General features: G+C 43.8%; 5 protein-coding genes across 9 annotated transcripts; 2 read left to right on the forward strand and 3 right to left on the reverse strand.

The window, feature by feature from the left end:
* Positions 1–20,194: 20,194 nt before the first annotated feature.
* LOC117836620 (acyl transferase 1) lies at positions 20,195–22,310 on the reverse strand. The gene is made up of 3 exons (XM_034716086.2): positions 22,078–22,310; positions 21,539–22,005; positions 20,195–21,386 (listed from the first exon to the last, which is right to left on the reverse strand). The coding sequence occupies exons 2-3, from the start codon at positions 21,965–21,967 to the stop codon at positions 20,469–20,471; spliced, it is 1,347 nt and encodes a 448-aa protein (XP_034571977.1). The 5' UTR covers positions 21,968–22,005; positions 22,078–22,310; the 3' UTR covers positions 20,195–20,468.
* A 1,696-nt stretch (positions 22,311–24,006) lies between these two features.
* On the forward strand, positions 24,007–25,748 carry LOC117836618 (acyl transferase 1). The gene is made up of 2 exons (XM_034716084.2): positions 24,007–24,552; positions 24,641–25,748. The coding sequence occupies exons 1-2, from the start codon at positions 24,049–24,051 to the stop codon at positions 25,556–25,558; spliced, it is 1,422 nt and encodes a 473-aa protein (XP_034571975.1). The 5' UTR covers positions 24,007–24,048; the 3' UTR covers positions 25,559–25,748.
* A 1,560-nt stretch (positions 25,749–27,308) lies between these two features.
* Positions 27,309–29,000, reverse strand: LOC117836619 (acyl transferase 1). The gene is made up of 2 exons (XM_034716085.2): positions 28,557–29,000; positions 27,309–28,437 (listed from the first exon to the last, which is right to left on the reverse strand). The coding sequence occupies exons 1-2, from the start codon at positions 28,980–28,982 to the stop codon at positions 27,499–27,501; spliced, it is 1,365 nt and encodes a 454-aa protein (XP_034571976.1). The 5' UTR covers positions 28,983–29,000; the 3' UTR covers positions 27,309–27,498.
* A 16,504-nt stretch (positions 29,001–45,504) lies between these two features.
* LOC117838841 (disease resistance protein RGA5) lies at positions 45,505–49,687 on the reverse strand. Of its 3 annotated transcripts, XM_034719022.2 has the most exons (4): positions 49,444–49,687; positions 48,374–49,361; positions 46,725–47,814; positions 45,505–46,583 (listed from the first exon to the last, which is right to left on the reverse strand). In XM_034719022.2, the coding sequence occupies exons 2-4, from the start codon at positions 49,183–49,185 to the stop codon at positions 45,825–45,827; spliced, it is 2,661 nt and encodes an 886-aa protein (XP_034574913.1). In that variant the 5' UTR covers positions 49,186–49,361; positions 49,444–49,687; the 3' UTR covers positions 45,505–45,824. The 3 variants fall into 3 exon arrangements, with proteins under 3 accessions (XP_034574913.1, XP_034574911.1, XP_034574910.1); XM_034719020.2 differs by having other exon boundaries at positions 45,505–47,814; positions 48,374–49,262; XM_034719019.2 differs by having other exon boundaries at positions 45,505–47,814; positions 49,444–49,686.
* Positions 49,688–54,415: 4,728 nt separating this feature from the next.
* LOC117840578 (cystinosin homolog) lies at positions 54,416–59,863 on the forward strand. Of its 3 annotated transcripts, none has more exons than XM_034721097.2 (9): positions 54,416–54,853; positions 56,407–56,539; positions 57,339–57,428; positions 57,516–57,640; positions 57,788–57,830; positions 58,434–58,551; positions 58,636–58,685; positions 58,806–58,878; positions 59,446–59,863. In XM_034721097.2, the coding sequence occupies exons 1-9, from the start codon at positions 54,732–54,734 to the stop codon at positions 59,496–59,498; spliced, it is 807 nt and encodes a 268-aa protein (XP_034576988.1). In that variant the 5' UTR covers positions 54,416–54,731; the 3' UTR covers positions 59,499–59,863. The 3 variants fall into 3 exon arrangements, with proteins under 3 accessions (XP_034576988.1, XP_034576989.1, XP_034576987.1); XM_034721098.2 differs by having other exon boundaries at positions 54,417–54,853; positions 59,449–59,863; XM_034721096.2 differs by lacking the exon at positions 59,446–59,863 and having other exon boundaries at positions 54,421–54,853; positions 58,806–59,129.
* The last annotated feature ends 11,171 nt before the right edge of the window (positions 59,864–71,034 follow it).

Genomic DNA, 71,034 nt, shown 5'->3' on the forward strand with positions numbered 1-71,034 from the left:
GACACTACATTTTTGAGGACCAACGTTGGCTTGCCCTCCAGGAATTTGCTTCCCTAATTGCGCCATTGACTTGCCAAAAGGCGATCAAAGCAGAGGAACAATTCCCAACATAGTAATATTCTTTCCTTCTTGTAATTGGTTTGTTTACTACACATGAATAATTCCTAAATTTACTTACATATAACGTAGCAGCTTATCGATAATATTAGAAGGCTCAAGGATGTTGTCAAAGCTCTAGGTGGTACTTCTCCTTTAGTGCAATCCGAGATAGTTGGTCCACAGAATTTTAAAAGAGTAAAAATCTCTTTTCATGTACCTGTTCGACAAACACAGGCCAACCGGATGAGAGTACTAGGTCAGCCCATCCCGATGGTTTCAATTGCCACATGGGGTCAATTAGCACCAAGTAGGGTAACTTTTGAAAGGACCGTCGTGGAGGCCTGCCTACAACAGCTTAAGGATCATGGGTACTTCTCATAGTTTCGAATAAAGGTGCTCAAGGAGGGAGAAAGCAATGTGAGGACTACTGAGAGGCTCTATCAGCTGAATTAACATGACATGGTATGAAACACATATCTAATCGTCCTTTTATCTTTAATTATGTTACATATTTTAAATTTTGTCATGTTATTCTCTTCTTTTAGGATGTTTTTTTGTCAAACCTTAGTGGCAATGAGCTTTCATGCAATTCTGGCTCAAGTCTTGGCTATGTTGAATTATAGTTACATCGATGGAAACCCGATACACACTAGGGATTTCAAGCTCCAGGCTCATCTCACTTTCTACAGGCCATTTTAGTTGACATTGTCTCCATTATTCGAGATTTATGGTAGTGCATGTGACTGTCCTTGTGAAGCACTAGAGAGTGCACTAATTCATGCTCTAGATTATATTGATGAAGTTCTAGGCTTTACAATTGGAGACTTAAGTTATGTGGTACATCTACATAAGCGAAGCGAATTATTAAATATGTAGCATGCATGGATGTACTCCTACCGTACCCTTTTCTTATGGATTTGAACTTGTTCTCTCTAAGACCTTAAGTATTGATGTACGAACTATTGAGTGTTAATGATTTGAATGGGTTGATACTTGTGATACTTGGATTTGAATGCGTTGATATATTAATGTAATATTATTAGTAAAACCTCCATCAGATACGAATACGAATTGAAATAAAAGGGTAAACCAAAGAAAAGAAAAGGAATAAACTTTAGTACCGGTTAGTAAAACTAACCGCTACAATTGTCGTCCGCAACAACAATGTGGCTCGCAGTATAGTAACGGTTGGTGTTACCAACCAGTACTAAATTGCGCATTTAATACCGGTTGGGCTGACTTGTACTAAATGGCATGGCATTTAGTACCGACCAAGCGATACCGATTGGGCACCCGGTACTAAATAGGGGTTACCAATCGGTACTAGAAGTCGATCCTCCAGTAGTGTATATCAGTTTTACAGCCTACAGGGGTTGTACACTTTCGCCATAAGTCGCATAAAAGTTAAGAACTTTAGACCCAACCATGCTATGCAAAAGTAGCATTGGGACGCTACGAGACCTTTACAAAGATTCCCTAATAAGTGATAATCCGCTAAGGTTTCTGTTGGCGCTAGAAATCACTGATCGAATTCCCAGCGTCGAACACACGACCCGGGAGAATCTGCTTAGCTCCTGTTCAGGTGATCGCCCTGGTGCGGTTCGTGCGGCGTGCCAGCCAATCTGACCTGTTGATTGGCAAGGAAATAAACGTGTCAGTTCCCAGAGGTTGCGATCGGCTAAGGTTCCGATCTTGAGAAAGCTTATCAGCGAATCGGTCGATTTGCATTAATAAGGAAATCGGCTATGATGCAACAGATTACCAGGCAACATTTATAAAGAAAACTACTAGAGTAATCTAAACAACGCTACGGTAGCAACACTAGGAACAGATCTAATCGGCTATGCATGAAATAGGTAGATTAAACAGCAAAATACAAGAAAAGCCGAAAATACTGATTCCTAGCTGGATAACTGGTGATAAAACTAGAACAACAGGTAAAACCTAGAATTCTAGTAAATATCGATAACTGATGAATAAATCTAAACAAAACGACAGCGATGCGCCCAAAGTTAAAGCTTAGAATTTACTCGATAAATGGAACTTACAAGATCAGCCGGAGGTCAAGTTGATGCAGCCCCGCCAACTCGTACGAACTCGTGAAAAAGGAGAAAAAGTGTTGGCGAAGTCGCCTGCTTGAAAGTAAGTACGAGGAAATAGTAGTTTGTTGTATTTAGTTGATGATGATTACAGATCTACAAGGGTGGCTATTTATAGCCCCGTACAAACGACTTCTTATCCGACTAGAACTCTATCCCTAAATTTAAACAGAAAACGAATATTTACAAGTACGATTCGTACTATTTTCACGCGCTTCATGGGCTGATCCTTCTTCATCTTCATAATCCTCTTTAAGCCCACACCGGCCCAACTATTCCAACCTCCCAATCGGCCGATCACCTCTTTGGCAAGGGGTAACTGATCAGGACCCACATGTCGAGGGCTCAGACTCACTCTGACCTTGAAAACTAAGGTCGGACGAGGCGGAGATCCTCCTTTGGAGGGTCGGGCGCGTCCGATCCCAAACCTCAGGGGTCGGGCGAGGCGGAGATCCTCCCTTGGAGGGTCGGGCACGTCTGACCCCAAACCTCAGGGGTCGGGCGAGGCGAAGATCATCCCTTGGAGGGTTGGGCGCATCCGATCCCGAACCTCAGGGGTCAGGCGAGGCGGAACTCCAAGGATCAATCGGCCGATCCTCGACTGTAGCATCAATTGGCCGATCCTTGACCGTAGCACCAATCAACCGATCCTTGACTGTAGCACCAGTCGGCTGATTTCCAATCGTCGCCCTTGTATCTCGCCGCATCTTCTAATCTCGCCAATTTTACTCGTGTCAAAATTAGGCGTCAACACATGCCCCCCAGTTTCGGAGTAAAATATAATCTTTACTTCGAAATTCTTTTCAACTTCCCATCCGAAACAGACGCAATGAAAATATCCTTCCGTTTCGCGGTCTCCAACCTGATGATTGCAATCTTTTCGAAACGGGCGCCCACGACAACCACTACTCCCGAAAAACTCAAAACGCCGGCGCGGTAAAAATTCCACTTTTACCCCTTCTCACACCTTGTTTAAATATCAGCACATCCCATACTCCTTACGAGCTTACATCCTTCTTCTCCAGCGCACAGGCTTTCTTCTTCCTCCAACACTTTCCTTAGTCCTCCAATTCTCCAGCGCCTCCTTCCTTTCGCATTCCCTCCTACTTTTCCAATGGCGGCACCTTCAGGAACCTCACAAACGCGCGAAGCTCCAGAAATGGCGCCTTCGGTGGAGATTCCAGTAGCGACAGCGGCGGCTCCATCGATGGAAGAAGGAGCTCCATCGGCGAAAGCTGAAGCTTCATCCGAGATCCCATTGGCAGCTTCATCATCTGCAGTTGCACCGGCGACTCCGCCGATTACGAGGAGCTTCATCCCGGAGGTCATTACCGAAACTTTCCCTTATTAGTAATGCATTTACCTTAGATCTATTTCTTACCCTCGCACCCCCTTTTCCTTTTTAGGCGGTTAGGCATCACATCACCATTCGTCTTACAGAAAACCTCGACCTTATCTACCTTGGGCCCATGGGAAACCCAGATCCAACCGACTTAATCAATTTGGAATCCCATAGGATCCCCTTCAAACAATCAACTATGGACCTAGATCACTGGTCGGGTACCTTTAGGTCTTGGCCGAACGAAACTCCTGGTTGGAGGGAATGGTACCAGCGGATAGCTGCCTCCAAGAAGGTCCAATGGGACGAGCTCAAAATTGGCCAATGCATCAATCTATCTTTGTCCCAAATGGAACGGAATGAGCCATTAGTGGTGGCAGCTTCTTACATATGGTCCGATGCTCTCAACGCATTCCTGTTTGGACACGGACCCATGACCCCCACATTGGCCGATGTAGTCTTGCTGACCGGCCTGGACATTTCTTCCCCGGACACCCCTTTCCGCCTTATAGCCGCAACATCACATCGACTGGACACAAGGGGAATCGGCGGGTGGAAAGGTTTCATCAGATGCAACAAAAGGGCCGGATCTATCGAGAACAGAGAGTACACGGCCTTCCTGATGATGTGGCTAGAGAAGCACTTCTTCTGTGGGAGAGCAGCTGGTCCATCTACCAATACCCAAGCTCTGGCCGAAGCATTATCGATAGGGACTTTTGTTCCTCATGGAAAGCACTTACTGGGAGCAACCTACCACATGCTTCACCAAATCGGCATCAAGCTATCCCAAGGGGAGCCGATTGGAAACCCAGGTGGACCCTGGTGGTTCATTAACTTATGGCTGAACTTGTATATGAGTGAGATCTCTCAGCAGCGAGTGGAAAATATGACATTCCCCAGCGTCGAATCGGAAGAGAATCTCACTGTCCGACGCCGGTGTACGTCTTTCGGCGAAGCGGCATCGGCCTTCTCTGGTTGCTCGTACTCTGCGACCAAGGTGGCCGAATACTTCTGGTGTTTTTATAACGGCTTCAATGAAGATGCAACCGTCTGGTTCCCTTATCGGAGAGATGACCCAATCTTTGAACTCCCTTCTTGCTTCGACTCAACCACCGGCCGATTCGACGAAGATCTCACAGATGAACTAATTAAACCGGGGATCTTACCGGCCAACTTCTTCTCAGGAAAGGATGCCCCTACATATGAATTCTACAACCCCTCTGTTGCAGCACGGCAATTCGGCATGGGTCAACTGCCGATTCAGGCATACTTCGTCGGCCGAGCAAAGTTCAGAGATGAGCTCACCAAGGGTCTTGACTATAGTCGGCTGCGAGATCGGATACTAGACTCCAGTACCATAGACTTGAATGACTGGATAGTAGCCCCCTTTGCTATCCAACAATTCAAGCTATGGTGGGCCGAATGGAAATAGTACCTGTTCTGCACCTCCGCATCGACATACTGCAATCTCTTGGATCCAGCCAACATCGATCCAAACGCCGAGGTATTTTTCCCCTAGCCGATCTTCATTCCTTTATTAATGCGGTTAAATATGTACACTAACATCTTGCTGTTACTTCAGTGTGAAAACCGCGTTCCCCCAACACATAGTCGGAGTGGCCGGCCGATAGAGGATCATCACCCATACACCATCTTCCCCCTTATCGGCTATGATGCCCCTTCCGTGGATGTGATTGCCGGCCGATCGAAGCAGGCGCGGAAGAAGGTTACCAAGAAGACCAGTCGCCGAGTACGAACTCGTATAGAACCGGCCGACCCTCCTATGATCACATCGGTAGAAACTTTGGCCGCATTGCCCCTTCCAGCTGCTGGAGAAGTGGATACTCAAGTCATCACGCAAGCTGGGGCGGCCGCTGCATCATTACTGGTGGAGGCTATGCAGGTAAACTTGTTGTCTCATCCTGCCGATTGCCATCCTCATACTGACTCATCTTATTTTAGACTGCACAAATCACTTCTGTGGACTCACAACAATCGGCAGCAACCCAATCGGTCATCATCACGCCCACACTTCCATCTGCTGAGGTATACTACCCTTCAACCGATTTTCCTAGTATTTGGATAATATTCTTATTTCAATCTTTTAACATAGATCATCGGTACGCTTAGCGCCCCATCTAACCAACCAATGGTCGTCTTTCAGGGAGCTGGCCCGAGAAAAGCACCAATCATGGTGGAGTCTTCTACTCATGACGAACCAATGGAGCTAGCCCCTGAATCGAGGATAACAGCCTCCCGAACGCAGCTTGAAGAAATTCGTTTTAAGGAGGTAAGAGACTTCTCCCCCTTACTCGGCCGATTTGCTATCATCATCGGCTGACTTGTTCTTCTTCTTGACTTACTATTTTACAGGAACAAGACACCCCCAACAACAGCCTTTTCTCATTTGCTGTTGCGCTCTCTAATGACGAGGAAGTCGCCTCTCGCCAGGTTACTTTGAGCTTCGTCCCTGATGACGTCCGTACCAAACTCGCAAGCATCCGATCCCTTCTTCAAGAGGACATCGGCCGATTGGTAGAAGATGCCTCGCCGATTCGGCAACTTTTTGGTGATGTCAGCGGACGAGTACCAGAAGAAGCGGAAGAGGCCTTAGCGCCGGCCGCATATATTGAGTCAATGAGGATTCCGGCCTTTAGGGCCCTGTGCCATATGGCTGACCACGCCAAGTTGACCAGGACTCGTGAGGAAGAAGACACGTACAAGCGTCAAGCTCAAGAGGTGCATCAACGGATTCACTTTCTGGAAGATTCTCGCCCGGGGATCGTCGGCACAATAGATCGCCTCAAACGCCGAAGGGCAGAGCTTGCCAAGGAGATGGAGCAGGTGACCAAAGCAATAGATGCCAAAGAGAAGAGGCTTCAGGAACTCCCTTCTGTCGTCGCCGATCTGAAACGGGAGAGACAGCACCTGGCCCACGAAGCCCTCAAACTCCACCGCCATATCCCAGAAGTCCCCGGATCAGCAGAGGATGACCAACGGGTCCTGGACTCTGCCGATCAGATCCGGCACCGAGCGATCGCAGCTATCAATGCCCTTCTGGGTGACCTGTAAAAGTACTGGCAGTTTTTGTACGAACATTTAATGACCCCTTTGACCGTCCTTCGCGGTGCCCCCTTATTTATTACCTTTTTCATTTCCGATGGGACGCGTCTTACCAAACATTCACGCCTTCCTTTCTTATAAACACCGGCCTAGGTGACCGTTCCGAGAGTACCTGTCTAGCTCGGCTTCATCTTTCCCAACCTGTTTTCTTCGGTGCGCCTTTCAGTCATGTCTTCTTCATCCTCTACCTCTTGCTCTGTTAATCAGGTAAAAGATTTGCTTTCATCCTCTTTCTTAGTTTAACTCCTCTGAAGGGAATCACCTTTTCGACGGCTATACATATGTTTTTGTTTTCCGCAGCCGTGGCGCCTTAGCCCTGAACTCGAACGAGCCATCAGACTCATGCATTCCGATGAACCGCTGTCGCAAGAAGACAAGGACTTAATCAGGGCTCATCGCGACGAACTCCAAGAACACGTCCCTGCTGACGTCCGACGGATCTGGGACTTTCTGGACGGCAACGACCACCGGCGACCTCAAGCCGACAGAAGTCACCCGCTTCCTCATCAAATCGTCCTTGAAGACGCAGGAGCAGGAACATCACGCCCAGCAATGGACCAGAGTCACCCTCTTCCCCGTCAAGTCGAAGCGGAGGCTGCGATGAAAGAGATAGAAGAACAGTACATCCGTCTTCTGATAGAACTAGGTCGGGCTGAGAGAGAGCTTAAGAAGAAGTGTGATTAATTATTTTTTGTTCTAAGGGCGACTTGTACCGTGTCGGCCGTGTAACCCACCGTCCATACCGAATAAAATATATCGGCCGATTTGGACGATTACGTTTTTCCTCTAGACGATTCCTTTTGTATCGGCTGTGTGTTGTTCATAGTGGCTGATCCTTATGCTCCGACCCATATACTAGGGTAGTACCTTTTCAAGTATCTTCCGTTCAGAGCCCTAGTAAACTCTTCTCCTTTGATTGTTTCCAAAATATAAGCGTTTCCTGGAGCACATCTGCTGATTTTATACGGCCCTTCCCACGTAGGGGACCACTTACCGAATTTAGGATCTTTCGACCCAATCGGCAACACTAACTTCCATACCAGGTCCCCCGGAGAGAATTGTTTGACTTTGACCTTCTTATCATACCACCTGGCCACTTTCTTCTTGTTTTCTTCGATGCTTATCAAAGCTCTCAATCGTTGGCCAGCCAAGTCATCAAGTTCCCTTTTCATGAGTGAGGAGTAATCGTCGGCCGCCAACTGGTCCTGGAGCGAAGTGCGTCTCGACCCTGCCCTCAACTCCCATGGTAGTACTGCTTCGTGACCGTACACCAACTGATAAGGGGACATCTTGGTGGCCTCATGGCAAGCCATCCTGTACGCCCATAGGGCCTCAGTCAGACGTAGATGCCACTTTTTCAGCTGCTCCTCTATCTTCCTCTTGATTAACTTAATTATTCCCTTGTTGGACGATTCGGCCTGGCCATTAGCTTGGGCATAATACAGAGAGGAGTTTAACAATTTGATTCCCATATCGGCTGTGAACTCCTCAAATTCTCCCGATGTAAACATCGTCCCTTGATCGGTTGTGATAGTCTGGGGAATGCCGAAACGGTAGACGATATGGTCTCTCACGAAGTCAACCATAGCAGCCGATGTTACGGCCCTTAACGGAATTGCCTCCACCCATTTGGTGAAATAATCAGTGGCCACCAGAATGAACTTGTGCCCTTTGCTTGACGGAGGATAAATTTGGCCGATGAGGTCTATTCCCCAACCTCTAAACGGCCATGGTTTGATAATGGGATTCATGGCCGATGCGGGCGCACGTTGGACATTCCTGAATTTCTGACAATCCTGGCATCTTTTATAATATTTGAAACAATCTTCGAGGATCGTCGGCCAGTAATACCCATTATTCCTGATCATCCATTTCATCTTATGTGCTGACTGGTGGGCTCCACACACTCCTTCATGGATTTCTCCCATCAGAGTCTTAGCCTCCTCCGTTCCCAGACACTTGAGTAGGACGCCATCAATTGTTCGGTAGAACAAGTCGTCTTCCAGTAACACGTATTTGGTAGCAGGAAACCGTACCCGCCGATCCACTTTCTTAGACGGATCTTTCAGGTAATCGGCATTCTCCTTTCGCCAGTCATTGGCCGCGAGCTCTAGAGCCAAGGTGCCTTGAATCGGCCGATACCCAGATGCGTGTTGGGCGAGCTTGTTGGCATCCTCGTTGTGATTCCTTGGGATGTGCTCGATAACTGCCGACTTGAATTCTTTCAGAAGCGGCAGGCAATCTTCGTAATAAATCCTCAACACATCGTCCTTGCACTCGGACTTCCCTATTAACTGATCCACGATAAGCATGGAATCCCCAAAAATTTCGACGGAATCAGCTTTGACTTCCCTTAGCAATTGTAATCCCTTCAGTACAGCTCGGTACTCCGCTTGATTGTTAGTGGCGGATGCTTCTATCGGCAGAGAGAAATCATAGCTTGCCCCCCGAGGCGATATGAGGACGATGCCGATTCCTGATCTGGCTCCACATGATGATCCATCAAAGTATAAAGTCCAAGGTACTGGTTCTACGAAGGTAGCCTCTGGCCCGCAGTGTTGGGCAACGAAATCGGCCATGACCTGACCCTTAACGGCTTTTGCCGATTCATATCGAAGGTCAAACTCCGACAAACCCAAGATCCATTTGCCGTCCGTCCTTTCAAAATCGGCAGTGACAGCATGTATTTTACCACGTCGTCCTTGCATACGACCACACATTCCGCCGATAGCAAATAGTGCCTGAGTTTGGTACATGAGAAGTAAAGGCATAGGCACAACCGCTCCACTGGAGGATACCTTGTTTCGGCATCCAGAAGTCTTCTACTGACATAATAAATTACTCGTTCCTTTCCCTCGAACTCTTGGACCAGAGCCGACCCAATAGCTCTTTCATCGGCTGATAAATATAGTTTAAACGGCTTACCAGTTTGAGGAGGGACCACTACCGGTGGTGAGACCAAGTACTACTTGATGTCTTCCAATGCCTTGCGTTGCTGTTCCCCACATATGAACTCCTGGTCGGGCTTCAACTTTAATAATGGTGTGAAGGCTTGGATTTGCCCAGACAGATTAGATATGAATCTTCTGATGAAATTAACCTTGCCGATTAGAGATTGCAACTCAGTTTTATTCTGCGGGGCCACGACTTTGTTGATGGCCGCTATAGTCTTCTGATTGATTTCTATTCCCCGCTCGTGCACCATGAATCCTAAGAATTGTCCGGCGGATACGCCGAAGGCACACTTATTCGGGTTCATCTTCAGCCCATGTTTCTTAGTGCATTCCAATGCTTGTCGTAAATCGGCCAGATGCTCCTGGTGTCCTTTTGACTTGACTACAACGTCGTCGATGTAGATTTATACTAGTATGCTGATAAGTTTGTGAAATATGTAGTTCATGGCTCTCTGATACGTGGCGCCGGCGTTTTTCAAGCCGAAAGTCATTACCACCCACTCGAACAAACCAAGGTGACCTGGGCATCTAAAGGCCGTTTTGGGTATGTCTTCTTCGGCCATAAGTATCTGATTGTACCCAGCGTTTCCATCCATGAAACTAATAACCTTGTGTCCCGCGGCGACATCTATCAGTACATCGGCCATCGACATGGGGTATCCGTCCATTGGTGTGGCCTGATTGAGGTTCCTGAAATCAACGCATACGCGTAACTTTCCGTTCTTCTTGTATACTGGTACAATGTTGGAGATCCATTCGGCATAACGGCATTGCCGAATAAATTTTTCTTCGATTAGCCATGTTATTTCGGCCTTTATGTCCGGTACGATTTTAGGATTGCACCGCCGTGCAGGCTGTTGATACGGCCGATACCCTGGCTTTATGGGTAACCGATGTTCAACGATAGATCGGTCTAATCCGGGCATCTCATGATATTCCCAAGCAAAGCAATCCTTAAATTCTCTTAACAAACTTGTCAGTTTACATTTGTATTCCGGATCTAAATTTGCACTAATATATGTCGGCCTTGGTATGGTGCCATCGCCTAAGTCTATCATTTCTAATGAATCGGCCGACATGAACCCGTGTCCCAGCTTCCCATCTTCTCGGGCGAACTGATCCATTTAATCTGAGTCCTAGGAGCCGACTGCTCGGATCGGCTGTAGGCCAAAATCGGACACCTTCAAGAAGTCAGTATCCCATACTCTCCCGGATATGCACTTGACGGTTTCGCAGCTCCACTGCTGCGTGTCGGTTGCCGTGATGCTGTACGCGGAATCGGCGGTGACCACCTCGATGTTGTCACCGACCCACTGTACGAGGCATTGATGCATTGTAGATGGGATACAGCAATTTGCATGTATCCAGTCTCGGCCGAGTAGCATGTTGTAGGACCCCTTGCCATTAATAATAAAGAAAGTAGTAGGAAGGATCTTACTGCCGATGGTGAGGTCGACGCAGAGAGCGCCGCGAGCGGGGGATACATTGCCCTCGAAGTCCTTGAGCATCATGTCTGTCTTGGTCAGGTCATCATCGCTCTTCCTTAGCTTCCGGAACATGGCGTACGGCATGATGTTGACTGCAGCCCCTCCGTCTACCAGTAATCTAGTGATGGGTCGGCCGTTGACATGCCCTTTAAGAAACAACGCTTTCAGGTGTTGCCGTTTGTCTTCTTCGGGCTTCTCGAATGTGGCTGTCATTGGCTCCAAAACCAATTGCGCCATCTGCTCTTCCATTGCCAACATGTCCTGTCGGTCGGCAGGAGTCATGAATTCCATCGGCAGTATGAAGACCATGTCGATGTCGGCTGCCGATTCGTCGCCTCTTCTGTCGTTTCTTTTGGGGTGCCATACCTGAGACCTGCCTTTCTTCTCGTCCGTCGTGTACTGTTGCTCTTCTTCCTGCTGTTCCCACTGGCGGAGACATTGGATTCTTCATTTTTGAGACTTGGTCAATCCATCGGGGCACCACCTGGGGTTCACCGGTTTGGTTCGTGGCCTGGCGCGTTCCCATTCTGGTTCGCGTCCTAAAGGGTTCTCATCTGACACCCGAGCATCGGCCATCTCCTCAAGTCGTCTGTGGACGCTGACTCTATTTTCTGGCCGGTCATGTCGATCAAATCTGCCCCCCCGCCCATCATTGTGCCTGCCTTCCGACCGGTCATACCGGTCACTTCTGCCCCCCAGCCGATCACGTACTGGAGGGCGCCGGTCGTCTTGGTCGCGCCAGTTCCTGCTGATCGGCTCTGGTCTCCCATCTCTAGAGGGAGACCTGCTGAACGGCCGATTGTTACGATACGGGCCGTTGCACTCCGGGCAATTATCGGCCGAAGGCAACCTGAGGTTGCTTTCCCAACAGTGGATGATGAACGGGCATCGCCAGTGATCTTCATGTCGCCGCATTGCTTCTTCCCGGGATCTTGAGCGTTCATGTTGCCGCTGATATTTGTTGAGCAGGAATTGGGAAGTGATGCGTGGTTCTCCTGATACATCGTCATCGTCCTCCATCCGCCGTTTCCCCTTGACGTCTTCAAGCGCCGCTTGATTTCTGGGGTCTACGGCGCCGCTCTTTTTAGCCGATTCGGATGTCAGCACCTTGGTTTGGAGCGAATTCTTTCCCGTGTCAACCATGTTAGTGGGGAAGGGGTGCTGGTCGATCTTCATCGGCTTGGCTGGTTTTATTGGCACTTCAAATTTGAGTCTGCCCTGCTTAATGGCCGACTGTATCTGCTGCCGGAAGATTTTGCATTCATTCGTGTCATGGGAGGTAGCGTTGTGCCACTTGCAATACTTCATCTTCTTCAGCTGTTCGGCAGAAGGAATCGTATGGTACGGCGAGAGCTTGATCTGTCCTTCCTAGAGGAGGAGGTCGAAGATTTTATCGGCCTTTGATGTGTCAAATCCGAACGTTTCCGGTTCCTTCTTGCCGAACGGATATGATATCGGCTTCTTCCCTTTTATCCATTCCGCAAGGCCGATTTCTGTGTCTTCTTCGGTTTCTACCTCTTCTAAGTATGCCACCTTCTTTTGAAAATTCCTCCGTGGATCGAAAGAACGTACTTCTTGACCTGACAATCGGTGGACGATTTGGCTCAAGCTCTCAAACTCCTGTGAGGCGTATTTTTCTTTGATGTGAGGTAGGAGACCTTGGAAGGCTATATCGGCCAACTGTGCATCAGTCAGGGCCAGGGAGTAGCACTTATTTCTGATTTCCCTGAATCTCTGTACATATGAGGATATTGACTCGTCGCTTCTCTGCCTGAGGCTGGTCAAATCGGACAGCTTCATCTCATGTACCCCGACGTAGAAGTATTTATGAAATTGCCTCTCCAGATCGGCTCATGTAATTATCGAGTTGGGCGGTAAGGTGGTAAACCACTGGAAGGCTGACGCAGACAGGGAAGACGAGAAAAGTCGCACCCGTAGGGCATCCTGCGCCGCTGCTTCTCCGCATTGGATGATGAATCTCTTCACGTGTTCCACGGTTGAGGTGTCGTCCAGTCCCGAAAACTTGGTGAACTCAGGAACTTTATACCGATGAGGAAACGGCAGCAAGTCGTACGTAGGCGGGTACGGTGTCCTGTATGTGTAGGTCTGCACCTTCGGTTTCAAGCCGAATTGTTCCTGAATCACCTCTGGTATATTGGCGGCGGGATGACTTGGTGTTGAGTGAAAGCATGTGGCATTTGATGTGTCATAGCCGGCTGCGTATTCAGGGTCGGCTGTTTGAATGAGCCGCTTGTTTCGTCATATAGTATGAGCGGCGCGACACCCCGGAGTACTTCCGTTGATTCTGCTGCTCTGCTCATCTCTGGTGCGATGGGCTGGTACTGCGGCATGGTTGGTCGAGTGGCCGCCTGGAAAGACGCGTGGAATTGGGGGCTTCCCTGGTTGGCCGGTTGATCCTAGATGGCCGTCACTGATGGTGCCCCCCAAGGCGCTGGATTAACCGGAGGAAGCTGCGCAGAGGACAACTGAATGGGACATGGCTGGAGGTGTTGCGTGCCATTAAACCCCATAGAGATCGATGATGAGGAAGCGCCAGAACCCCCAACTGGAAATTGGATCGGCTGAGAAGCCGAATAAGGTATATTCCTGCTCGAAGCCGTAATCGGCGGAGCATATGCCGGCCCCTGGTACCCTTGAGATACACCGCTAGCCAAGGAGCTGATGACGGCATTGTATACCGTATTAGAAAGCACCGGGAATTGATCGATGAAAGCTTGATAGACGGATTGCTGGACCATCTCGGACATCTTGTCCGAGTCCTCGGTGATTGTGATCTGGCGGGGAGTTGGAAACGGAGCCTTTTTGATAGTCTCCCCGCTCCTGGTGCGACTGAAGGACTGCAGACATGTCTTCCGGTAGTATGCCGTCTCCCTCTCTAGTTCTTCCTTCTGGTCATCCCTGAGATCTGCCTCTGTCACTTCGATGACGTTATCTTCGGAGACTTCAGCAGCTTTCGACATGGTGGCGGTTGTATTGTCCCACTGGGCGTGCCAAAAGTGTGTTTTCGCTAGAAATCACTGATCGAATTCCCAGCGTCGGACACACGACCCGGGAGAATCTGCTTAGCTCCTGTTCGGGTGATCGCCCTGGTGCGGTTCGCACGGCGTGCCAGCCAATCTGACCTGTTGATTGGCAAGGAAATAAATGTGTCAGTTCCCAGAGGTTGCGATCGGCTAAGGTTCCGATCTTGAGAAAGCTTATCAGCGAATCGGCTGATTTGTAGTAATAAGGAAATCGGCTATGATGCAACCGATTACCAGGCAACGTTTATAAAGAAAACTACTAGAGTAATCTAAACAACGCTACGGTAGCAACACTAGGAACAGATCTAATCGGCTATGCATGAAATAGGTAGATTAAACAACAAAATACAAGAAAAGCCGAAAATACTGATTCCTAGCTGGATAACTGGTGATAAAACTAGAACAACACGTAAAATGTAGAATTCTAGTAAATATCGATATCTGATGAATAAATCTAAACGAAATGACAGCGATGCGCCCGAAGTTAAAGCTTAGAATTTACTCGATAAACGGAACTTACAAGATCGGCCGGAGGTCAAGTTGATGCAGCCCCGCCAACCCGTACGAACTCATGAAAAAGGAGAAAAAGTGTTGGCGAAGTCGCCTGCTTGAAAGTAAGTACGAGGAAATAGTAGTTTGTTGTATTGAGTTGATGATGATTACAGATCTACAAGGGTGGCTATTTATAGCCCCGTACAAACGACTTCTTATCCGACTAGAACTCTATCCCTAAATTTAAACAGAAAACGAATATTTACAAGTACGATTCGTACTATTTTCACGTGCTTCATGGGCTGATCCTTCTTCATCTTCATAATCCTCTTTAAGCCCACACCGGCCCAACTACTCCAACCTCCCAATCGGCCGATCACCTCTTTGGCAAGGGGTAACTGATCAGGACCCACATGTCGAGGGCTCAGACTCACTCTGACCTTGAAAACTAAGGTCGGACGAGGCGGAGATCCTCCTTTGGAGGGTCGGGCGTGTCCGATCCCAAACCTCAGGGGTCGGGCGAGGCGGAGATCCTCCCTTGGAGGGTCGGGCGCGTCTGACCCCAAACCTCAGGGGTCGGGCGAGGCGGAGATCATCCCTTGGAGGGTCGGGCGCATCCGATCCCGAACCTCAGGGGTCGGGCGAGGCGGAACTCCAAGGATCAATCGACCGATCCTCGACTGTAGCATCAATTGGTCGATCCTTGACCGTAGCACCAATCAACCGATCCTTGACTGTAGCACCAGTCAGCTGATTTCCAATCATCGCCCTTGTATCTCGCCGCATCTTCGAATCTCGCCGATTTTACTCGTGTCAAAATCAGGCGTCAACAGTTTCCTCATAAGAGGATGAACGGCCCCAAGTGTTGCGTACACCCCTTGACTGGACAAGCCATCGCACAACCTATGAGCCCCTCTTGCCCTTTTGGTAAGACTATCATAAACTAGAGTTTCTAATCAATTAGCCAAGACCAGAGCCTATTGGTCTTATGGTTGTACTATTTTCCTGGGTTGTCACTTCGTGTTCCAATTAAGGCATGTGAGTGGTTGCAATTAACAAAGGTACATGACATAAAATAAATTAGGTTCATCACTGTTCGTTACTTCCCACCATAAACCAAGTATAGCAACTAGCATAACTACCCAACAATAAAGTAAAACCTAGGTCAACAAGGAATAAAAAGGAAACTAGATCATTAATTAGGACCCATAAAATTAACTAGGACTCAAGCGTGCATAGCATATGTTTGATCATATGTAAATGTTGTATAGGACAGAATGTGATCAAGGGCACAACTTGCCTTCCTTAAAGTCCTGTTGCTATTCAGAGTCTTCAAAGTCTTCTTCTTGAGATTTCTCAAGATGCGCTCCTTCTAGCGTCACACAATCATCCAAAGCAACTAAACAAGCAAACAATACACCAAACAATAAAAACATTCTAAAACAACACTTTAAAACTATCATACATGTTGTAAGGATCGCATAAGTGCGGGATTCACTAGAATCGGAGCTAAAAATAGAAATGATATGAGATAAACATGGTTTAAAGGACCTATATGTAAATAAAGGTCAACTATAGGGCAAGCAAAGGATGTTTCTGAGACACACTGAATAGTGCCGTGAATAAGATATATGGCAAGGTTAGATCTATAAAAAGTTAAGGCTTGGATTATATTGATAGAAAACTAATCTATTCAGGGGTCTGGATGAAAAAGAAACAAGACACAAGGAACTGCTAAGGATTATAAGGTTTGTTAGGGACCTAAATGAAAAAGGCTTGTAGCTTCTTCATCCCTTGGTCGATGATGGGTCTGGTCAGACGAATCGTTGACACTCCGGTGGGCGATGGATGACAACGAGGTCAAGGAGCAAAGAAGGAGGACAAGGGGATCCCGTGGAGCTCCTCACCTACGATAGAGGTGGACGGGGTGGCCAGAATTTTGGCTGGCGGCGGAGAATGAGAGCAACGGTGCATGGGTCTTTGTGGGCGGTGGTGCTCTGGTGACGAGATGGCGATGAGGAACGGTGAAACGAGCTTGGCTCGACAAGGGGAAACTGCAGGTGGCGTTGGCTTTGCTCCGAGGGGCTTCTGGCTGGCGAACCGGCGACGAAGGCTGGAGGTGGCGCTTGGCTTCGACTGCTCCGTAGGCGGTGGCGTTGCGCGAGCAAGGGCGAGGTGCGGCGTAAGAGCGAGCGGGGGTAGCAGGGTGAGCAGTGGAGGACGCGTCGACCTTTATACGGCAACGGGGCGCGCCCTGGCGTGGCGCGCACGCTGAGGGAAAGGCCAGCCATGGGCCTGGCGGCACCTAATGGGCCCCAGTGGGCCGGATTGGGTTGAGCCCACGGTTTGGCCTAGTAGGATAGGATTAGATTTATTTTATTTTCAGAAATGATTTCTCGTGAAAGAAAATCCAAAAAAATTCTAGATGATTCATTTAAACCACAAAAATACTCTGAAAATCCCAAACGTTCTAGGAAAATTCTTAGAAATAGATTGGGACATGGGGAATCCAAATAAAATACTTAGAACCCGTAAAAAAGAATCTAGAGCCTTCTAATAAATAGATTTAGCTCTAGGAAAAGGAGAATGAATTCCAGAAAATTTCAGAAAATTTCTTAGAGAACCTAGCAGTCCTAAGAATGCATTTTTAAACTTTTTCACACTCAAGGAATAAGAAATGCAACCAGCATGATTGCAACACACTTAAACTATGGTTGATTAAGTTAATTTTAGAAATAGATTTTAATGCCTAATAAATTCACAAAGAAACCTTAAGGCCTTAAACGAACTCAAACAAATTCTAGAGAAATTCTAATTGATTTTTATTAACTTGCAAATGATGAAAATTAGGGTGTTACAGGGTTCGTCTTCCGTTCTTGTAGCGGATGCTCTTGTAGAGGACTCCAGTCTAAGACAGATAGTGTGCAATGCTAGAGTAGACGTGGTGCCTAAGCTAGAGGTTACCTTTGTTTGCTACCTTTCCCCACGGTCTGCGAGGTAGGCGCCAGGTGGTGACAAGCCTATCATCCCTTGTATCCCTGCACGTTCGGGTTCGGTGTTGAGCTAATAGCCGGAGGCACTTGGCATACCAGGTGTAAACCGGTGCCCGAAGCAAGCATGTAATAGCTAAGCTTATCCTTCCATGATCTCTATCCTTAGACAAACTCGCTACCCAGGTCATTCTACCTCTTGTTGTTTTTGAGTTGAACTAGCTAGAAGACCTTTGCACTCCCGTTCCCTGAGAAAATATGATACCCTGAATACTCTCCGGGTGAAGTGCTACAACGGTATATTTGTGCATTTGTGGATTTATTCATGAACGTTAAGAAATACCAACAATAATTATTGATGGAATGAATATAGTTAAAAAGAAATAAACATATCTTATGTTGTAGTCTTATTAGAGTTTGAAAATATTTTGGGTCATTAAGTTATTCAACTGAAGGAAAGAAAAAGTCAAAGTTAATTTATTTAACACTTAGCTGTCCTAATAGGGATAGAGGGATAATACATAGGTTACTTTGAAATTATGTTTTTTAAAATATGTAGCACTTGGCCTTCTACATGCAAGTAAAATGGAACCTTTACACCTTATACAGTTTGCATGCCATGTGTCACGACATTCAAAGTTTTAATGCTATTTTATTGAGATGCTTACAAGAGCCCTAAGTGGGATATAGGGATAATACATAGCCTACTTTGAAATTAAAATTTTCAAAATATGTAGCACTTGGACATGTACATGTTGCTAAAATGGAATGTTCGCACCATATATATCGTGTTTGTCAATTTTTGTAAATGTAAAGTTCAATTACTATTTTATTTAGCTGGTCCAAAGTGGGTAAATTAAATTGAACTTGTCAAGCCATGCAAAATGGCGCAACATGCATTGGCGTGACAAGAGAAGTCTAGTATCATCTTGCCGTGCCAGCATGGAAGGCTTGTCACACCGGTGCATGTGGCATGACAATGTTATTTTATCGCACAACTTGGGCCAGCGTGACTGAAAGGATCACGAGATGGAAATATTAGTCTATAGGGTTATTTTTAAAATATTATTTAAAAAAGGTTAAAATTAAAAAAAATCACCTATATATGAGACAACACCACCAAGGAAAACAAGAGTCTATCACCTTCTAGTCATAGTTCTAGCAAAAAAGCAAGAACATCATGCATCTCATCCAAAGTAATCATTAAACTACTACCTCCTATCAACCTCCCAAAAATCCCCATCTTACATGAAAGCAAACCCTATCATGATCCCTCCGTAGTAGGTAGTTTAATGGTATGACCATAGGTGAACATGTCTAAGCATCATTAAAGGTCGACATACTAGATCTAATCTCCATGATTACATAAGGCATGTTATGCAGTCTAAACTAGCATTAGACTAAGCAACAAGCATATTCATAATAGATAGAAAAGCACACGAGTCACTAATAGATCGGATGATGTGAAGAATATTGCTCACACAATATGTATTAGATCATCACCTCTGAGTACATACCATCGACGATCTACTATGGCTCCTAAACTGCCATGGCACAACCACGCAAGGTGCCCATGGTGACTAGGGTTTTGCCTAAGGCATCTCCTAGACAAATTTGAAGACTTGCAGCGGCCTTCAGCTCTATATGGTCTATGTCTCGCTGTTTCGCCAACTTATGATGGATGGATACGCATGCCGATGGAGAATGGAGGTATTTGTAGTCTAGAGGTGCCTTGGGACAAAACGCACCTTGAATGGAACTAGAAAAGGGTGAGGCCGATCAGCTTGGGCCTCTTGGGTCGATCGGACCCCCTTATGGACCTCACATGTCTGATACTTTCATCCAAAAGTTGTAGATTTTTTTGAGACATGCAGTTTTGACACCAAATTCGCTGCAATCGGAATTCGAATGAGGGAGATATGGCCTGTACAAGATTTTCTGCTTCTGCCGGACTTTTGACCTTCCAATCCTTAGCTTCCTTCAGCTTTGACCATGAGATGTACTTGCCAAATCACAACATACTTTGCTCCTAAGTCATCTGGAATGATGGTTCAGTGTACGTGGATGCATTAGAAGCGTGAAGCGGGCCAGGCCGATCGACCTATTGGCCTTGGGTCGATCAGCCCAACCTTTCTTGGGCTTTGCTGGTGCTAATCTTCCTCGAGTAGGCTCTTGTGTTATCCAAAGTACAAGCCCAAATCAAGCCCATACAAAAGTCGCCTGTTTATGTAGTATTTCATGCCATTTTGCAATATAGTTCAAAATACAACATATATGCAAATATGGGGTTATTTCAGGTACCAAGTGACTGGTTAGTATAAGATTTAGGGCAAAAACACCACTTAAATAGCACTAAAAGGGTGGCAATAACGAGCTCCAACACAATACAATTATTTGCACACCTTAGAAAAAGACTATCTATAGATTTTTACTGTCATTTGGATGCCATAGAATTTTTCTAAGTCTTTCTATTTCTTCTCATTTTTATGGCATTATAATTCATCCTTGGGATCTATAAAATACCTACAAAGGTATATCTTGCAAAACCATTAGTTCCAATAACTATGTTGTCATTAATCACCAAAATTATTATCACCTAGCTAGGCCATTTTCCTTACAGTGGGAGATGAAAAAAAAGAGAGCAAAACTCCTAGTTACGCCTCAAATTTGGGGGCAATTCTATATATATGCAATTGTCTCATAAGAACTATGCACCCCAACTCATTGTAGTAAAATAAGACGATGGCTCAGACTGCATGTAAGGGACTAGGACTCTGCACTCACATTAACAAATCCGACTTATTCCTGGCAATTAATTAAAATCTACACTGTGAACACTGCTCAAGACTGAGCATGGGGATCGGAACCTTCTCCCTCATCTCTCTTCAACCACACGGCGAGCTCCTCTTCAAACCTCTCCATCATCGCACCTGGCAAAACCATCGACACCGCAACACCTTCCTCACCATCAGCATTCTTGCACCTCATGTGGAAACTAGCTACCGTCGGCGCCACCACGCCGCCAGCGACCCACTCACCCCACCCGAAGTCCAACCCATCGCCGCCGAGGTGGGTCACATCGGACACGACGTACACCCCATTGAAGACCAGCCGGCGCCCGCGCATCGACGCCACCAAATCCACCATTGACCTTGCATACTCCGGCGTTAGAAGACTCCTCTTGCCCCCACACACGAGCTCGATTGTTCGCCCAAGCTGGCCGCCGCATAGCCTGCCGACGGACACCTCAAGAACGCAGTAGAGGTCAGCGTTGCCATAGTAGCCTTCCGGGACGTGCAGGAGGTCGCGAGCATTGCAAGGGAAGCAGATGTACACGTTCCGACGCGGCTCGTAGCCCAGCGCCGCGGTGCGGCACCGCCAGGTGACGGCGGTGAGCACCTCGAAGTCCGTGCAGCTCCGACGGAGGTGGGCGGTGACGTGGCTTCGCAGCCTGGCGATCTCTCCCGGCCCGAAGTGGAAGAGGCGGTGGACCAAGGAGTCGAACGGCGTGGAGTACAGCACGTCGTCGATGCCTGACCCCTCGACCAGCGGCTTGAAGACCGGGCTGGCACAGGCGATGCTTGCCGGGACACGTGCCGTGAGGAGCTCACGTTCCCACACGGGGAGGATGAGAGGGACTGTCTCACCGCGTGCGAGATCAGCGATGGCTCTGATGAATTGGTTCCAGCCGAAGCCGTCAGCAATGCAACGGATCATGTGGAGACCGACAGCAAAACCTCCACATCTGAACCGTGTCACCTCCACATAAATTCACGTCCTGAGCATACAGCAACTCGTATAAAATTTACGAATGTATCCAGATCTGAACACAGTGTTTGCTGTCACTGTCATCCATAACATTTACCTTCAAACGGCAAAAACCCCCAAAAGGGAAAGAAAAGAGTTGTTACCTGCATAAAGAACAATGGCTTGCCTAGAACAACTCTAGGATCTCCCACGTCGCTGCAGAGGAGCTCACCGACACATGGGAACGGTGGCACGAGTGGCTCGCCGAGCTCTGCGAGACGCACCTCCGCCTCCGCCTCGACGAACACCACCCCTTCCTCCGTGCAGTCCACCACCAGCTTGCCGCTGGGAAGCTCCCGCAGCCGGCCGGCCAACGGGTAGTAGTGCACTAGGGCCTCGGCGAGGGCCACCCGCATGGCCTTCGCGGTATCCTCCGGCATGGCACCGGCGCTAAGGAAGAAGCTAACGACGGGGGTGTACTCGTGGTGGTTGCGGAGGTCGTCCAGGTCGGAGAGGTGCTTGATCTCGTGGGGCGTGGGACGTGATGACGTAACAAGCTCGGGCTTGCTCCGGCGTGTCACGAAGGTCGCCATGATCGTGGCGTGGAGAATGAGGTCGTCGAGTATTAGGGCTGCAGCGGTGTGTATATAAAGAGAATTGCAACATCTATACAAATTAAGGACACTAGTGTAACTTTGCTTACTCTAGTCGCTGCATCCCGCCGGTTCTCCATTGCTAGTCATACTCTTGAGGTTTCTGTTGTAATTCCCTGAGGCCCCGTTTGGATCCTTTCATTTTGAAGGAATTGGAATCTATTTAATGGAATAGGCTAATTTATCTTGGAAGGTGGCATTCCACAACTTTCCAAAGTTTAGATATAAGCCTATCTTAAATTCATGGGGTGGGAGATGGAAATTGATTCTATAGATTATGATTATTAGAATGGAATTCAATTCTTATAGCACGCTCTTGGATTCGCTTCCCTATAGCAGAAGTGCAGCGCATAAGTATTTCTCCCGTATCACCAACAATAATATACAAATATATTCCACGTACAATTATATTAGCTTAATTAATTTGTATCTAAATAATGATTATTAGAATGGAATTCAATTCCAAGGATCCAAACGGGACCTGATGGTTCCGATTAACGTGGGAATTTCTAGAGAGTCTGTGATTAGTATCGGTATAGATAGATAGATGGATTTCTGCCTATTTACTGCTAGTATGTAGAGATGTAATTGACAATCTAATTGTAGTTTTGAATGAGTCCTTTGGTTCAGTTTAATCTAACTTTCACATTGAAATATGGATTAGTTCAATAAATGTATTATAAGTCGACCTAGTTATCCAGAGAAATCAAAACTTTTATCATAACAGTATGTACGGGTATGTAGTGCATCTTATCAGGTCATATCGCTCCATGGAATATTTACTGTAAGAAAACTATATGGTGGTGGGATTGTAGGCGCCTAGTCTTGTTTATTTGCAGCAAAGTTTTCTCAAAGCACGTAAACAAAAACATGCAAATGCCAAATCAAGAAAAAAATGATAATTGGATTTTTAAGCTGCTATAGGGCTATATTAAGGATTTTGAAAAACATTTTTTATGTTTTGGAGAAAACATGGAGGAAATCTGCCTAGAGTTACTGCAATTCATTTGAACTTGTCTATCAACTCATGCTCCTGCATGGGCCAGTAATTTTAAGACAGAAGTTTTAGAAATTCATGTATAAATATGAGGCACATAGCTAATCAAAATTGTTCATATTTGTTCTCTCCGTTTTATTTATATTCTGCATGGGCCATTATAAGAAGGATGATATGAACTAATTTTTACGTCTCTGCCAATATTTCAGATTCAATACACATTGTAATCACGACATATTTGAATAGATGCAAATTTGTTATTTAATCCCTCTGGCATATGGTTTACTATAACCATAACATTTTTGCATCAACCTATTGTGCGAAAGGTGTACTGCCTACGCTAACGTACTGGCCAAAATAATTCAAAGATGTGTACAAATACGTGTTATTACATATCCACTTTATTTTCAAGAAGAATTCATCAGAAGTCAGAACCTATGAGGTCTAGAGCAGAAATTTTCTCCTCGTACGGAATGTACAGAAGTGTATATTTTAAATATTATGTTGGACTTACGGAATGAGGCATTGGTATCCCTTATTCAGAAGAAGCAATCATTAATTTGCATGCCCACGTGAATATAATGACAAGTTTTTTGTGCAAAATACATGTCCTCTTTGTACAGAAATATATGTACTGGCCTTTGTTGAAAAAGACAACATTTTTTTCTTCCACCAAAATGTACTAGATCAGCTTTTCAAAGGAAAAGAAATATGTATCCAGCTAGTCGGAGATGAATTACAGAAACCAATTTATCCGGTTTCTACATACGTAGTACGAGTACTGCTCACGGGGCATTTTTTTTTTCTTGCTGTTCTATCTTTCACAACAAGGTTTTGTTGCGCTGCAAAATCTAATTTGATACAAAAATCTTGACCAAAATTCCAGTAAATTTTGTTTTTTTGGTTCTTTACCGTTACTCCTATATATGCGACAGCACCATACATGTATATAGAAATATTTTTTGGAAAAGCTGCACAATGTTTTATTGCATTTTTTTCATGCTCTGTATATATATGTGCTCCAATGCTCCAACTAAGCAGTGGGCAACACCATCGTCCAAAGCTCACATCCCATCTAACACAAACCATGGTCACCTTCACTGCACATCGGGGCAAGCCTGAGCTGGTGACGCCGGCACGGGTGACACCAAGCGAGACGAAGACCCTGTCGGACATGGACGACCACTATGGTCACCGTGTCTACATCCCCTTAGTTGAGTTCTTCCGGTGCCGCCCAACGGATGGCCGCCATGGGCAGCCGGAAGACCCAGCCGTTGCCGTCAAGGCAGCACTGGCGGAGGCCCTGGTGCACTACTACCCCGTCGCCGGCCGGATGCAGGAGACGGCCAACGGTAAGCTGGTGGTGGACTGCACCGGGGAGGGGGTGTCGTTTGTGGAGGCCGACGCTGCCGTGCGGCTGGAGGAGCTGGGCACACCGCTCCTGCCGCCGTACCCGTGCGTTGAGGAGCTGTTGCCCGACGCCGGCAACATTCAGGTCGTCGCGGGCAAGCCGATCGTTGCCGTCCAGGTACCTTACCTACAGGCTACAGTTGCTTAAAAGTTGCTAAAATTTGAAATTGTCTACAAACTCTCCGGAATTTGCACATGCCATGCAGGTGACACGGTTCTTAGGTGGAGGATTTGCCATTGGTCTCCAGATTAGCCACTGCATCGCCGATGGCTTCGGCATGATCCAGTTCCTCAAGGCCATAGCTGACATGGCACGGGGCCAGAGCGCCCCAACGGCGCTTCCCGTGTGGGAAAGGCATCTGCTGATGGCCCGTGAGCCGCCGGACACCGCCTACGTGCAACAAAAACTGATGTCCCTTCTCAAGAACGCTACAGGTGAGACGCCGCCGAGCATGGTTTACCGGCACTTCTTCTTCGGCCCGGCGGAGGTGTCCGTTCTGCGAAGCCACGTCCCAGGGGATCTCGGAGCGTCATGCACCCGATTCGAGCTGCTAACGGCGGCGATCTGGCGGTGCCGGGCGGCGGTGTGGGGCTTCAACGACGACCACCGCGCGGTCCTCGCCTTCTCCGCGAACGTGCGGCGGAGGTGGGAGCACATCCCGCGAGGGTACTACGGCAACGCCCTCGTCTACCACGTCGTGGACGCCGCCGCCGGTGAGCTGCGCCGTAGCCCGCTCAGCCACGCGGTGGCGCTCATCCGCGACGCCAAGACGGACATGAGCGACGAGCACGTGAGGTCCACCGCAGATTTCATGGCGTCGATGCGTGGGCACTACGGGCGCGGATGCGGAGGCGGGGATCAGCCGCCGATGGTGTACGACGAGGCGGCGTACATGGTGTCAGACTGGACGCGGCTCGGCGAGGACGACGTGGACTTCGGATGGGCCGAGCGGGTCGGCGGTGGGGTCGCCATGCCGTCGTCGCACGTGAGCTTCAACGGGACGTGCCGGAACTCGGATGGTGACGAGTTGGTCGTTGCGTCGATGCTATTGCCGGAGGGAGTCGTGGAGAGGTTCGAGAAGGAGGTAGCGCTTTTGCTGAAGCAAGAGGCGGACTCATATTAGTATTTTGGGAGGAAAAAACAAGGCCTCAATGGGCAGGATATTTTCATCTGTCAGTCATGTAAAACTAAACTTTTGGATAATATCTTAAGTCTTTCCAAAATCATTTTCTTCATCCTCAAGTAGCAAGGTAAGGTGGTAATTCCATTCCTATCTATCATATGGACCTTCTATATACCTAAACTTATCCCTACGTTTTACATTCTCATGAGATTGTGCTAGAACCTTGATCTTGATTATGGATCACTAAATAGCAAGGTTTTAAATCTTCAACTAAAGGTATTTAGCGGATGACCTTTAAAACAGCTATAGCAGAGCTACATGAGGCTATAGCGGGTTATAGCTACTAAGTTGTACATAAGCATAAATAGTTTGATCAGCCTCAAACAGCTATAGCCGGAGATTTAAAACCTTACTAAATAGTGACTTGTAGCATCCATGATCGACAAACATTGCAATCATAAGGGTATTATCCCCTTCCATCTTACGCATCCTTTCGTGATGCTGTAGCGAGCGAGCGGCTGCACGCGGGGCTCCAGCGTCTTGCCCCCGCCATCCCCGTCATCCCCAACTCTAGCGGTGCCCCGCTGCACAAGCCACCACCATATGCCGTGGTCCAAGACGAACCTCTCTCAGCTTTGATCCTCACTCAAAATCTTCTTCAACAATTCCAGCCAGCTTCCCACCCCCTCCCCCCTCCTTCCCCGCCGACAGCTCCCCGCCCAGCTCTGACAGTGCAAAGCCGCCTCCGCCGCCACCGCAACCACCACCGGCACTAAAATCATATAAATCCTACACCCCACCGCCTCCACCACCCACCGAGGGTCATGCCCAGCTTCGGTGGCATCCTCGCCGCCTCCACTCCAGTCGTCCCTCCAGCTTCAACAGCTAGCCGACGAGCCGCCCCGGAACTCCTTCTAGGTCCGTGGGCACAAGTAACCCCTAACCCTCAGCCCCAAACCATGAAACTCCTAATCTAAAAGCTCACTGGAGAGGTCCCCGTTGTTGGGAAGGAGAAGAAGCACATCCACTGTGACGTTCGTCGATTGGTCAAAATTCGAGTGTTAGAGCTCATCAAAATCAAAATACTCGAGTGTGGTTTAGCTTCTTCGTTTTAATAACTTTAGCCGTCACATCTAAGGCTCTTGGCATGGGGTCATGCCCGTCGAAGTAGCGTCAGTGTCCCCCATCACCTTGACCGAGTCAAAAGTAACGAGTAACATGAAAGGTTACGAGCTATAGTATTGCCTATCACTTTTAACTATGCCATAATACTAGTTATTATCTCCATCTACTCGGCTATTTCATTCAAAATCCACATATGTTCTTTTATTAATTCACACGTTTGCTCTAGCACCAGGCCTGTGCTCCTCCTCCACTGCTGTGGGGAGAGGTCACTTGTTTAGAGGAGAGGGAAAGCAAGGAGGCAGTGCATATATAGCGCGGAGAAACTAGAAGGTGGCCGCTGCAATGCCTCTTAGAGGCAGGTGCGGATCCATAGAGGATCATTAATGATTTTTAGTCCTGCTTTCTCTTATATTAGCAACATTTTTTATATGTATTGGGTTTAAAAATCCATTGTTGTCAAGTGGCAGCACCAAAATGGCCTGGATCCACCCTTGCTTAGAGGTTGAGTGGATTGCTTATCTTCCATCCAAGAATGTTGTAAAATAGCAACTTCTAGAATTTATATATGTTGATGGCATGCGCAAGGCTTCTTTGTGTATTGATCTGTACTATTAGAGTAAGTGTATAAGGTGAACAGATAACCTGACTCTTCGTTGCAGTCTTTCTTAGTATTACAACACAACAATAGTAACTGATTTTAGTTATACGGTTACAGTTTATTACGGCGCACTTATAATTGATTATAAAGAAACCACAAATCCACAATAAGACCCCAGCCATATATAACATTATTTATCCCATTGATTGAGACTACTCTACAAGGCTGAGCGTGGCAACCTTCTTCCGTTCTTCCCATCTCCATTGAGCCACACAGCCAGCTCCTCTTGAAACTTCTCCATGATCACGTCCGGCAAAACCATCGATACAACGACAGACTCCTCGCCGTCAGCGTCCTTGCACCTCGTGTGGAAACTAGCAAGCTTGGGCCCGACCACCCCACCGCCAGCCCACTCACCCCACCCGAAGTCCAGCCCGTCTCCAACGAACTCGGTGACATCCGACACGACGAACACTCCGTCAAACAACAGCCGTCTGCCACGCAGCGACGCCAGCAGATCCACCGTGGACCTCGCGTACTCCGGCGAGAGGTCGCCCTTGCCCTCGCACACGATCTCGACCGCGCGCCGGAGCCCGCCAGCGCGTAGCTCTCCGGCGGCGACCCCCACGATCCTGTAGAGGAGGGCGTTGCCGTAGTACCCTCTCGGGACACGGAGGAATCCCTTCCTCCGGCCGCCGTGCGCGTTGGAAGGGAAGTAGAGGTACACCTTCTGGCTCGGCTCGTAGCCCAGCGCCGCCGTGCGGCACAGCCACGTCACGGCAGCTAGCACGTCGAAGTCCGTGCAGCGCTGCCGGAGGTTCGCCGGGACGACGATGTGGCTCCGCAGGGCGGCGATCTCCCGGCGCCCGAAGAGGAAGGACCGGCACGCCATGGTATCAAGCGGTGTGGACTGGAGCGCGTCGTGGACGCCTGTGCCTTCCACTAGCGGCTGGAACGCCTGGTAGGCGTCGGCGATGTTCGGCGGGCTTCGCGCCGTCAGGAATTCCCGTTGCCACACGGGCAGGACGAGCGGCGCCTGCTCGCCGTGGGCAAGATCGGCGACGGCTTTCATGAACTGGCTCCAACCGAAGGCGTCGGCGATGCAGTGCATGATGTGCAGACCAAGAGCGAATCCACCGCATTTGAATTGTGTCACCTACAAATTAATATACTATCTTAGATTGATCTTGTTGTTTTATATATCAAATCTGTTTACGCAATCGGACAAGCAAGACGTAGAAGAAAGGGAAATTATAGAAACAAAAGAAACCGTGCCTGCATGAAGAACAACGGCTTGCCAAGGACGACGCCAACATCGCCCACGTTATCGCAGACGAGCTCACTGTCGCGTGGGAATGGCAGCACGAGTGGCTTGAGCTCCTGGAGCTCCAGGTCGGCCTCTGCCGAGACGAACACCACGCCTTCCTGCGTGCACTCCACTGCCAGCTTGCCGCCGGGAAGTTCCCGGAGCCGGCCAGCCACCGGGTAGTAGTACACCAGGGCCTCGGCGAGCGCCGCCCGAATGGCCTTCGCGGTGTCATTCGGCATGCGACCGGCGCTACGGAAGAAGCAGGCTACTGCAGTGTACTCATGGTGGTTGCGGAGGTTGTCCAGGTCAGACAGGTGCTTCGTCTCGTGGGGCGTCGGTCGTGATGGCACCACAAGCTCGGGCTTGCTCCGGCGTGTAGTGAAGCTCATCATATTGTGTACACTAGTGCGTGGGGCTCAGGCGCTCAGCACGTCAACAGCGTGTGTGTGTGTGTATATATATATATATATATATATATATATATATATATATATATATATATATATATATATATATATAAGCCTGTACTGTCTACATGTATATGTTGTTGCATAATGATTTATTTAACTTCTAAAAATGATAAAATATACTCCCTCCGTTTCAAATTATAAGTCGTTTTGACATTTAAGAATTTTTACTATGCACTTAGATACACACTATGTCTAATTACATGTAAAAGCTATGAATCTAAAAATAGCAAAACGATTTATAATTTGGGACGGAGGGAGTATATTTTAATTGTACATACAAGTTCTTCGAAACTAGATTATTCAACTTGTAAATGTGAGATATGGTAAGGGCAATCTTCTTGTATTGACACTTAGACACATGGATAAGGGATTGCTCATTTTAATTTTTGGACCACAAGATATTGCTGTCACTACCGGAAATAAGAGAGTTACCGAGTGTAAAATCTTTGCCGAGTGCTTTTTGTCGGGCACTCGGCAAACACCTCATTTGCCGAGTGTCTACGCCTATACACTCGGCATACATAATACACTCGGCAAACATCCTATTTGCCGAGTGCCACAGAGAACACACTTGGCAAAAATCCAGACGACACTTGGCAAAGATTTGACACTCGGTAACTCTCCAGCACGTGGCTCGCACATGCGCCGTCCGTCAGGGTAGCGTGCCGGCCGTTAGAACTTTGCCGAGTGTCCGTTACCGACACTTAGCAAACTAAGAGGTTGCCGAGTGCTTCCCTCGACACTCAGCAAAAGGTCAATTTTGCCAAGTGTTTTGCGTCGACACTCGGCAAAGACAAAACTTTTTTTCACCTTTTCCCTCCACACTTTTTCTACTTCCCACATACGATATTTGGTACTACATGTTAAAAGTTAGTCTATTTGTTGGTCTGTTTGCTATTTTTAATGAATTAATTTCATTAAGAGGAATCTGTTGATTTAAGTCAAATTTTAACTGCAGGTGATTGAAATAATGGAATAAAATCAGTGAAAAAAACATATTCATATTACTGAATCAGGATTGAGGTCTCGTCCAGGAAATGAAAAGAAATTTTGAACATTTTGTTCAGAAAACACAACCACAAACGTGTGGCCGAATGGTTTTAAATTCTAAAAAAGGCAAACGAAGTTTGAAAATCACAAGATTTATCAAGATGTCATGATATCATACATGGAGGCTAAGGTAAAAAATTGAGAAGGTTTCGCACAATTTCTGACATATGATGCTTACAAACCGACAAATCTCCCGAGAAGATTCGTAGAAGTTAGAAAGGATCCGGTAAGATTTTGAGTCCAAGTGACACTTGAATTGGGGTTTGACTTCAAAACTTTTTGTATAGGCGACAAAAAACATAGATTGGTTCATGTCAAATTTTGGGAATTTTTCAGATCCGTTTGATAATTTTTATTTATTAACTGCAATTATAGAAGTTTAATAGATATAAATTCAATTTGAGCTATAACTGCATGAAATAATGGAATAATATTAGTAGAAAAATCAAATATACATCGTTGAGTGAATTTGACAAGGTTTTTCCAAAGTATATCGGAAAAAAGTTAGGAAAACACGTTATTGAAGGAGTATACATGAAATATAAGTGTACTTTGCCGAGTGTTTGTAGAAGACACTCGGCAAACCTAATAGTGTTTAGTTTTGCCGAGTGTTTTTTGACACTCGGCAAAGACTTTGCCGAGTGCCCGATGTTTGACACTCGGCAAAGATACTGTTTGCCGACGGAATATTCGCCGAGTCCTCTTCGCCAAGTGTTACACTCGCAAAGGCTTTGCCGAGTGTTTTTGGGGCTTCGCTGAGTGCCTGGGGCACTCGGCAAACTTACTGTTTCCCGTAGTTTCCAGTACCATTGAGTTTCATGACCTACAAGCTAGTTCAAGCAAAAGTCAAAGCTAATAAGGAAACGTTGCAATTAACTTGTCTATCAACTCATGGCCGGTAACTTTAAAAGACAGAAGTTTCACAAATTCATGTATAAGAAGGAATCAAGATTGTTCATCTTTGTTCTCTCTGTTTTATTTATATTCTAACCCAACACTACATGGGCCATTATAAGAAGGAATGACATGAACTAATTTTTAAGTCTCTGCAAATATTTCAGATTCAGTATACAATAACCACGACATATTTAAATGCATGAAAGTTGTTGATTAATCCCTCTGACATATGGTATATAACCATAACATTTTGCATCTACCTATTGTGCGAAAGGCAATAGCGGGCTATGTTAACGCACTGGCCAAAACAATTCAAAGATGTGTACGAATATCCGTTATTACATATGCACTTTATTTTCAAGAAGAATTCATCAGAACCTATGAGGTCTAGAGCAGAAATTTTCCCTTATTGATGAAAAAGAAATCATTTGCATGCCCACATGAACAATGTAATGAACATTTTAAATATTATGATGAACTTGCGGAATGAGGCATGAATTAGTATCCCTATTGAGAAAAAGCAATCATTTGCATGCCCACATGAACAATATAATGAAAATCTTTTGTGCAAAATATATATGTCCTTGTACAGCAACGTACTGGCCATTGTTGAAAAAGAACATTTTTTTTCTTCCACCAAAATGTACAAGATCAGTTTTTCAAAGCAAAAGAAATCTAGTGAATAGTTTTGCAAGTATGCTCTCTTAGATACTCCCTCGGTTTTCAAATTGTAGGCCATATTGACTTTAGATATATACATTATATGTAAATACATAGTAAAATTTATCAAAAAAATCAAAACGACCTACAATTTGAAACAAGGGAGTACGTAATTAGCTATGCTGCTTGCTCTTTGCAACAGACCAAAGCTTCAAGTTGGATTGTCACTAACAATCCTGTGTAATAGCAGGACTCTGGTTACAGGCTAATTTCTGGAGGACTGCTAATTTTTCATATCAACCATAAACAACTATTGGTCTATAATCTCTACTGCACTGAACAGTTTGTAGTTTTTGCTGCCTAGTACAAATTGTGGTAACTACCAATTACCAACTTTATTAACATCCCATCAAAAAATGGAACTAGAATTTCGCTTTAGTAAATTTTAGTGACTAGATCAATATTAATGCATGAAGCTAGAGGGCAAAAAGTATGCAGTTAGGTAGCCACATACAACAACGACCTTGTATAAATCTAGTACAACACCTTTTAATAATATACTTTTGCTATATTTTTTTAGCTATTCTGTAGCGAAAAATATTAGTCAAAGATGTGATCTGAAGAATTGATGACCAAAACGTCACTTATCTGTGACTAGAGGGAGTACTTCATTACTCTTTATTATATTGCTGGTACTCTTGCGCCGGTACGTTTCAGATTGGTATGAAAATGGTATATGCTGGCTACCCAATAGGCGGGCCGCCAATAACTCGGCAGATTTCAAGATATGATGTACATATTAAAATATTTCGGGTACAGACCTACAAATTTCAAGACCAAATTCAATTGTTACCTTAGCCCTCACCACAGTTGAGTCACTAGTAGAGAACTAACTTTCGATACGCCCCCTTTTAATCCCAGTTTAAAGTGGCCCGGTATAAAAGGGGGTGCGCAGAGCTTTACTCCCGGTTGGTATTTGCAACCGGAACTAAAAGTTACCTTTTATCCCGGTTCAAAAATCAGCCACCCATGAGAGACCCTTTAGTCCCGGGTGAAAAAATCAGCTACCCGTGGGGGACCCTTTTGTCTGGGGTGGTAAGAATAACCGGGACTAAAAGTCACCTTTTTAATCCCGGTTGGTGTTACCACTGGGGACTAAAGCTCACGACACCAACCGGGATAAAATAGGATCTTTTATCCCTCACGGGTGGTTGAAAAAGAACTAAAGCCCTCGAACCCTTTTATCCTGGTTTGTAATACCAACCGGGATAAAAGTGGGTCTTTTATCCCGATTGGTGTTTCCAACCGGGATAAAAGGGTCCCCCACGTGTGGCTGGGTAGAAGTAAATCCTTGAGGCCCTTTTATCCCGGGTTGTAATACCAATTGGGATACCAATTGGGATAAAAGGGGGTCTTTTATCCCGGTTGGTGTTTCCAACTGGGATAAAAGGGTCCCCCGCGAGTTAGTATAAAAGGATTGGATCCCCTATTTATCCCGGTTGGTGTTACCAACCGGGACTAAAGGGTGTCTTTAGTCCCGGTTGAGGGACCCGGGATAAAAGACACCCCCCTTTTGTCTCGATTGCTTATCCCGGATAGTTTTTCGAGAGATTTGCACCCTTCCAACCGGGACTAATACTCAGTTTTCTACTAGTGAGTCAACTGCTATCTCAAAGACAATATGTCATTCTTAATGGGTGTTACAGATTAATCCTCCAATGGTTTATCACACTTTACAAAGTTTGGCAGAGCTGACAAATTAGAGTTTTTAACTAAGTTATTTGCTCTCTTAACTTCTAACACTCACCGATCACCATATTTATTCCTTGCTGGTGTAGCATCCCAGCTTTATTAGAAGTATTTTAATTCTAACTAAAAATTTGAACCTTTAATTTTTTCACAAACCTAATGTATTTTTCTTTATTCTATTAGCTAGAAAATATTTAAAACAGTTTGTGAACTAAACTTGCATAAAATCCAACATTTGTATTGCATATGCTTGCTCCCTCTCTTCCCAATCCTAAATTCCTCAAAATATCGTTTCTCGTTTAATTCTGAACTATATTCAAAATGGAAAATGCCTTCCAAAAAACCTTTACCAAATCCTAATACATTTACCTATCCAAATTATTCAAATCTTGAAATATTTTCAAAACTGAATAAATCCTCTTCTAAATCCCAAACCCTAGCTCCATATTTTATCAAAATTTGAATTACCTTCAAATTTAAATAAACTCTAAACAAATACCCAAAAGCCCAAAACTTAGCTTGGGCTGAACTCATCTTAACATCTAGCCCAATAATTCATTTTTTCCTTTTTGTTTCTTTTTCTCCCATCTGGACCTGTCTTCACGTTCGTCCCGCCACCAGCTTTCTGCCGTTGGCCAGCCGGCCTGCCTACCTTCCTTTAGTCCAGACCAACCCAAAATCTGACTCTCGACCTGCTCCGACATCCCAGCCCAAATGGACAAGCCAGCCAAAAGCCGTGCACACCAGCCCCAAGCGCCATATTCCCCCCTCGCTTGCTCACCCTAGCTGCACAGCCAGCAGCTGCGGCCCAATGTTCCTATGTACAAGAATGATTGATTCGGTTCCACACTATTGGGACCAGCCCTCATTACCAGTTGGCTTTTGTCTAACGGCTAGTTTCCCAGGAGCTCCTCATGACCCCCTTTAATATCAGTTAGGAGCTCCAACCGGCATTAAAGGTCACCCATTAGTACTGGGTGGAGCCTCCACCCGGTACTAATGTGCCTGAGGTAGTGGCACTAATGTGCCCGGGTGTTAGGGGAATAATTTCATAGTTTAGTCCTTTACAAATATGTGCTAAATAAATTATGGTAAAAAATATAATTTGTTCATATTTTAGTCATTTGCAAATATGAGCGAGATAAATTGTGGTACATAGAGATAATAAAGATGAAATAGAGGTATGTAATTAGTCATTTTTAGAATAAGCTACAATGGAGAAACTTTTCATTTATATATTATATTTCAGCTAAATAAATTGTGGAGAAAAATATAATTTGTTCATAGTTTATTCATTTGCAAATATGAGCTAAATAAATTGTGGTACATAGATATGGCTACTGCTGTTGGAGGTAGAGGCGATGGTGGGGACGATCGTCGTTCCTCTCACTGCACGGGGGAAACCATAGTTGGCCCTCATGATAAGCCAAAGAAAATGATCACATGGGAGAGAGCAATGCTTCGTTATTTGGAAAGATGTCATGAATATGTTGTTGTGGTGGGTTAGGAATCTCCTTTTGCTGGTTGTTATGCTCCACCACCAATCCCGAGGGTTTCAGGTCCACTGAGTACTACCGTTGTAGGAGGCACAAATAAACCACAGGAGGAGGTTGGGTCAACGAAATTGAGAGACCAAGTTGAGAAGTGCCTTGGTCTATTTGTGATGAGTGATTGACTAGATGATTTGAAGCTTTACCGGTTGAACCATATTCCATATATGCTTCATTATGCTAATGGCTAACTGGAGGTGTGTGTTGTGTGAGTTGTGTTGTGGTGTTTGAGTATACCATATGTTGTGTGTTGTGTCTCTTGGCTTGTGATGTGCAGGTGTAGGATGCGACATGGTGATCGACAGCATGAGGTGAAGGTCAAGCGCGAAAAGTCCATGCCGATGTACTAGGGTTGTGAAGGGTGGACACGAGTAGGCTTGGACTGAGGGATCCGAGGAGTCCGGACGGAGTCATGGGCGATCCACGTGGTGCACGGAAGAGCAAGATTACACGGATGGGATGGTGATGGCGTCGGTCCAGTCAAGCGGGACGGAGGCGAGTCGAATAGGCAGCCCAGGAGCGAAAGACTTGGAGGCGTCAAAAGCTTGGCCGAGGCCGGACACGCATCAACATCGGTGAGTCACGCCAGGTGGGCGTGCAAGAGGGTTTGACCGGTTTGACCTCAAAACTGGGGGTGAGTGACGCCAGGTGGGTGTGCAGAGGGTTTGAGTGGTTTGGACCTCAAAACCACCGCGCAAGCAGGTTTGCCAGTTTGGGCCCCAAAACCGGGGGTGAGTTCGATGCGGCCGGACAGCGTCGACTCGGAGGACGTGTGGCACCATCGCGAAGCTTGCGTCGAGGCGAAGCGAAGTCATGAAGGCGCCGGGTCGGTTCGATGAATGATGAAAAAGTTGGACAGTTTTACCCCTATGTGGTATTTAGGTTGTATGCTTAATGTAAGGGCATTTTAGATATTTGCAAAATGCCTATATATATGAGGAGTGGCTGTTTGGGGCAGCAATCTCCTTGGGCTAGTTGGTCATTGCTACTCATTTGTTTGTGAGAGGCTTTGGGAGAGAGATGAGGAGAGAGTGGAGTGGATCTTTGTTTGATCTTTTCGCCATCCTAGCTTTGATTGTGCTAAGGAGTGTCTTGTAACTGGACATGGTGGAGTAATCCAAGAATCAATCTCATGCCATCTTGTTCCATCTTGTTTGGATTTGCGATTTTCGGTTGTGTTCTTCGCGTTCTTCATTTCTTCCCTCTCACCCCTTTCACGTTTTTGTTCGATTCATGAATTGTGGGACGTTTTGAGTCAAACCGATTATTTGAAGATGAATTAGAATGTGAGTTGAACCTTTCCACCAAAGGGATTTGATTGAAACCTCACGAGTTCATAGATCGGGTTGATTCAAGTTTTGGGCTTGAGAAAATAGAGTTCTTCACAAGATTTGAAATTCCCCTTGATTGGCAAATCTTTTGGAGATGATTTCTTAGGAGAAGCTTCTTTACTATGTTGTGAAATTATTGTTCAAATTTTGTGACTTTTGGATGTCGTTTGGCCCCGTTTCGGATTTTTCTATCATCTTCGCGCAGGCTGTTTTGGAATTCCGGAAATCTCCGGACCTCCGGAAATTTCCGAAGGTTTCTCCGGAAATCTCCGCACATCCGGAATTTTCTAAAGGTTCTTCCAAATTTTTCCGCACAGAGGTGTTGATTTTCAAAGTTTGTCTTCCGAAGCTTGTTTGGAATCTTTCTTGCTTCCGCTATTCTCAAATTGGGTTCCTAGCATCATTCCTAGGTCCATTAGCTTGTGCATAGCTCAGTGGACTTGATTTTGCTAGAAGAGAGGCTTGTGGGTTTTTAGACGAAGTTCTTGGAGAAAATTTGAATCGGCTCCTATTCTTCCCCCTCTAGTCGTCTTTCCGATCCTTCAAAAACCACATCTTTGCCGCCTAAAGATGCTTAAAATCCTCCTAGATAGTACCCAGTGGATGGTTTGTCATAGTGTATCATGTTGTTTGGGTTTGAAATTTAAATTTGTGTATTTCTATCTAAACTTTCAGCAATATTTGAGTTTGTCGTAGTGTATTATGTTTACACAGCCATCCATGGTTAGATTCTATGGCCCAAGCGCTACATAAGGATTACGCAGCTGAATCCCCTGACCTTGGGATCATCTCCTCACGGCTCAAGGGCAAGATCACCTACGCCATCTGCTAAGGCACCCTCTCCACTACCAGACGGGAATCATAGCATGAGTCCATGCTCTCCAGTAGCTGATGAGGATCCTAGCATAAGTTCACCTCCCCCTGATATGAGCAAGGCTACACGGTGAAAGACGCCTTTAGTTCTGCCTACTATGGCTACAAAGAAGAAGCCAAAGAAGCCAAAAGAGAAGCAACCAAAGCCCAATAAAGCTTACGAGATGAGTGATGCGAAAATCGACGCAGTAGTGGATGCTGAGGTTAAAGCTCACTTCGCACCAAAACCTCCTGTGAAGAAAGATCCACCACTTATAAGGTTAAATTTTGGACTTTCATTAGAAGTATGGAGAAAAAGGCAAAGAAACCACCGCTGCTTGACTACAACCACTCAATAACAAAGGCTTTTTAGAAGAAGAAGAAAAGTGGTAAGGTATTCCACAGCTTAGAACTCAATCCGACCAATCGATTGCCTCGCTTCAGGTGCTTTCGGAGTTTGATAAGAACCTGCTTCTATTTGCCAAAGATACAAATCTCACCGCAGCTCAACTTTGAAGGAAGGATCACGTCCCAAAGCACCCTGGGGTTGCTAAATGGAAATTTGAGTTAGGGAACCCGCTTGTGTGGCCGCAGTTGTTGGACCTCTTCCAACGAAGATATACAAATTGCACCAATGGTACATGGAGGCTTCATGCAACAATTTACTCATGCTCGAAGTTTGGTTTGGAGATCAACATTATTTCTATAGGGAAGACATTATAAATATTCCATTGGAGGAACTCTATTTCCTTTACAATCAAGACGCACTTGACAAGTCATTCATCAATTCCTGGGTTCTGTAAATCTTTAATTTTCTTTAACTTCAAAATCCCTGCTCTAGTCATTGTGAGATGTCTTAACCCCTATTCAATTTTATATCATACAGGATGGAGATTCAAACTTGCTGGAGGAAAGGATACTATGACGTCGACTTCATGAATCCGGATATTATAAACGAGTCAACTATAAGAGATAGACCAAATCGGACCTTAAAGAACATGTATAAGTTCCTAGATAACCAACATTACAAGAAGTACATACTTCTACAGTACAAATTCAAGTGAGCGTGTTTCCCATCTCTTAACTTTTTTGAACTAGCAGTTAAATATAAGACTAACTATCTTTGGCTATACATATATATACAGCTTCCACTAGATACTCCTTGTTATAGCGGTTGATGGAATCGCGGTCTATATCATGGACTCTTTGAGGAAATCAAAAGATCAATACAAAAACCTCATAGACATTCTTAACAAAGCATGAGCTCGCTTCCGTCGACATCACGCAGGTGAATTTAAGGAGAAACTTGATTTCAAGCATGAATTCCCTGTATGTGTTGAATTTCCATATCTCGTAATACTTCCTTAAACACAACAAATATTTCATAACTTCTTTTGCCATATATATAGTGTTTCAAACAGAATTCGGGGAATAATTTATGCGGATACTACGTATGTGAGTTCATCCATGGCTTTTAGGTCCCAAGCGTATAACCGACCACGAATTCAGAGTTCCAATACAAATTTCTTAACAATAAATTAGCTCTAATTGTGCAGACCTATTGATCTACTATATAATAACCTTTGCCAATGGTACAGATGAGACATAAAGGAAGCACTCCTCGAGATGGAAAAAATTAGGGCAATTCAAGAACAACTCAGTGGATTTTTTCTGGACGAGGTACTAAATCCAGCGGGGAAGTTCCATAATGATGGAGATCAAATCTGCATCACCATCAGGACTTGAGTTCAAAATAGTTGATCCAAATATTGAACTTCACGTGTTGATGCAATGTAATATTATTCATAAATGTGAATGTAGAAGATGTCTATATATATTACTATATCAAATGTAATATTATAGATAAATATAATTTTATATATATTAGCATATTAGAACTAGTATACATAAATGAAACAAATACAAAACACTAATATAGAATAAAGAAATAGAAAACAAAATGAGAAAAGAAACAAAAAATAAAAAAGACCTTTAGTACCACGTGCGACATGGCAGCCAATTTAGTATCAGTTGGTATAAACAACCAGTACTAAAGACCCCCCTTTGGTACTGGTTATTTGACCCGGTACTAAAGGCCCCCCTTTAGTACCGAAGTAGCAATATCGGTTGCACAACTGGTACTAAAGGGGGCTTAAGAACCAGTAATAAAGGCGCTTTCCCCAGCAGTGTCAGCAAGCCTGGCCGTGTCGAGCCGGTGTCCATGAACCATGAAGGCAGGACCGATGGATCATGTTCCACTGGTGGAAAACGGACCTTTAGTCCCGGTTGGTAGGGGTCATAGATCCCGAAAATCCATCCGGGACTAATAATTCGGGACAAAAGGGGGTGTCCTTTAGTCCCGGGTCATCCACCGGGGACTAAAGACCCCCCTTTAGTCCCGGTTGATGTTACCAACCGAGACTAAAAAATTTCAAAAAAATAAAAAAAGGCCACCGCGCCGGCCGCCCGCCCACCACCCGCTCGCCCGCCAGCCGCCCACGCCCGCCGGCCGCCCACCTCCGCGTCAGAGAGGGAGGAGAGGATGAGGAGAGGGAGGAGGGGACGGGCCGGTGGAGAGGATGAGGAGAGGGAGGAGAGGAAGAAGATAAGGAGGGGAGGCGCCAGTGGATAAGGAGAGGAGTGCTGTGCGAGATAAATTAAAGGAAGGAAGGGAGAGGAGTGTTGCATGTGAGAAGGGCATTTTGTCTTGATTGGAGCCACCAACCGGGACTAAAGGCCTCCCTTTTATCCCAGTTGGTCTATCCAACAAGGATAAAAGATTTAGTCCCAGTTGGAATTACCAACCGGGACAAAAGGGGGGAGCTTTTGTCCTGGTCAGAATTTCCAACCAAGACAAAAGGGGGATTCGGTACTAGATTTTTTAATCTGTTACAACCGGGACTAAAGGGGGGCTTTAGTTTCGGTTGGTTTTTACAACCGGGACTAAAGCTCCTCCCATGGGTGGCCTTCGGTACCTCATTTTTGACCCATGACTAAACGCACTGTAGTCCCGGGTCCAAAGTCAACCAAGACAAAAGCACCTGGATGGAACGTCACTTCTCTACTAGTGCTTCGGGGCGGCAGGCGCGACGGTGAGGTGCAGGTCTCAGTACCACTCCAACCAAAGGAGGTCCGATGCACATGAACGTGTTCAAGGCTCACAAGGCTGAGGATCTAGCTTCTAGATGGGCATTAAGTGTGCTGTCAGCCTCACCATGTGCGACTGGGATGCTTCGCCGTCGGAGCACCTAAGGCCCAATGGTGCCAATAGCCTTCCTTCATAACTAACCAAATCTAGCGATGTGCTTCTCTCCACTTGCAGTTGTTAAATCCTCATTAAGGTTTTAAATCTCTTCGGCTGCAGTTGCCGCTATGCAACGTGAGCAATGCTAATGGGCGCACGCCACTAGCGCTACTAGCCATCAATTCCTAATAGCCTACTCCACCCCTCTGAACTTTCATTTCTCAAAAAGTTTAAAACCCCGCAACTTTCCATTTTTGGAATATCATAACTTATACACATAACTTTAATGCAAAATTTCGTACTAACAACTTTTTATGAGATAATTTTTTTAGTGCAACTTTGATGGCATGCAGAACTTATGCGTACAACTTCTACGTCCAATTTCTAAAGGACAACTTTGAACTTTCTTATTTAGAAATTTATAACTTATGCACACGATCTATATGTATAACTTTTTCTGACAACAACTTATGTGATAAATTTTCTAGTACAACTTTCATGATATACACAACTTATACGCATAACGTTTACTACAAACTTTACAAGAACATAGTTAAAGAATTTATGCATGTAGCGTCTTCCTTCCGGAAAACCTGCCGATTACCTGTATCAGTCCCTGGATTAGTAGCTGATACAGTCCTCACTACAGATTAGTGTGAAACCAATAAAAGACGTATAAAATTATAAAAAATAGGGTTTTACCCTTAAGTGGTGGAGGCTGGTGCGGTTACCCATTCCACAAGCAAAATGAAGTTAGGGTACCAGATAAGTCCTAATCCTGTATAAATGAAAGCAATTTTGAGTGCACTTATACATGGTACTCAGCAAATCCTAGCGTTGAAATTATATTATATGCCTGGATGATCAAGGAAAGGTTATGAGGTTTGGTTTTATCAGAAGAAACTCATTTTATGTAGGGCGAGGTGAATTTTGGAAAAGAGGAGAAAGAAGGCATATTTATTATATTGTTGGCCCTGGAGGGGGAATCTTACCTCCCCTACCAGTTCCCAAGTTTTAAGGAGCACCAGAGACCGCCAGGGTCCTTCTGGGCTGGCTTATGCCTTATTCCAAATTACTCTCTTAGAGCCTCGGCCCCATGTTATCACACTCAAGTTATGATGCTAATAAACGGAAGCTTTAACTATGTGGGCTCGTAACCATGAGCCTTGGCTATTAAGATAGATTTATGACTATGCGTAGAGGTGTACATTTTACCCATACGTTCGATCAGTCCATGCCTCATCTTCAGGTGGTACTGACCTACGAAACCTGTTTCCATTGGCGTCTATCTCCAGACAACATTCCCTAGCTCCATCCATAGGTACGGCTGGGGTCTAAACAGGGGCCATACTACGTCCACACATGGACACTATCCCAGGAAAAACAGATGCATCATAATGTGGCATACAATACCACCAAGTCCTCTTGACCTCAACTTATGACCCGTGCCGACCAAACCTGAGACTCTGCGAAGGTCCTGCTCTAGCCTACCTGTTGCTCCCACCATGGCCCCTTGGGATTATTTGCTAGGTTCCAATGATGGGGTGTGAATCAAGGCCTCACATGATTAGGCACTCCCAAAGGCTGTACCTTTTTGGCACGTAAGGCTGTAGTATCACTAGGAAGACTTTCCCGCAAACCGGTCCTTATATGACCGAAGTAAGCATTGGGACAGAATCCTCCAATGAGGCTGCCCCCTTACACCCAGGACCTGTCCTTAAGCGTTTCTACCTCTTTAGTTGGTTCATTTTATTAAACTCACACCATCTAGGGTTTTCCATAAAAACATAATGATTGTGATATTCCTAAGAAATTCTATTTCTCAAATGGGAGCATCCAATCTGGGTGTTGAATGATTGGAGCTGAGATGAGTGCCTTTTTGATGAGGGTATGGTCAAAGGGTGCGTCCTTAGCTAAGAGGCTTGTGAGGGGTCTAGCAATTTTAGAGAAATCCTTGATGAAGCAGCGATAGAACCCTGCGTGGCCTAGGAAGCTACGGGTTCCCTTGACATTGATAGGAGGTGGAAGCTTTTCTATAACTTCAATCTTAGCTCAGTCCACCTCTATCCCTCATTTATAAACAAGGTGCCCTAAGACAATACCCTCGCGAACCATGAAATGGTACTTTTCCCAATTAAGCACCAAATCCTTCTCGCGGCATCGTTGCAAAACCTTATCTAAATTCTCAAGACAATGATCAAAGGTTTTCCCACAAACGGAGAACTCATCCATGAAAACTTCCATGATTTCCTCAATGATCTATGAGAAGATAAACAGCATGCACCTTTGGAATGAAGCGGTTGCATTACACAACCCGAACGACATCCTACGATAGGCATATGTTTCATAAGGGCATGTGAAAGTGATCTTGCTTTGGTCATCGGATGGATGGGGATTTGGTGGTAACCGGAATACCCATCAAGGAAACAAAAGGAGTGATTTGCAAGCCGTTCCAATATTTCATCAATGAAGGGCAACGGGAAATGATCCTTCTTTGTAGCCTTGTTGAGTTTCCTATAGTCAATGCACATCCTCCACCTGGTAGGGAGACGTTACGGGATTAGCTCATTCTTTTCATTTGCAAAAACCGTCATCCCCCCTTCTTAGGCACTACTTGAACGGTACTAACCCACTCAGTATATGGCATGGGGTAGATGATCCTGGCATGTAGGAGTTTCAGGACCTCTTTCTTAATGGCATCCCTCGTCGCATTGTTTAACCTCCTTTGAGGTTCCCTAGAAGGTGTGATGGTGTAATCTAAAGGGATGCGATGGGTACAAAGAGTTGGGCTAATTCCCTTGAGATCTTGGAGAGAATATCGAAGAACGGCTCGATGTTTCTCTAGAACGGTGATGAGTCTTGTGGATTCCTCTTCCGAAAGTTTGTTACTAATGATTATGGGAGACTCGGTGTCACCATGGAGGAAGGCGTATTGAAGGCCTGAGGGTAAGGGCTTTAACTCGATCGGAGATCGAGGGGGAATCTCAAACTCGGATATGTCTATGGGTTCGGTGGGATCATTCTCCTCCTCGATGAATTCTTCTACGTCTTTTTCAAGGAGAGATTCTGGTGAGTCAACAAGGATAATCCCCATCACCTCCTCGATCAGTTTAGAATCAAGGGAAGGATTTGTCATGGATTTTTTTGGCTCTAGAGATATGGACAGAAAATGTTTCCTTCCCTAATCGGACATCGAGCTTATCTTGAGTTGGAGCATCCATGAGTAACTTCTCGATGGAATGCCCGATCATGAGATCGAAGTTTTAGACATGGAAAACATGAAAGTCAAGGACTGCTTCGACGTCTTCGTGTCTAATAGACATGTGCTACAGAATCCCAACTCCTTCTAGGAATTCTCCAGAGGAGGTCCGGAAAGTTTTATCATTCGGAACCAATGGCTAGTCTTCAAAAAGCTGCATCGCGCATTCGCTGGAGATGATATTGGCTCCGACAGTAGGATTATAGAGGATATTCACCAGGCTTCCTCTTATGGCACACGGAATAGTTGATGGAGGGGAACTGATCCGGTGAACTTCTGACGATAGTTCCAGCTCCCTTGATCACTCACTGGTCATAATGGCTGTCAGCTCCCTAACGTTTTCCCTAAGGAAGGTGGCTTCTATAGGCTTGTCAGGAGGGACGGGTACCAATGGTTTCCTCTTGTAGAGATAATTCGAGGTGTTTTCGAAATCTTCAAAGAGTCCATCCTCAAATTCAAAAGGGAGCTCCGAAGGTTGAATTTCTTCTTCCTTCGAAACTCATGGTTTGGGAGAGGATCCTAAGGCTGAATCTAGGGATGTGGACAGTGAAGGGTCGAATTCAGTCGCTAGAATGTCCTCATGGCTTGACGTACGCTCCTCTTGGGAGGGGCTAGACTTGGTTACGAAGGAGGTGTTTTCGGTGATACAATCTAAGAATTTCCTACCTTTGGCTGGAGTCTTTTGGGCAAATGACCCTCTAGCAGTAACGTCAAGGTAAAGGGCGGATTCCGTGTCGAGACCCATGTAAAAGTGTTTAAGCAACACATGGTCGGGGATCGACTGGATAGGGTCGGACTTCACTAAAAGTGAGAACCTAGCCCAAGCCGCACCTATGGATTCCTTTTCATTCTGCTGAAAGCTAAGGATATCCCTCCGTAGAGCGACGACAAGGGACTGGAGAAAGAACGAGAGACAAAACTTGTCTCTTAGTTCATCCCAGCTACCATTAACGCCTCCTACGGTTTGCGCGTACCATCGTTTAGCCCCTTCTGCAAGAGAAAAGGGAAACAACATTCACCTAAGGGTATCATGTGACATGCCCGCGATAGCGTAGCATGAACACACTTGCTCAAACTGCTTGCAGATGGTGGTATGGGCTTTTGCTACCTAACCTAGAGAAAGGAAGTTCCCGAACCAAAGCGATAAGATCGGGATGAAGTTCATAGCCGGATGTAAGAATTGGGTGTTCGGATGGTGGTGGCTCACAGAACTCAGCCCTGGGAGTAGAAAGTTTTTGGATAGAAGGTTGCTCCATGATAGCGGGGGTAAAGGTAGAAGAAAGAAAACTTAAAAAATACGAGGACAACTAAGTAAGAAAAAAGATACAACAACCGTTCGTCGGCAACAGTGCCAGAAAGCTTTTGTGGGATAGGCAATTTAGAGCATTTACTGGATTTTTTGTGGGTTTTATATCTTCGACTCATCATATTATATTGTTAAATAGGGATTAGTCAGATGATTATGTGGCATAAATCATCATTAGTGGGTTTTATATCTTCGACTCATCATGTTATATTGTTAAACAGGGATTAGTAAGATGATTATGTGGCATAAATCATCATTAGATGGCATTAAAACTAAGGTGGGAATGATAAATGCACCGGCTTAATTAAAAAAGGGATTGATTTGCACCAAATTAAATATAAGGGATGAATGTCACACTTTTGTAATATTTAAGGGATAAAAAATACACTTTTTCCAAGAAAAAAAAACACACGCGTAGCACCGCCATCACATGGTCATGCGGACCCACCCCCTGCCGCTCGGCTCGCTGCGTCACGTCACGCGGCAGGAAGCACGCTGGCGCGCGAGGGTTGAATCAGCTTTGCAATGGCAAGGTACAGCTATGTGTTCACATGTACAATTTAGCTACTATAGTCTCATTTAACCCGCCATTAGCTGTTTTTAGAGTCTACATTTAGCTGCTATAGTCTCATTTAACCCACCATTAGCTGTTTTTAGAGTCCAGTGCTAAACCCCTTAGCCCACTATTTAGAACTATGATCATACAGAAGTTGTTCATTCTGCAGCATAGGCTCAGATATTTACATGTGTTACATTGTTGCCAGCTTGTGCGCGGCAACGCCTTGGAGTTGGAGCAAGAAGAAAGATCATTTCTGCATCTCTTTCCTGTTGCTAGATGTCCTCCACGTATACAAACATCATCATCATCATCCTCCCTTCACACATGCGCCATCTTTCTCCATCCCCTCTTCATTGTCTCTGTAGAAACGAGGTGTTGGATGGTTGGGAAGCAGATTGGTTGCATCAGTGATGGCAGCCTCTAACGCCTCCACCTCTTCAACCTTTGCCCCTTCGCAATTAATCCAGACATTGAGATCCCTGAGCGAGGCGAGGTGGTGGATACCCAGATCAGGGTGATCGGCAAATGCAGATTGTTCCTCGCATGCTCTGATTTCAATTGACAATGCTTCGAGCTGTGGAACAGCTCCAGCCTCAAACATCAGACCCTTAATGGGGCCATACAAGCGGAAGATCTTCAGACATCGAAATTTACTGTTGCAGAGACTCAGCATTTCCATGGGTTCATCCGCAGCTTCTAACCGTAACTCCAGGTCTAGCAGTGAAGACAAACCCCCAAGAATATCGAGGATCTCCTGGGTCACTTGCTTAATCCTGATGCACAGCCTGTAGAGGTTGGCCATTGAGGTCATCCACTCTGGGATCCTTTTAAAGCAGCACCGAGGGATGTATAATTCCCTTAGGAGGTGAGGTGGTGAGGACCAAGAATCAATAGCGATGTCAGCAGAACCAGGACCCCTGATAATGCGCAAAACCCGAAGTTTGGAACTAACAAGTTTGCCAAGGGATGAAGCCAAAATATCTGTGTACACTGCTCTGTCACTGCGTGAATCACTAATGTGCCAAGTTAGCTGAAGAGTTCTCAGGTTGGTCAGACTGCCCAACTCCTGCAGAGAATTTTTTGAGCATTCATTATATATAGATACACCTGACAGTTCCTCCAAAAACTGCATATTCCTAACTCCATCCAGTAATTGCGAACCGTTAACCAATAGAAAAATCAACCGGCGCAATTTAACAATACTTGCCGGTAATTTTCTTATCCATGTACTACGCAGATCCAGTGTTTCCAAAAATTGTAGCTCTCCTATTTCTTCCGGAAGGCGTGTGATGCTACTTGCTGCAATCCGTAGGTACCTCAGCTGAAATAGATCGCCAATGTTCTGAAGATAACAGTTTTGCAATTTCACACTACTCTCTAGATCCAACACTCTTAGAGCCTGAAAGTTTGAAAAGGAAAGCATCTTTTCAGAATATCCAAATATGCTAAGAGATCGAGAATGTGAAAAGATCAAGGATGAGTCAGAAATCACTGCATCTGGAGCACGGTAGTCAATTGAGAGTCGGCGAACTTTTTCTTGGGAATCCAGTGTTTGCGTTGGGTCACCAATGGGAGTGATAAAATTTTCTTCGACTGCCTTGGACACAATGAGATCAAGAATCATATCATGCACACGACATGCTGTTGCTTGACCATCAAGTTCAATATTTACTGGTTGGATCAAACTTCTGTTGATAAGTTCATTAAAATAGCATTTCCCTTCGTCTACTAAATTTCTCCCACTTTTGACCTTAACAAATCCTTCTGCTATCCATCTCCTTACAAGCTGAAACATGTCAACCTTGTAGTCTTCTGGATACATGCTTAAATACAGTAAGCATGTCTTCAAATGGTAGGGAAGATCATTGTAACTAAGGGATAAAATCCTTTCCATTTCTTCCACTTTGTAATTCTGAAGCCCCAGACCAATCGAACTACAAACATCTAGCCATTCTTCTCTTCTGCCTGATTTAGTGGCCAGTAGACTAGCCATAGTAATTATTGCCAATGGCAGACCACCACACCTTTTAATGATGTCAGTTGCAACATCTTTAAGATTAATTGGGCACGAGTCTTCTGAGCCAAAAATCCTTTTATAAAATAAACTCATGGAATCAGCTTCACTCAGTTGCCTTAACTCATAAACAGTATCATGGTGAGGAGAGCAACATGTTTTTGCAATAGTAGCAATTCTCGTAGTCACTAGTATCCTACTACCACAAGAATTATCAAGCAATGCACATTTAATTGTTTTCCATGCTTGGGTATTCCATATATCATCAATTACGATAAAGTACCTTGAAAATGAGAAATACTATGGGTCAGTTGAATCATACTGATTAAATACAGTGAGAGTCAAATGCAGAAATTGAACTATTTCATTCAAATTCCCCTGTTACAAATAGGCTCTAAATAACATGCATGGCTGATGATAAAAGTAATGTTATAATGTTTGAGCTACTGCATATATGCATATAGGGATGTGTAAGCTTCATCTGTTTATTAGCCTTGATGTTTCATGTTTGTGTAGAGGTCGAGTACATGGGCCAAGATATATACTTAACAATTTCATCATCATGCATGCCTAAACTCTAAACATTTTTGTCATAGATATTCGGTTTATTTATGTTTTAAGGAAATGTACTTAACTGTATGAGAATTTGGATGAAAAATGAAATGACCAGTAGTCATAATGCAGAAGTGGTCCATTATTGTTGTAGTTGCAGTTGTAGTTATTTAAATGGTACTTAGTTGATGGATTTTGAGAGCTTGTCTTATATGTAGAGTGACTTGGAGGCTGGAACAAAGACAATGTTTATAACCTAGAATGATTCGTAATATGAAAAGAGAGCACACCTCTTATCCTTAAGGAAACCTCTAAGTGCATTTATGAGCTGATTCTCATCCCCTGTTTCTGTATTAGCACAATCTTGATTCTTGACTTGAGAAAGTATGACCCATAAAATCTTCTTTACATCAGGTTTCTGGGACACTGACACAAAAGCCTTACAATCGAATTGCCAGCTAATTCTTTTATAAGCTTCATTTGCAAGGGTAGTTTTCCCTAGTCCTCCAAGTCCCACAATTGAAATTACCTTCAATGACTGTTCCCCATCATCTAGCATGCTAATGAGGTGATGCCTTGGAATATCAATACCAACTAGAACAGATGACTCAACATAGAGTGCAGGTAATCGAGGATCAATAGACAACACATTGTTGGTTTCAGGATCAACTTCATTGTCAAGTTTGTACCTCTTTCTTCTGTGCTTTGCTTCAACAATTCGATCCTTGAGCTCTTTTATCTGCTGAGCAACACCATGGTGACCTGACAGCTCCTTTACTTTCTGAACATACACATGGAAGAATCCGATTATTCCACTAGATCTCTTTTGGCAAGACTGGTGCATGTAATTGTCAATGCAATCTTCTATGTCGTAGGCCATCTCCCTCACTTGCTTTCTCCACTCCTTCGTCTGCAGGTCAAGAACCTCCATGTTGGCCAGTTTCTCCAACAGAGCATTGATGCAGCTAAGCTCATCCTTCAAGAAGGCAATGTCACGCTTCACCCCATTGTCCAGCCTGAATTCCTTGCCCAGCAAAGCGGTAAGCTTGTCAAGTAGGGAGTTCATCGCCCCGGTGGCAACACTAACCATGATCCCTTGCATCTCCTATGCTGTTCTTCTGCACTTTGAAGCTATTTGGACAAGCAGCTCAGATCTCAGAGAGGGAGGTCCGTGGAAAGCTGATTGTGCAGGTACAGAATCAGGAGCAGAAAGTAGTTGTTAGTTGTCAGTCCAATTGCTTGTTGATGCCATGGGGTCGATGCATAAGGTTCGGATCTCTGAAGAATTAGAGATTGCAGAAATTAAACTATGCCCAAGACAAATCAAGAAGAAGAAATAAAAGCACGCCTTGATACCTACCTTTTCTGTGGTTCCCGGTCCGTGGAATCAAGCTAGCCAATCCAACAAGCCCCAGCTTTAGCTGGACACAAATTGGACTCCTTTTGTTTGGATTTGAATACCAATCAAATTCCCACCTTTAATACTGCTGGAGAAGTTCAGCGAGCTCTGCAGATCTTCCTTCACTAGAAAATGGAGTTACAAAGAGGAGGATGGTAAGAAAGGTGGAAACACGGTGTCATGGAAAGCGACCAGAGTAACCGGATAGGAAAGGGGGACGAACTTGCAAGCAAGGGACCCACACGCTTGAAAGGTAAGCCGGAGCCACTCATTTCACATCAGTTCCTGAAACGTCGTCAACAGGCGAGTCAAATTTAAAAATTCTTATTAAACCTCAAATCGTTTGTTTATGGCAAGTACACCTCTTCGGACTGTTGACTTGGATGCAGCAATAAGCCAGTTACAAAGAACCACTTGTTTCTTGCCATGGACAATTTACTCAATGCTTTATCAAATGGTGGAGAATTTGGTGTGTATATGCGAATAAAAGAAACTCAGGTGACAATGGATCTTCACTGCGTGCCAGTGAATCAAAGGGATTAAATCTTAAGTGTGTGGCCATGAATCAAACAAACATGGGTGACAACCTTACGTGCATACCCAAAAACTTTTTGTTTCATGATACGGCAATTTGCTAGCCAGGAATTACGTGTTTCAGAAAAAAAAATTGTTTCAGGAAGGCACATCAACTTCAACGTACAGACAAGTTAACTGACAAAATGCCTCCAACAGCTGATGGCCAAATCAGAATCAAAATTACCTCTATTGTCAAGTCGACGCGCTAAGAAACACCACTAGGTGGGAATTGCCCGGCTCGAAGGAAATAAGAGAGGCGTCACTGTCACGCTGGCCCGTCATCGCCGCGATCGGTGACCCTCACGGGAGCACCACCACCCCCAACGCCACCCGTGTGCTGGGCTATGTGCCAAACATAGCCAGCCACGCCTAAAACCACTCCGCTCGCAGGCCACCAGCGCCGCCTCGAGTCGTGAGGATAGGTGATTGATAAGCGTTGACTGATCATGTGGTTCCACTTCTAGACCTGTGATCATATACCATAAAACACTACTATAGCCACTATTTTTATTTTTTGAAAAGATTCTTTTCCGCAACTTGTCATTTTAAAAACTTAAAACCTTTGTGCATTACTTTCATGGACAAACTTAACATAATATTTTTTAGCATAACTTTCCAACACATTTTCTTCAAAACAATTTTATTGAGGGAAGAGATTTCAGCGGACTGCGGCTTGATTCAAGGAAAATTATGAGATCTTTTTTAAAATCTGGCATGATGGACCAACTAAGAAGCATTGGGTGTCTTAGAAATGTAATAGATAAAGATTCAGGTGGTTTTATGCTTTGAATTGCATAATAAACTATTAATGGGCAAGTTGATGTCGATGGGTATATAAGCATCGAGTTCCCACAAGATTAAAGTATTTGCTTTAGATTAGTCAAGATTCGGAAGAACGTGTTGATGTTACTAGCCGCGGGCCGACCATCCTTTGCTGCACCTCACTTGTCAAGCAGTGCACACAGAAGAAATATATGTATCGCGATTTACGCCAATGAGAAATCAAATATGTTTTTTAACGAATAATTGGAAATCAAATTTAGGAGATTCTTTGCCTTCTTTGCGGACAATAATCCGATGCTACGACTCAACAATGTGATGCTATGCATATTTATCCGCGATCAATATTCCATACAATTCCTACATGCCAATGAAATAATGGGAGATTCATAAGTATTTTACACGTGCACAAAAACACATAGTCAGATAGACTGATGGAATTAAGCTGAAAAAAATTGTTGTTGGTGCTCTGTACGCATGTGATATACAGTAATTGTACGTGTTTAGAGTTTTAGTGCTCAAATGTAAATGAGACACGAGAGACAAGAGACAAGAGTGAATGGATGGTTGTATTGATCTTATGAAATTTGTACATATATATACATGATGAAGGGACACCATAAAGGGGCCTCATGTCTGTTCGGTGTGAAGGGACATGTCTGTTAGGATTCGTAACCGCTTGCCCCCTTTGGAATTAGGTCCCATGGAAAATCTTCTCTAACACTTCCCCTTGATCAATTCAAGCTTTATGTTGATAATTCCTCCAAGAAAAATCTGAAGAATATATGTAGGTTAATAGAAACCGAGTCAACTCCTCAAAATCCAGTGGGAAAAATAAGGAGTAGAACCATGGTTCCATACACTACGAGAAACTATTTAATCTGTGATGGAACAAATTTGTCTTAGATCGCTGAAAAACCGTCATAAAGCAGTGTCTGTGACGATTTGAGATAACGTCATATATTGAGCGTCATAGATTAAATCGATCGACGTTTCTTCGTGATCGCCAAAGATCAGCACAATCTATGACGTTTCTTAATAGTCATAAAACGCCCCTAGGCCTGCGCATCCCAGCCCAAGCCCAACTTTAGTGACGAAAATATTCGTCATGAATCAAACAGCCGAAAATATTCGTCATGGATCAAACAACCACGTCAGCAACAAGTGACATGGCTAATGACGTGGAGGATACTGCTGATGTGGTGGCTAACGTTGCTGATGATAAAAATATTCGTCATGGATCAAACAACCACAAAACGCCTCTAGGCCCGCGCATCCCAGCCCAAGCCCAACTTTAGTGATGAAAATATTCGTCATGAATCAAACAGCCAAAAATATTCGTCATGGATCAAACAGCCACGTCAGCAACAAAATATTCGTCATGGATCAAACAACCACGTCAGCAACAAGTGACATGGCTGATGACGTGGAGGATACTGCTGACGTGGAGGCTAATATTGCTGATGATAAAAATATTCGTCATGGATCAAATAGCCACGTCAGCAATAAGTGACATGGTTGACGATGTGGAGGATACTGCTGACGTAGCAGCTAACATTGCTGATGATCTGATGGCCGATGATGTGGCAGCTAACGTGGCTGATGACATGGCTACTGGCATGGATGTTGACCTCGTTACGACCCATTTGTGAAATAGGCAAATAAGTCGATCCAATTTTTTTCAACCCACTATTAATTTTAATCGTATCAATTCAAATTAGACAACCTTGTGAAGTAAATTGCAAAACTAACTATCTTATAGATCACAATACATTTTTTACATGTAATAGACTACATCTAAGTTGTCATGTAGGAGTTTCAAAAATTTTGGAACATATTTCATATTTTCTACCATTTAAATGAATTTTTGCATGCTTGTTGAAAGTAATTACAATTTGAACTACAAGTATCTCAAATAATATCTAAAAAAATCCCAAAAAATATATTTAAGCAAATATATTCAATTTTAGCCCATATCTGACAAATAGATGAATGATTCAAATGTTTGTTAGGGATAATTCAAACTTCGATGCACAACTTTATTGAAAATAAAAATAATAATATCCAAAAGTGGTCTAAAAATTCTGCGATTTAGGCTGGACTCATTTGATGTGTTCTTCATCTTAGTGCACATAGTAAAGTAATATATATATACATACTTGGTACAATAAATTATTCACGAATGGATATATCTCTCAATTAGTTTTATATAACTCAACTCAAACATTGAAGTTTTTCATACCTCAGAATATTTTCAAATTCATATGGACCTCAAATTTGGACACAACCTTATTATTACCTTAGAATGAGAAAATATGAAGTTACGTTAGCAATTGTTGTTCAAAAACATATTTTTTCTAATTTGTACTTGGGTGGAAGAAAACAAGCCATATAAAAAAAATCCAAGAAATAGTAATTAACATATAAACAACCACCATTAAATGAAAGAGTGTGATTTTAGAAAAATTCAGAAAAAAAGAATCATCAAATTTCAAGTCCCCTTAAAGGAGAAATACCATATGCAAGTTTAAATTCCGAATTAAAATAAGAAATATGAATTTGTTTGTTCTTCAATCTAGCCACGTGGCACAACGAGATTGGCCTAACCGGACACACGCGGATCACCCTAGGCAGGATCCGTGGCGAAGCCACTCAGCTAATAGCTCGTTGCTGTGTGCCAAGATATTCTAACGTAGAAAATATGATAAGAATAACGTATGCCGAAGCAAGTCACAAACAATGAAGTAGTGCAATGGTATGGTGCACTTGGCTTTAGTCCGAGGTCTCGGGTTCGATTCCCTTAGCCACCGGTGACCTAGCGCGGGCGGCTGGGAAGCTTGGACTATGGCTCAGCCGCGAGCATGGATGTTCCACATCAATAGTATACTATGGGGGTGTTTGGATACTAGGTGCTAAACTTTAGCAGTGTCACATCGGATGTTTGAACGCTAATTAGAAGGACTAAACATGAGCTAATTATAAAACTAATTGCAGAACCCCTATGCTAATTCACGAGACGAATCTATTAAGCCTAATTAATCCATCATTAGCACATGGTTCTGTAGCACAACATTGTCAAATTGTGGACTAATTAGGCTTAATAAATTCGTCTCGCGAATTAGACTCCATCTGTGTAATTAGTTTTATAATTAGTCTATGTTTAATACTCCTAATTAGCATCCAAACATCCGATGTGACGGGTGCTAAACTTTATCACGGGGTATCCAAACACCCCCTATGTAAACTCAGTTTTCCCAGCAATCTCGATTGGTTTTTCGCTGGAGGTTTCAGGTATACCAGTGAGAGCGGTGAGCGGTGCAGCTGTGCAACGCGAGCAGAATCTAGCTGAAACGCAGCGTCACATCACGTGGTATCCGGTCCCGTTACGTTGCTGCTAACGGCGCTGCGCAACCGCACCAAAAACGGCCCCATGCCCCTCCCATCTCCCCCACTGACTGCGACGCGCGACGCCGGGATCCCGTCCTGGTACGCCCAGCGAACGGGCCCCCCCGCCCCAGGGGGATGAACGACGAACCTCCCGGCGGGCTCAACCGTCGCAACGGGAGCGGCGGCAGCTTTCGAGCCGTCGACGCCACCCATTTCCAACGCCCACCCAGCTGACCGGGGAGAAGTAGGACGACGTCAGTTGTGACGGCGCCGGAGCTCCCCACCTTCCATGCCAGGCCTTTCCTCCGGATTGGTGGCCCGGCCTCGCTTTTCCCACCACTATAAAATTCCGGCCGCGACGGAGAAAGAATCAAAGAATTGGCAGCGAGAGGGAAACGAGGCGCAACCGGCAGAGATCGGCCGTCGCAGGGCACGACTTGACCAAGGGGGAGCCAAGAACCGGCCTTGGCTGGGTTGGGAGGGGATTGTGCACCGGCGGCGCGGCCATGTCGTCGTCGTGGAACTCGGTGGGGCTGGAGGTGCTGTACCAGGTGCTGGGCTGGGTCGCCTTCTTCGCCTGGTCCTTCAGCTTCTACCCGCAGGTCCTCCTTAACTACAAGCGCAAGAGGTCAGCACCGTCCTCCTGGTTCCACTCCTCATTTCTTGGGTTGGGTGGGGGTTCGAATTCCATGCTCGTGCCTCAGTTTGGGGCCCTGGGGGATGAAATTCACCCTTCTCTAACTAGTCAATGACCCTTGCCAAGCTCGATTCGTTCAATTCTTTCATTATCCTGTTCATCTGGCGCGCCTGTGTGGAGAGCGGTTGTTGCATGTATTGTATGGGCTGTGTTCATTACCTGAGTACAAATTTCGAAACACATACTTACAGCACTGAGCAATTCTCCACTGTGGGGAATTCTCTTTTATCGGTCACATGGCTCCAGCGCCGCAGTTAGGTTGCGAGGTGCGTGTGGATTTCTGGTACGAAATGGAAGGCGGATGATAGAGAATTGTGCAGAATAAACCTATTCAGAATTGCTAATTGGAATGAAATGGAACTTTGGCTTCATTAGTGCTTCAAACTGATTCCTAAGCAGCTTTCAATCATACTCTGGTCTGAACCTGTCTTTTAAACTAGGTGGAATGAGCACGTGTATATCCAATTTGCCTTCATATATGGTTAAGTGATATGTCATTCTGTCGAACACCTTATCTTTCAAGTTGGGGGGATCTTCCTCATCTGGCCAGCAAATAATAGTCAGCAGATGGGCCAGTGCCATCTATGTTGTAACAGGCATAATCAGTTCTTAGGTTTTACTCTCTTTTCTTATCATCGATTAGTGTACGTTTTGTTTACAGTCGAATCCTACTCAGTTACGAGCTGAAAACATGTGTGCTTACTTTTATTTTGTTAACTTGGTTCATAGTTTGTCCGTGCTCTGGCTGTCCTGGGAAAAAGTATTACTTTGCCAAAAAATGTTTGAAACTGATTCTTAAGCAGCTATTACTCTGGTCTGAACCCGTCCCTTAAACTAGGTGGAATGAGCACAAGTGTATATCAAATTTGCCTTCATGAATGGTTATGTTATATGGCATTCTGTCGAACAGAGGATATGTTTGAAGTAGGTGCGGTGTTCCTAACCTGGCCAAAAAAAATTGATAGCAGAAGATGGGCCAGTACGATCTATATTGTAACACGCATCATCACTTCCACCCATTTCCTTAATCCCCCCCCCCCCCCCACCACCACCACCACCACTATTTTCTTATCATCGATAAGTGTACATTTTGGCTACACTTGAATCCTATTCAATTACAAGCTGAAAACATGTGTGCTTACTTTTATTTTATTAACTTAGTTCTTAGTTTGTCCGTGCTCCGGTTGTCCTGCTTTTCTGAGACAGTTAGGGGCAAAGTATTACTTTGCCAAAAAAAATGTTTGACCAGTGTTTTTGTTACTGAGCATTGGCCTTTTGGCTGTCTTCTTCAATACACACCTTAACCCTTGCCCAGCTCTGTTTGCAATGTGCAATGTTAGAATTTGTATCCTGATTGGTTTGTAGTGCGTTTAAAATTTCAAGTTGTTGTTTTGAACTCAAACAGTTAAGCCTGTTCTGATCCAAATATCATTTCTTAATGGAAGTCCTTGGTCTATGGCTAACTTCTTGTCAATCTATTGCAGTGTTGTGGGTCTGAATTTTGATTTTCTGGTGTTGAACTTGACAAAGCACTCGTCTTACCTCATATACAATGTGGCTATGTTCTTCAGCCCGTTCATCCAGAGACAGTACCATGACAAATATGGTGATAAAGAGGTTTGCCCTACTTTCTTCTTTGTGCATTATCTATTCAAATTGGAAATGGGTAAGCTAATTGATGATTGGTTGCTTCTTTGTGCATTTGGATCATGTGCATCAGAACCTTCGTTGGGCATGTAAAACCCTAAGTATATCAACATCTCTAGTGTTCTGTGATTGGTTCTTCCATTATTGAACTATTGATTGACAAAAATATACTATTGCATGCTTTTATTTAAGTGATTTCACGTCGACTACTCTCTTAAGCTGGTTTGGTAGTGTTCCAGATTGCACTTATACTTGATGTTTCCCTCAATAGTGCCAATTGCAGCGGTTATGTAAGCTGTGCATCCATGTCTGGCAAGCACAACTTTTTAATGTAGAGCACAGGATTCTTGGGTACACAGTTTTAACATGTCATACTGATGCTGAATAATGAACTGGATTAGTACTTGCATGAATTGGAACTTGGAACAATGCTGCTGCGTAAGCTGCAGATGCATGTCAAGGAAATGAGAAGATGTTACCTGGAAAGATAATTCTGGCTTCAGCACTGGGTTTAGGGCTGCATGGTGAAGTTAAAAATTTCAAGGCAATACCTTTAAAACTGTTGCCAAACAACGTTATAAAATAGTGGGTAGCGTTGTACTGTTGTTGTTATATCAGTTTTGCTCATAGTTGTTGTCGCATAACTTTCAAGAATAGGCATTGTATATCCATGTCCATTCTCAGGTTGTACTAGTACATTTTCTTGATGTCGGTGCCTCCTTGGCCTTGTTCTTTCTAGGTATCAACTATGATGCTTTTTATTTTGCAGATGATTCCTGTTGCTGCAAATGATGTTGCTTTTTCACTACATGCGGTTGCATTGACATCCTTCACCGTTTTCCAAGTATTTATATATGAGGTTGGTTTACTATCTTGTTGACCATTAAGGGTATACCCTAGCTGCTGACTCCTAACTGTGTTGAATTTTTGAACCCGTAATATACAGCGAGGAATCCAGAAAGTTTCCAAAGTTTGCATATCAATTACTGCTATTGTCTGGACTGCTGCTATTGTTTGCCTCATTATTGCTTGGCCAAAAAGTGACTGGCTTTGGCTTATTGACGTGTTCAAGTAAGTTTTTTGTCCTCGTTATTTGAAAGTCCTATCAGCTTTACTTTGGGAAACAGCCAGCTATTTTTCAGTTAGGGTAGTATCTAACTAAACTTGATCCTCTTGGTAAATGTGGCACTCATTTTTCTCATTCCATGTGAATTTCAGTTCTATACAAGTTGGTATGACAGCAATCAAGTACATTCCTCAGGTACTAATAATTGTTAACAACACTCTACGTATTCAATTGTCTCTTGATGTGTACTTATATATTTGGAAGTTGGAACTAGTGGTAAATTTGATTTTGGACAGAGTACAGGATCAACTAAAATGAAACTCAACATAGTGCATCTAGCTGATAATTGGTACTGGATCTTAATATATTTATGAAACCTAACAAAATTGTGTTATTATGAAAGTGTTTTGGAAGAAAAATCTCCACAACCTTTTTGTTAAAAAAAATTTCTAGTAAAAGATATCCAAAAGGACATAAATAGCCAACGTGTCCTTTGTTACAGTACTATTTTAGGGAGTAATAACACATTAAATTGGCTTTCAATGGACACATCTGATACCTAGAAGACAGGCCAACAGTGTAGCTTTCTAGAAAATGTTTTTCTATTCTACAAAACAAGGGAAATATTTATTTTTTCCACGCTAATTCAAAGAAATTTGAAAATAGTTGGAGTCTCATGCATTCAACGCCTAGAAGTTTGAGATTGAAGGAACTAGTATTGAATCTACTGAAGTTATCTGCTCAAATTTGCTCATAGATATATTCATTCCTTATGTTTATTCGTTCTATTTGGCTTAGGCCATCATGAACTTCAGGCGGAAGAGCACAATTGGTTGGAGCATCGGCAACATTTTACTTGACCTCACGGGAGGGGTGCTGAATTTTGGTCAGATGGGTGTGCAATCTATAGATCAACGTAAGCCGTATTAATCCTTTCTTTCACTGCATGGGTTGTGTTGGGCATATTAGCTTTCTCCCTACTGAACAAATTGTGCTGCAGATACGATGGTAAATTTCTACGGAAATATTGGGAAAACCCTGCTTTCATTGGTGAGCATGACTCCTAATGTCACCTATTGGTTTTTTGGCAACACATTCTTATCTACATAAAAGTTTAACTTGCTGCTTGCAGAACTTGACTCATTAAACTATTGTCGTCGCTTTTTGTAGGAGACGGTTTTCTTCGATGTTCTATTCATAATTCAGCACTATGTGCTGTACCCTGCCAAAAAGGATGAGAATGGTAAGGCAATCATTTCTGAAAGGGTAGCCCCTCTTATCAGGCCGTCTGACAAGCCTGAAGAAGATAATGTATGATTTAGCAATATATCTATTGCGTCGCATCATATGCTGTTCAAACGGAAGATAACTGATGCATTTTTATTGTATATTGCAAACTAACTTTTGTATATATTTGCTTACACACATGGTGCCTGTAAAAGTTTTACAGACTTTCTCTCCATACTTTTGTGTAAATGGTTGGTTGTTTGCAAATGTTGCCTTTCTTCTTTTGAATTATTTACTTCGACTTCATTTTTTTTTTTGGTTGCTCTGTTTGTAACTCATCGTCATTTGCAAAATCATAAGCATAACCATTCTTGTTATCAAATGCATTGGGTGTGTTTTAAACTAGAAAGTTTTCAAATCTGCAAAACAGCTCCTTAACAATATCTAATTCTTCCATGAGTTTGTGCTGTCGTTAGCATAATTATTCAATTGTTAAACTAAGAAAACGTGAATAGGGTAAAACATTTTTTCTGAACTCTGCTGTCGTTACAATCAAACCGTTTTCATTTCTGTATGTAACCAGCAGACGATTTCCCTGTGCTTCCTATCGATGTAAAACATGTTGCGGCCCAATAGAAGCGCCAAGTGGAGGAGATTTTCTTGGGCCGAAAGGACACACTACGGTGGGCCACGTAATCTGCTATTAATCAGTCAGTGATGAAGATGTGCAATGTGTATGAAGGATCCTCCTCATAGAAAGAAGACACTTGTTTCAAGAAGAAAAATAAAAAGGAAGAAGATGTCCCGAGATATGCCACTGAAAATCAAGGGATGTACAGTTATGAAGTGGTACATCGTGGATATATCCCACGGAAGAAAGGAAACAATAGAGAATGACAAGAAAAATTAAGTGCTGTAGAGTCTTTTTGACGTGTATGCAAAGAAAAAAAGTTTGTGAGCGAAACAATTCCTTGCACTACAAAACATACTAATTACTAAGATGTCTCGTTTTTTAAAAAAAGAAATTCAGATCTAAACTTGAGTAATTAGTATGGCGGATGGTTCGTCATACTGATTTCACTCAAGCTGACGCTTCCGCATCTACTGTGGAATCTCAGATGGTCCAGCTGCATTCGACAACCCAAGACATTGCAGGTTCACCATAAGTTCAAAGTATCAGTTTCAACCCCATCACACGCTTCTATATCCACATGTTTTTGTCTTCGTTCATGTTGTACCTCAAGATGTAGCAAACTGCGACGCATTACAGAAAGGTGTCCAATGCTGATGATTGCATTCACTATTACGTACGCTTAGGATCAGATTTGCTAGAGTGATCCATATGGTCATATCCAGCGATGCCGCAAACCAGCGTCAGCGCACTGCCGCACTCCGCAGCTCGAGCTACTAAATGTGAAGTGCATAGTATCATATTATGAGCTACTAAATGCTTATATATCAACCTGATGAACAAATTTGATCCGGTCCGCATTTAGTCAATCACAAAAATAATATGCATGGAAGACGATCCTGACTTAGCTAGGGCGCATGCAACAATATGGAAAAGTTGACATGGAAGACGATCCTGACTTAGCCAAAAGTTTCCTTGTTCTATTCCTATTTATTTAATTATCCGCACCTCTTATATTTTTGGTGTCTACAATTTTTTATTGTTTCACACGACATATTATAGATGTTATTTTCTGATATTGCAGATCTACTTATCCATATTGTAGATGAATGAAACATGTAACAAAATGTTGCAGCTCCCGTGTTAAAGTTTATCCAAGTTATTTTTGATGCTTCGTAAATTAGATTTTGATGTTGTAGGCGATTATCTGAAAAATGCTAAACCAGCAAAGTCTCGTGGTGGTATGCAATATGACAGAACGACTCATTTTGTGTTCGCAGTGCCAAGCGCGTTGCCGCAAAACCCACAACAACCTAACGGATGCTCGCGGGCTGCCGCTTAATCCCACGTATACGTTTGCGACTCGTGCCGTCGTGCATACGGGTGCGGGCAGCCCACAATCCATCCCACTTGCATCACTACCTGAGCCATATGAATACATATATGCATATAAACTAGGAATAAGAGACTTGCTCTAGTTTAGGTGCCCCAAATTTAACATTTTTCAGATAATCGGCCACAACATGATTGATTTACCGAGAACTGAGATGCTCAAGGCTGTGTATATTCAGATCCATGGAGGCAGTTGATTTGGAACATCTGAGTAACAAACTATGTTCATGTCGATTATTGCTTGGTACTCCCTCCGTCCCAAATTATAGGTCGTTTTAACTTTATTAAATTCATAAACTTTGTTATGCACTTAGATATACTCTATATCTAGATGCATAACAATATCTATGCATCTAGAAAAGCCAAAACGACCTATAATTTGAGACGGAAGGAGTAATAAATAATTCTTGTCACTTTAAAGTTTTTAAACCGAGATGTGTTCCTGTTTGTGTGGGAATTTAATTACTAGTGGTTCACATTTTATTTGGTTGAAGTGAACATGCGATGTTCTAATAAATCTCTTTGCAGGCTCTTAACTGTATTTATAACAGGATGTATCACCCTCATGTTGGTCATGAATATCCCTAATGCATCATACATCTACAATAATCCCATCATAAGGCTATAAGAGGGGTAGGGTTGTAATCCTTCGGTAATCCTGAATCTTTATATATCCCTGTGTCTTTATGCAAGTACAATTGAGGAGGTTTGTAAGATCGAAGTCAGATATCCCTATGCTTACCATCGATTTTATGCATATTGATTAATTATAATCTGAAGAGCCATAAGAAGATGAAAATACCACCGTTAAATTCATCATTCAGATATTTGGATTTGGCCCTTCACACAGTTGACACTTGACAGTTCGTGTAAGAACCGCCCAATTTGTACCCGATTTAAGTGAATTGACAGTCATGCCAATAGGATAATCATGAGCCAACACTTATTCGCCTTGCGAGGTGTCAAGTGCCAACTCACACCTAGAGCTACATGACTCGATTCAATTCAACATAAAAAGAGAACAAATCCGGTAGTCCCGGTAGGTATTCCACAATATACCCAAGATCGAGCACACCCACCGTCACAAAATGCACATCACCACATGAACCATAAAGAGTAATTTTAAATATTACACAAGTTCAATATTAAGTATTCCAAGTTCATAACATGAATGGTTCAAATCTGAAATTAAAAGAAATGAGCTCCACAATACAAGTCTTGGACGCATGACAACAACAATATGAGATTAAATATTTAATGTTCAAGTTTCCCAACATCTAACTCACAAAAAGGATAGATCGATTAATGCAATAGCAAAAATGGTGTCGTTGTCTAAAAACATCGTCAAAGTAATAAACGACCGCTCTAGTCACTCATCGCCCACCCTATGATTGGTAATGGTACAAAGGCCTATTTGGAGGCACAGTCCGAGAGGACAAAACACCATTCTCATCACATTCTTAATTTTTGACCATAAGCATGTGAATATCACCGGTGGCGGAATTGGAGAGAAAAATCAAAGGGGGCCACACAAACATTTGCTGATTCAAGAATTTGGCACTTTATCCTAATTTTTCATTGTCCACACAAGCATACACTAGCTAGCCGTGACTATATATAGTAATTAATTATATAACAACACTACACAAAAGCCAATATTTTGCAAAGGTGGTCAATATATCTTTTTTTAAAATTTCACTGCGCGATTCTTCACCGTATTGAAATAATCAATAATTGAATATGTCGTGACCTTCATTGAAATAGTTAGGGGATATAGATTAGGGAAATAAGCTTTCTTATACATTTCTTTGAGTTGGAGGAGGAAAATCAAGAGGCCCGCTGACCATGGGTTGACAAAGGGGTAGTAAAAAAATTTTGTTTGTTGGGGGTGGCCATGGTGGCCCCCGCCGGCCACCTCCCAGTTCCGCCACTGAATATCACCCTATGGACAGCTAGCAAGTTTTATTAATCATGCCCAAACCCACTTCAAATTTTACTTAGAAATGATTACATCAATATGGTAACATAGAGCATAACTGTGTGAACAAGTAACCACAAACATCCAGCAACTCTACGATAAATTCATGGGACTTGAGCTTGCTCATAACCGATTGCGCAGCAATTCGAATTGATTTATCCTTGCAAGGGTGTACTCTTTACCCACACGACTCGAGGACCTTGTGGCTCGCACACCAAATCAATAGTGCACAAGGGGGTACTCATGTCAACCCTTTCCAAACCGCCCCGAAAAATGAGTAAAACATGCCTAGCTTGTGCGGAGGACGACCTAGGTCAACCGGGGACACCTCTAGGCTCCTCTACATAGTCCAAAGACCACACATCTAAGACCGTGCCTCATAAAGCGAGACAAGTAAGGTATTAAGCTTATCCTTCCCATTAGGGGATATGTGGTAGCACGAAAAAGTGCTCAAACCTACATCAACAACGGACGGTCCTTAATTGACTCAAGCGGTCTCTGACAGCCCTAGTATTTAAGAAACCAAATCAAGGATTAACAAAGTGGTTAAGAAGCAAATCAAAGCTAAATTCCAATGACTAAGTGTAAAGCACCTTCTACTAAAGCACTTGGGAGGCCAATAAAAATAAATTTTATATAAGAACTTTAACTTTGGCCCATACATCCGTGACTGATCCTTTCAAATTGAACACCTTCACCTTTAGCATTCTTCTAACTTTGAGCAGAAGGATTCCAAAATCGAGTAGCAGTTCGGTCAAATTTTAAGTCAAATTCTACAACCACTTTGATCAGCTGTCCACCCAAAAATTTACACCAATCCTATCTCCATTTTTCGTCAAGCCGTGAAACTATTCGCCTTTACCAAAGTGGTAGCCTATACCTTGAACTCCAACGCGAATCCTTGGTTGAACATGCACATATGGACCATAAGATCACCGTCGCCACTTTCTTCACCGCCTTCCTTTTTCCCTAGAGCCACATCCTATGACCTCTTCATGTTAGCGACATCTATTGATATAAAGACCAACTATCGACCGTCTCGATAGAAATTACCGGCTATCAACCATCTAAAGGTAATATTGGCAGCATAACCTTTAGTCCATTATGTCCTTCTCCATAACAGCAAGAGGAAGGAAAGCAAACAAAACTTGTCAATGAAATAGAAGTGGAGCCATAGTTGAACTTAAACTTTTACATGAGGGAAATACAAACGCATAGTTCAAACTTGACGAGAAAACACACGTTAATCACGACACCTTTGCACGACACGCATCACAAGCATCATCATGCATATTTGAGCATCATGAACATCCATTTGTGCATAGTTGACCATCATGAGCATCATTTGTGCATAAATGAAATTTGTGGCCATGCATTGTTAAGTGCCCAGAAATTTGTTATTTATTGTTCAAAAATCAAATTTGTAAAGAAACCCCAATTTTAACTATACCACTATACCCCAATTATTTTATTTAAATACTAGATACCATTTAGTGATTTTTAAAATATTTTTACCAATTTTTTCAGAGCTGTTTGCTTGGGTTAAAAATTCATTTAAAGTTCAATTTAGCTGTTTTGTTTTATCAATTGCGTGCAAACCATAACAACTTTTGAGTTGATTCTTGTTGCATTAGATTCTTGGTGATTTTATCTTTCCAACGAGTATTTTTGGGAATTTTTGGACACCTGTAGCTAGGTCGTTTAAGGGGACAAAGTTGACACGTTCTAATATGTCGCGGGCCCACTAGTCGGTGCTTCTTCCTCCTCCCTCCTCTGCCAGAACGCCAGATGGCCGGCACACAGCCTGAAGATCGCCGGTTGGTCCTTCCCTAGCCCCTGCAGGGCTCCTCCTCCGCCCATAGGCCACCCAAGCATCTCCCCATGTGCTCTCTTGGCTCCCACGCCTCCTCCTTGCCCTCCATTGGGCGAGCTCCTTCCTCCATGCCATAGCTGCCACCAGGCGCCCAAACACCGGCATCCCCCTCCCCTCCAATGGCTGTGCCCGGAGCTAAGTCACCCCTATCACCTAGCCATCCTTATCCTCACCATGCCCCGGCCATAAATCGGCCCTCCCCCAAGCCTCACTGCCCACAAAACAGACGATCCCCCCCACCATTGCCGCGCTGGGCAGACCTCCGTTCACCGGCAAAATACTCCATACCCCAGCCATCCCCCTCCAATAGATTGAGCCTGAACCTTCCCCACTCACCCAGCAACATCCTCGACCCCTCAACGCCGCCCACCGGCCATCCCTTGGCCGGAATCAAAGCTTTTCCCTAAAATCAGAAACTTTCCAACAGCCACCTCCACCCCAACATGGCGCCTTGTCTTCCAGCCTGCCTCGTCCTCAACCAAGTGCACAAATGGAACTGTGGTGACCTCTAGATGCTCAGGCGCTCACCATTCCACCGTCCAAACCTTGTTTCCATGGTCGATTTCGACCATGTCGCCGGTGTGCGCACCATGCCCGTGGAGACCCTGTCTGCGCCGCCCCTTCCTCCTTGCCGACACGACTGGTGAGAACTTTAACCCCAGGGCATGGCCCCTCTGCTCCCAGCCGCGCCCTTCCCTCCCTACCACCACCGGCCTAAGGCCACGGCCGGCCCTGCCCAGGTTCCTGCGCCCGTGCCTGAATGTGTGCTTGTCTGTGCGTGAGGGGTTTAGATGGAGAAGAAGGAGAGAGTTCAGGGGGTTATGGGTTAAATGGTTGGTTTTATGTTTAAGGTGGGATTGTTTCCAGGGGTTAGAGTGTGAAACGCAGGGGGTAGATTGAGAAGAGAAGGGTAGATCCGTGAGAGAGAAGGTATTTCTAGGGGGTAGCTTGCAAGTTGTCTCAGTTTTGGTTTTGTTTGCTAAAGTAAAAATGTTGCAAACTTTGAAAATGCATAGAAACTAGTAGAAAAATGATAAAAATATGATTTTTGTTTCATTGGATTCCTTGTGAAGTCTAGTTTATTTCAAAAATGATTTTTTTTGCATGTTACTATTTTATATTTGGTGCTATATTTTATTTTGTGTAAAAGCCATGAAATGCTTTATAAATCACCTAGTGCTCTAAAAATTGTGAAACCACTTTTGTTAACCTTTGTGTTACATATAGAGTATAGGGAAAATGATGTGGTACATTTATGGTTGATTTACATGTCTTTTTAGATTTAAGGTGCTAAATGGTAGTTTAACTTGTTTAATTCAAATCTTCACATTAAAAGTTGCTTTTGATATGGATCCAACTCTCATGAGTCTATATTGTTGTCTTCAGTCAGTACCATTTATTGCATAGATGTTTCTCAATAAATGTTTTAATCATGTCATTCGTGCTTGCTTTTGACTTATTGTGCAAAGTAGCTTTTCTCTTTGTGCTTGTGTGAGTTTGTATTGTGTTTACCTAGATTTTTCTGTTAACAATTGATTTCGTACTGTTTCTTTTATTTTCCATGCATTTCATGAGAATTTGCATTCATAGCATCCTCTCTAATGCATGCACGCATTTCATTCTGTTAGGGAGCTTTTTGCTGGAGAACATGACCTTGAACCCTTGAGCCGAGGCCGTCATAAAAGTTGAGTTTGAGCCCGAAGAAAACCAAGGCATGCCACTAAGCATGTTGTCTCCTACTGGTTAAAATGAAGTTGTTACTATGCTTTGCTATAGGTTATAATGACTTAATCTTGCAACTTGCTTAGTCCTAAAATAATCACTTAGTAAAGGAAATGGTCATAGGCTAATCAACACCTTTTCTAACAAGGTCTTAAGGTTGTTAAAACAAATAAACATGATGGGTAGATTTGGATACAAGAATTGAGTCATGTGTAGGAGTTGCAACAACCAAAAGTTCACAAGTTAATACATGAAGCAAGTTAAGCTAAGGGTATTTTAAATAAACAAGTTAGTAAATGCAAAACAACTGGAACATGTTTAAGTTGGAACAAAACTTGTATTCTTCAACTTCATTAAAAGGGTTAAAACACTCAATTAATAGGTAGGGTTCATTGGAAGTAGAAAACTAAGGAACATTGTTGTAAACTTTAAAAAGTCCGGAGAGTCGTTTGATAAAAGAGGAAACTCAAACTTAAATAAAAATAGCAAATGTTAAATAGGAAGGGTAAAATGGTAAAATGCTAAGATAAGGTAGTTTAAAATTCAGAAACAGGATAACTTTCCAAATACATGTTGAGCAACCCTAAAATGACCCCACCTTTCTTTTTATGAATTCTAAGTTGTTAAAATCTTATGTGTACACAATCACCATCAAAATAAAGCACGAGTTTTAATCACGTCACACCTTACTTTAAAAGAAAAGAAATGGTTATGACCTTGTATAAGTGAATGTGGTCCAAAATACACCCTATGCTTGTGCAATAATTAACAAGATGAAACCTATGCATAAAAGCATGTAACTAAAATCTTGCATATGCATCTCGTGTAGAAGCTAACCTCGTTAACGGAACATACGAGCTCGGCCTGGAACGTGAAGATGGACGCCCTTTTGCTGAGCTGGACGTAATCAAGACAAATCAAGGCCCGAACCAAAGTTCAGAAGAGCCCAAGCCTGAGTGAGGGCAAGAAGGCAAGCCCCAAAGCATAACCCAGTTTTCTAGTTATGCACTACTTATGCTAGTTATGTTTGTGCATTAAGTTCATAGGATTAGCTTGAAACCCTAGGTTAATGATCCTAGGTACCTATGTGCTGAATAATAAGGATGACGGGCGGGGCCAGGCAATTGGTTTTGAATTGGTGGATTGCCCCGCCTGTCTAGAAGAAAGCTGCTAAGGTCAAAATGTGTTTAGAGTTGTGGTCAAGTGTTTGAAAGTACTAAGCTCATATCTAGTATGGGATGGGGAGCCTAGTACCTGATTGAACCGTGGCGTGGACATACTCCCCACTCTCTCTCGAACTGGGTTCCCATGTGGCCACATGTGGGTACAAGTGTAGCCACGGTACGGCGTCGTTCTGGAACCGTTGGGGCATTGTATCCAAGGGAAGTGGGACCTAGACACATGCCGAGGATCGATGGGGACGGCTGATATATGTGAAACCGGCATGGTACGCATATATCGTGGGTTTAGGTTCACCTTGCAAGGTTAAAAACTTGATTCAAATCATCTGTTGCTCATAGTTTGAGACTGTTTGACCGCATTTTTGCACTGAGTAAGAAGTGGAACAAAGGATGATTATTTAATACTGATGCTTGAATTAAATTGCTTGATCACATGCTTGATTAGAATAGGTTCTTACCTAGAATGGATAATCAACTAGAACCTGATGCTAAAACTTGAAAGTAAGGATCTACTTTAGTTGCTTTTGGCAAAATAAACCCCTCAGCTAAAAAGCCTTGCATGTCTAGGAGTCGGTGGAGTAGTTACCATCTAACGGGTAAGCCTTGTTGAGTATTAGTATACACAGCCTTGCTTGTTGCTATGTTTTTTAGGTTTTGTTGTTGAGTTGGCTACTAGCTTGACTTGGCCGTGCCTGCTCCCTCCGGGATGGACGGTTGAGTGGGACCCATCCTCGGTCGGTGACGATCGTGGTGTTTGATATCATGGCAGGCTTCACCATGGTATTGTTGTATCGATGATAGACTTACCGTTGTTTTTCGCTGCTTTCGAACTCTGAAAATCTACTTTATGCTTTTGAAAACTCTTGAGTTGTAATAACTGAATGTGGGATCTGTAATAATTTATCTGAATTGTTGTAATCTCTGGACTCGTCTTCGTGCAAGTATGCTTTGTTTCGATCCGGAGCATGTGGTTTTATCAGGTGAAACCCGACGGACTACCATTTTAATTCGATTAAAGTGTCTATTCGCATTTAAGGCGAGGTTGAGTACACTTTAGCCAGGTTAATCTGGGTGGTTCCACCACAGCTAGTATCAGAGCTGGCAAAGCATACACCAGAGAAAGCAACAAGCCCTAAACACTCTTTTTCAATAAAACTTGCAAGAAAATCGTGTTTGAAAAATACGTAAGTTCATTAAGGATGAAAATTAGTTTGTGAAGCCCTAGGGGATTTTGGGTTGTTTCAGGTGGCTAACTAACTATTGGTTATCTTATACTGAATCCCAGCACATTTATTTTATGTCAAAACTTACTTTTTTGCACAACAATTAGCGTAGGGGTACGGCAATTGCTGTAACGTACTCACGGCACCGTATGCAAATATGGTGGCGGTACCCAAAATATAATGGTTGGCGCAGGGGTATGGCGATTCCGTAACATACCCCCGGCATCATATGCAAATATGATAGTGGCACTTGAAAAGTGAATACGCTATTCTAGCTTATGAACGTTGCCCATATAGTGGAAATCATGCGAGTGCCGTTTCTATAGTGAACGGTAATGAATGTGGACGCTTTTGTGAGTGCTAGCACGAAAGGTTCAATTTATATGTGATCTTCTACAGGTACGCTAACCACAATTATGTTAAGTTAACGAACGGTTAGAAATCCGACTAGCTATTATAAGGAGAGTCGTAAATTGTTGCCTCGCCACCGGCACTAACCACGTAAGTCCAAGAAATTGGCAGTTGTTTGAATTGTGTCCTCACAAATCAAACAACTTGGTGAGGACGAATAGGTCGTGCATGCATCATATTAAAACTTGCAACTTGGAAACAAGCTACTAATCCAAAAACCATGATAAAGAACTTACTAAATGTAAATGAACAACAACCCTTGCATGAATAATGTGTTAACTCATAAGGCTCTCACAAAATTCTTCCTAAATCATTTAAGGAATTGCTAGTTGTCATAAACTGCAGTTGTTACTGTCAAAAATTTTCAAACTAATAAATGATCCTTGCTCCAAAAACCTTATATATAAACGTTGTTCAAAACTTAGCATGTGAGAAGCTTTAAAAATTTCAGAAGGTTTGGCCAAATGGAACTCAAGTTATGATTAAAATAGTAACCCACTGTTTGCTGAAAAATTTCAGAATGCACAACTCACGAAGTTTGAATTTTTAGACCACCTTAGGATCAGTTTCTGTCTAGAGTCATAAAAACAAACTTGTAGTAAACATAACAGAGAACCTTATGGTAAAATTTTAAGATTTTTTTTGGATAAGTGATTTGAGAGCTATGGGCAGAATTGTAACACCCTGTTACAGGAAATTTCAGACTAGACCCTGGTAGGGAAATCTAATTCTATGACCCTTTTTGAGGCTGTTTAAGCTAAAGTTTTGAATAATAAACTTGTGACCAAATACCTAAAGAACATACTGGTAAAATTTCATGATTTTTGGATGAATAACTTAAGAGTTATAGTAATTAAAGGAACATGATATAACTGTCAAGTTAGTGCTAGTTCAATTAAAGGAACATGACATAACTTGGTTCATTCTCTAGAATGGATGAAATGCATGCATGCATTAGATATGATGCTATGTGTGCAAATGCTCATGAAATGTCCTGCAAATGATAGAGATAGCCAAGTATGAATTATTAACAGAATAATCACACCCACAATAGTAATCAAGCAACAAAATTAAATGGAAAGATCACTTTAATTGATTAATTCATTAGTAAGGATGAATTGGATTCACAACAAATATGAATTAAATTTCACTGACAGAGAGCAACAAAAAAATCATTAGAGTTGGATTTGCATCAATATCAATTTTCATTATTGAGATATAAATTGAGCAACATAAGCTACTACTAAACACATTAAATCATAAAAGGAATGTAAACCATCAAGAAAATATGGAAAGCATTTTCATAGATTGTTTACAGGAATCTAGTTTAACAAAAGTAGTGATTTCAACATTTTATCATTTTTATGATAATTACCATGCAAATAACAAGATTAATCCAGCAAATAAGAGATAGCTCAAAAATAGTATGAAAACCGCATATTCCACTTATTCAAGTTACAGATCTGGTACATATATGATACACTGAATCTAACAAAATTGGTTTCACAATTGTTGGAGCAACACATGATTTATAAGGTATTTAACAAATCTAGCACACCATAGAGACATGCACACACTCATTTGTTAATCAAACTAGATCTTAACAGGGAGCTAACAAAATAAGTTTCACATTTGTAGCATTTTTCTTCACATTTCTATGCATTTTAAAATTTTGCAACTATTTAAATCTAGGAAAATAAAGAAAACCGAGATCATTTTGCATCTAGGCCATTAGAGCTATTTTTTTATCTTATACTTGGG

Source organism: Setaria viridis, chromosome 9 (assembly GCF_005286985.2).
Source record: "Setaria viridis chromosome 9, Setaria_viridis_v4.0, whole genome shotgun sequence".
NCBI lineage: Eukaryota > Viridiplantae > Streptophyta > Magnoliopsida > Poales > Poaceae > Setaria > Setaria viridis.

What these genes read in the sequence shown, in the direction of transcription:
- LOC117836620 (XM_034716086.2), bottom strand. Translation starts at nt 21,967, where the DNA reads ATGGCGACCTTCGTGACACGCCGGAGCAAGCCCGAGCTTGTTACGTCA. An exon ending in AGCCATTGTTCTTTATGCAG is followed by an intron (nt 21,387 to 21,538) that starts GTAACAACTCTT and finishes ATTTATGTGGAG; the next exon opens with GTGACACGGTTCAGATGTGG.
- LOC117836618 (XM_034716084.2), top strand. Translation starts at nt 24,049, where the DNA reads ATGCTCCAACTAAGCAGTGGGCAACACCATCGTCCAAAGCTCACATCC. An exon ending in AGCCGATCGTTGCCGTCCAG is followed by an intron (nt 24,553 to 24,640) that starts GTACCTTACCTA and finishes CATGCCATGCAG; the next exon opens with GTGACACGGTTCTTAGGTGG.
- LOC117836619 (XM_034716085.2), bottom strand. Translation starts at nt 28,982, where the DNA reads ATGATGAGCTTCACTACACGCCGGAGCAAGCCCGAGCTTGTGGTGCCA. An exon ending in AGCCGTTGTTCTTCATGCAG is followed by an intron (nt 28,438 to 28,556) that starts GCACGGTTTCTT and finishes ATTAATTTGTAG; the next exon opens with GTGACACAATTCAAATGCGG.
- LOC117838841 (XM_034719020.2), bottom strand. Translation starts at nt 49,185, where the DNA reads ATGCAAGGGATCATGGTTAGTGTTGCCACCGGGGCGATGAACTCCCTA. An exon ending in GGTTTCCTTAAGGATAAGAG is followed by an intron (nt 47,815 to 48,373) that starts GTGTGCTCTCTT and finishes CTCATTTTCAAG; the next exon opens with GTACTTTATCGTAATTGATG.
- LOC117840578 (XM_034721096.2), top strand. Translation starts at nt 54,732, where the DNA reads ATGTCGTCGTCGTGGAACTCGGTGGGGCTGGAGGTGCTGTACCAGGTG. An exon ending in ACAAATATGGTGATAAAGAG is followed by an intron (nt 56,540 to 57,338) that starts GTTTGCCCTACT and finishes TTTATTTTGCAG; the next exon opens with ATGATTCCTGTTGCTGCAAA. An exon ending in TCCAAGTATTTATATATGAG is followed by an intron (nt 57,429 to 57,515) that starts GTTGGTTTACTA and finishes CGTAATATACAG; the next exon opens with CGAGGAATCCAGAAAGTTTC.